We start from the raw sequence: 67,998 nt of genomic DNA, 5'->3' as shown, positions 1-67,998 counted from the left end.
AAAAAAAAAAAAAAAAAAAAAAAAAAAAAATTGCTTTAGAGCAGGAGAGAAAGGCAGTAAAACACACTTGGAGGAGGGCCAAGTGGGCAACTTGAGAGACTAAGTGCACAGTTTGACCTTTGACTTGGGGTTTTATACCTTGGCATACTTCTGGGATCTTGCATTCTTTCTCCCCTGATTCTTGGGGTGGGCTGTCCGCATGTGCAGGGGCACTGCCTGTACCCCCAGCCACCTGAGATCTGACCCACTTCTAGGGATTCTGCTAGTCTTCTTCCAGAGCTGAATTCCTGTTTCTGAGACATTGACCACACACTAAAATCGTTTCCATGTTAATTGCCCTGAGGCCTGAACCGATAGTCTCACCCTCAAGTTGCACACTTACCTCTTTTCCACGGACCAGACACTCGTCACTGCTTCTATGCTATTGACTTGTGCCTGAACTCAAGATAAGATACGGCTTTTGGAGCCTGTGCCACCTGTGTTGGTGATTTTGTAGAATAGAGGGAAGTAGCACCTGGGAGGGGCTGCATGTGCAGTGTGTTTACTAAAGCTGTGCGCATGCTCGCTTGATGAGTCATTCACTTACCTCTTGAGCGTTCCTAGAGGAAGGTCATATGCCTATTAAACTCCGCCATTTTGCCTCTTAGTGCGCATGTGTGAGCCCACGTGGTCAACTCTAAGGGAGGTTACTGGGCAGCTGCTGACCACCGGTTTCAGTTGTTTCTATCTATTGCGAGACTGCCGTTCCCTGGCGCCAGCTGCGACCAATTGTTTTAGAGAGTTTGACAACCACCTGACCATCATCTGATGGTGGTCTGACATTCCTGGTTGGGGGTTGTTCTCCTGCACTACTCATGTCTGACTAGCTATCTACTGTAACACCCTTATAAGAACCAATAACAGGCTGGGCACGGTAGCTCATGCCTATAATCCCAGGACTTTAGGAGGTCTAGGTGGGCAGATCACATGAGGCCAGGAGTTCAAGACCAGCCTGGCCAACATGGCAAAACCCCACCTCTACTAAAAATACAAAAATTAGCCAGGTGTAGTGGCGCATGCCTGTCATCCCAGCTACTCGGGTGGCTGAGGCTTGAATGAGAATCGCTTGAACCTGGGAGGAGGAGGCTGCAGTGAGCTGAGATCATGCCACTGCACTCCAACCTGGGTGACATAGTGAGACCCTATCAAAAAAAAAAAAAAAAAAAAGCCAAAACGGAAAAAATACAGAGAGAAGAGGAGAAGGCCACGTGAAGACAGAGGCAGAGATTAAAGTGAAGCAGCCACAGAAACTCCTAGAGCCACCAGAAGCCGGAAGAGGCAAAGAGGAGTTCTTCTCAGATCCTCCAAGAGGGAGCCTGATCTTGCCAATACCTTGATTTCAGACTTCTGGCTCCAGAACTTCACGAGAATATATTTCTGTTGTTTTAGGCCACCAAGTTTGTCATTATTGGTTACAGCAGCCCTAGCAAACTAATACAGAAGGTAATAGCCTTTCACAGTTTCCAGGATGAGATTTCATAGCTGCTTTATGAATCTACCCTACAGGGGAGCCTGTCTTCCTATCTGGCCCATTCTACCCGGTGATCATGGGCACCTGGGGTTTCCTCCCACACCTACAGCTCCCTGGTGTCTTGACAGGGGATACTGCCTGTACCCCAGTCACCTGAGATCTGACCCACTTCTAGGGATTCTGCTAGTCTTCTTCCAGAACTGAATCCCTGTTTCTGAGACCTTGATCACTCACTAAAATCGTTTCCATGTTAATTGCCCTTAGGCTTCAACCGACAGCGTCTCACCCCCAAGTTGCACACTTATCTCTTTCCCATGGACCAGACACTCGTCATTGCTCTATGCTGTTGACTTGTGCCTGAACTCAAGATAAGATACGGCTTTTGGAGCATGTGCCACCTGTGTTGGTGATTTTGTAAAACAGAGGGAAGTGGAAGGTGCTGCACCTGTCCTGCATCTGCTGCATTTATTTGATGCTATCTGGGGGTCTTTTTTTCCCCTGCTGCTATAGATAACGTCTCTCTGAACCTTGGCTATTTAGGCAAACTTACACTAACTCTTATCCCCTATTTCATGACTTAATGCTTCATTTAGAAATTTTTTTAAAGTTTGGTTTATTATTGGGTTTCCCCTAGAGTTGTGTGTGGACTTTTCACCTTTCATCTATTAGGGTTTAAGATGTTTTCCTTCTAAATTTGAACAAGCTACTTTATACCTGACCCAAATGTCCTCAGTGCAGCATGACAGTTAACTTTAGGTTAACTTAACTGGGCTAAGGGATGCCCAGATAGCTGGAAAAACATTATTTCTGGATGTGTGTGTGAAGGGCTTTCTAGAAGAGATTAGAATTGGAATCAGTGGACTGGCTGCAGAAGACTCACCCTCCACAGAGTGGGTGGGCATCACCCAATCCATTGAAGGTCTGCATAGAACAAAATAGAGGAAGAGCTAACTTGCTCTCTCAACTTAAACTGGGATATTCATTTTCTCCTGCCCTTAGACATCGGCACTCCTGGTTCTCAGGCCTTCAGACTCAGACCTGGACTTACACCATCCTACTTCCCAGGCGTTTGGGTTTGAACTAGAACTACACCACTGGCTTTCCTGGGCCTCCAGCTTGCAGGAAGGGGACTTCCCAGCCTACACCAATACACTATGGTTCAGTATCTCTGGAGCACACTAACACACACAAGAAGGCCTCCGTGCCCAGAGAAGGTTCAAGGGCCCTGCCTCAAGGCACCAGCATCGCCACACCTGAGGTCGGGCCATGGCTTTGTGCTTCTCTCTGCTCCTGCTTCTATAGCCTGCTGCATGCCATATCTGGTAGTGCCAGTCAAACTCTGCCTTTCCACTGGCTCGCACCGGAATGCAACAATAACAGACTCATGAGGTTGCTGGCAACTTTACCAAAGACTTCAGAGTCACCAATATGGTTCTGTCCTCTTGGCCCACCTGTGCCTCCTGCCATCACCATATGATCGTCGTGTGGCCCCCAGCATGCAGGCAGAACACCATGCTAAATTCTAGCCCTGCAAATCCCCCTGGGAAACACTCCATCTAGCTGGTCCACCTTCCTCTGCACTCTGGAGCTCCAGGGAGTCATATTTTCTCATCTTATTCCATATTTATTAAAGAGATGGACTCTTTCAAACCGGTTAAACTCTAACCCATGAGCAAAATCACATTCACCATTAGAAGGAAGAAGCAAGTACAAATCAGGTGGCAGTCACCTGCAGAGCCGGGATGTCCTCGTGTAGGATGGGGGAATTGTGTGTGCGCGCGTGTGTGTGTGCGCGCATAGGGAGGATCTTCTAAGGAGTGGAGGTAAAAAGGAGTGCATATGAGCCTTGTCCCAACCCCAAAATAATCTCTTGAAAACACACAGCCCACACCAGCACATTGTAGTTATTCAAATGTCATCAAAATATGGTTTCACTCATATTTCAGTGAAAGCAAACCTTCACTGAGTTAGGTGAGTTGAATAGCTCATTGCTTGTGCTTCTATGGTGGCATTTATTTCATTCTAGTTTGTTTATGGCTTGGCTTTTAAATATTTATTTCACCCCTGGACTCTAAGTTCCTTTTATCTATGCTGGGTTGAATAGCATTTCCCCAAAATTTATGTCCTTCTGAACCGGTGCAGACTTAATCAAGGTAAGATGAGTGGGCCCTAAATGCAGTCGCCGGTGTCCTCATAAGGAGGGAGAGATTTGGAGACACAGAGAACACACAAACACAAAAAAACACACAAGGGGGAAGAACCACGTGAAGAGACATGGGAAAGAAGCCATGTGAAGACAGAGGCAGAGGCTGGAGCATGCAGCTGCAAGGAAAAGAGCACACAGGGCTGCCAGCAACCACCGTGAGCTGGAGAAGCAAGGAAGGATTCCTCCCGAGAGTCTTCAGTGGGGTATGGTCCCGCTCACACCTTGATTTTGGACTTCTAGCCTTCAGAACTGTGAGAAAATGTATTTCTGTTGTTTTAGGCCAGCCAGTTTGTGGTCATTTGTTATCTAGGCAGCTGTAGGGAATTAATACAGTATCTATTCTGGTATCACTCACAACGCAGAGCATAGTACTTTGCTTAATGTAGGCCCTGCACAGCATCTAGAGAAAAAAAAACCATAAGCTTTGTACAAGGACGTAGCAAATGGGCTAGGAGGATGGTGACGGTGGCTCCTATTTGCTGAGCCCTGTCTTGCGCCAATCCTTATGACTCAGCTCAGACAGGATGACTCCTGCTTCACAAGCAGGAAACTGAATCTAAATGATGGTCGCCTGCCCAGGGTACCAGGCAGTGGAGATCAGACTCCAGGCCTGGGTCTGGCTGACACCTAAATCTGCAATCCTTCTTTCAAAAGATGTTCACATCTCATGAGGCGTCTTGTTCCACCAACCTGAGGTTACTGAGATCACACTTCTGAGAAAATGAAGTGTCTGCAGGAAAAGGAAGAAACTGGCATTTGCCCAAGAGAGTGACATCCAGTGATTCTAGGACCCTCTTTAGGGAGAATGAAGTAACTATCAACCTTTTTAGAAAAACTCCTTGCCTCTGAAACCACCTCTGATCCCCTGGGTGCTGCTAATGGACTAACTTCTAGCTCACTCCTTTGTCAACTGGAAGAGACACATCTAAGAATTTTCAAAACGGAAGACTCTACAGGGTTTCTTTACAGACATTGAAAGCCAGTATCAACATGAATAATATTGTTATAACTTGTCCACATCTGATAATATCAAGAGACTGCCACTAGAAACAGCCAGAGCACTGGTCAAGGTGCAATAATGACAAGCCCCTACAAAGGAAATCAGTCACCAAAGGAGAGGGGAGGTGATGGTAGATGATTAGGAAATAAAAATTGTAAATTACAAGAATAGAAGAGTAGAAGTATCATAAAAGTGTTATTAATCAAAAGGATAGATTTCTGCTTTATCACTGAAATCTAACACTCACTGTGTATACACTTTTTATTGTAGAAAGTGACACAAGGCTAAATCATAATAATGTGAATCAATAACTAATTAGCATTTATAAATGCAGCTACTGGGAAACATATTTCAATTTCATAGCAAGGAAGCTGAAGAATCGATTAACAAAGCCAAAAGTGAAGCAAGCACATGTTTGGCCAGGCTAAACGTAGAAGTGAAATCTGAGTCAAAGTTGTGCTCCCAAGATGTACGAGTATAACCTGATGGCACTAGCTCAAGCCAAACCAATAATCAGTTCCAGAGGGAAAGGATAGGCGTGAGGTGCTCAGCTTCCCCACAGAGTCACTCGGGAAATAGATCATCCTCTCCGGATAGTTTTTTTCTAGGATGGCCTAATGAAGATGAATAGAGAAAAGGAAATAGGCAAAGAGGGGGAAACAAGTATACTAAACAAGAATTGGTGCACATGTGGTGCTTTGAAAGGTGCGAGGGTGCCTGGTCTGGTGTAGTTGTAAGTCAATTCAAGAAGACAGATGGCTTCAAATTTGACACTCTTTCCATCCTTCAGATTTGGCATGTGCTAGGAATAAGATTGAAATGAAGTCATTAAAATGGGCAAACAATTGAGTTTGCCATCATATGTGTTGGTTTCCTGACATGATTTTGTCACACCTCAACACACTTAGCTGTCACTGAGTGTTGACATGACCTGGTTCCGTCTCTATTAGATGCAGCAGCCTCCTTATTCCCCAAGGCCCACCACAGACACGAAATGGTCATTCGCGGCAAGAGCCAGGCACTGGGGGGAACAGGAAAAGAAAAAAGGGAAGAGTTCAAACACACACAAAAGGGTAAAAGGGATGAGTGAGAAGAAAAACAGAAGTAAAAAAGTAGCATGTGAAGAGGAAAGTAGGGTATTGCATCCTGCATTTTAGACCCTACAACTCAGCTTGGTAAGCCTTGAGCACGACTAGAAAAGAGAAAAAGCCTTTTCCATACCTCCTGGCACATCCACTTGCTACCACTGCCTCCTTCAAGGCATAGGCCAGTGTATACTCACTTTTCCTTAAGTCATAGATTCATTCCAGCAAAGCTCTAAAACATCTCTGACCTACTATGGTGCTAATGTACATAAAATTCACATTACAGGCAGGCTCCATTATTGGGGTTTTCTTCTTCTTCTTCTTCTTCTTTTTTTTTTTTTTTGAGATAGAATTTCATTCTGTTGCCCAGGCTGGAATGCAGTGGTGCAATCTTAGCTCACTGTAATTTCCACCTCCCGGGTTCAAGCAATTCTCCTGCCTCAGCCTGCCGAGTAGCTGGGATTACAGGTGCCCACCACTACACCCAGCTAATGTTTTGTATTTTCAGTAGAGACGGGGTTTCACCATGTTGGCCAGGCTGGTCTGAAACTCCTGACCTCCTGATTCACCTGCCTCGGCATCCCAAAGTGCTGGGATTATAGGCGTGAGCCACCGCGCCCGGCCTGGGGTCTTCAAAAGAGGCTGTCCCTTGGCTTTGCAGGTTCTCTACCATGTTAGTTCTCCAGTTTGGCTGGTGCCACCATGTCTTACCTCACTAGGTCCTGGGGTGTTTTTTATTTTTATTTTTTCTTTCCTAGACCTTGGAGTTTTAGCTCCTTTTTGAGAGACTGCACATTCAGTTACCTCTAAGTTAAAAATGGTAACGGATATTCTATATCCACTTTCAAAACTTTTTAAAACCCCTCTTCCTATCCAGTCTGATATCCTTTTCAGACTTTCTGTGACTCCCAAGATGGGTTCCAGAGCCTCCTCTGTGTGCCCACAGCCCACTGTGTATGTCCACACCCTAGGGCTGACCACACACACCCTTGCTAGGCTGGCTCCCAACCAGAATGGAAACTTCTCAAGGGTAAGGAGAGTGCCATAGCATCCGCAGGGCCTGGTACAGCGCCTAGCACATAGCTGGTACTCAAGAAATAATACGGAACAAACAAATGGATGAATGTCAATCACCTTTGGAAATGACAGATTTGAAACTGTCCCTATAAACTTTATAAAATGTATCAGGGAAGCAAGGAGTGGGGAAAACAAAACTAAAGCAAGCTTGCAACACACTCAGCATCCATCACTAGGTCAGCTTGCTCTCCGACCCCTTCCTCATCGCTATTTGCCTATTGTCTTAGAATCATGTAGACGCTAAGATTATAGTTCCCTTTAAATACTCCAGAGATAACAGCTTGAACATCACAAAATGTGAAGTTTCCCCTTTGAGACATTCTTTCAGGTCCTGCATATCAGTAAAACTGCTGACGCCAGCTGGTCTGAAGAGGACCCCATGAGAAGCTCCCTCACCGAGGAATGCAGTTTCCACATCCTGATGATTTCATCCCTCTTACCCCAGCCAGCCAATGACCCCAATTTTCTAACCCCTCGCTCTCCCTAATCCGCTTAAAAACCTCAGCCCAGAACTCCTCGGGGCAGATGAATCCGAGTCCCCTTCCATCCCCTTACTTGGTGCCCTGAGATCATTAAACTCTTTCTCTGCCGCAAATTCTGCTATCTCAGTGTACTTGGACTGTTACTGTGCAGTGGACACATGAACCTGTGAGTCCCGTAACAGGATCGTATCATGAGAGCCAGGGTAGCTAATGAGGCACTCTACATAAGAAAACAGTGCCCATGGAGAGTGGAGAAACTCTCTGATTGCTTATCAAAATTATTTTTTCCTTAAACTAAGGCTCAGCAACTGGGACATGCAACACAGAAGTCGTATTTTGTACCAACTGACCTTAGACGTACTGATGGTTTTTAAATAGTAGGTCTATTTTGGCCAATGATTGAGTTCCACCATTGTAGCTCTGCTGTGTGAATTTTACAGTTTCTTCTTTGTAACATCTGCTGTTTCTTCTCTCCTTCTATCCTGTCACAGTCATCTAAAAACATTTATCCATAAATGAAAAGTGCCTTAGATTACGGTGTAATCTAAGCCTCCCAAGCTGCTCATTTTCTTATATCTCTCCCACATAAGTAGCCAACCTGGGTCAGACAGCTTTCCTGTATAAATTTCCATGAGAACAAGAGTCCAGGACACTGTTAATTCTTCCTTACTTACCATAGTAAGGTATAAAATGTTCAGATGTTCCTCCAGGTCAGTTATTCTTTTGTGTGTGTATGCATTTTCTTACTATTTTTAAAATTATACTTTAAGTTCTAGGGTACATGTACACAACATGCACAGTTATTCTTTAAGACATTATGAACTTATACTAAGCACCGTATTTTTCTCACAATATCAACATCATATAAATTTTGGCTTTTTTGAGTGAAGAAGCCTCCATTTTCTATCTGGGTATATCCTTGCATACAAATTCCTTGCAAATTACTTTTCAAATTCCAAGGATCATTAATTTAATTGAATCTGCTTCTAATTTTTAATTAAATCTGCATTTCTCCCAGTAACCTTTGGAAAGAGATAGAAGCCACATTACCATATTGAAAATAATAGGATCACACAGCAAAAGAGACATGAAGGAGAAGTACAAAATCACAAGGCAGGTTTTCATATACATTTATTTTTGTACCAAAAAATTAACATTCAAAGGCAATGTTTTTATTGTACAGTATAAAATAACATTTACTAAGTTAAAATTGGATTTTTTGCTGATAAACCACTAATAACTTTTCTATTTTGAAAAAACAACAAATGTACAATTTGCAGCACTTGTAGAAAAACACCTGTTCAACAATTACATAAATACTCTTGACAGATTTCAGTAGCCCATTATGTATCCTTTTTGGCAATGTCAGCTTTCTAAAGTCAATCAGTTTCTAAATTTGAAAGGCACCTGGTGGCCAACATCCTGCTTATTATTCAAGGCATCCATTTTAATTTTTTTGCACAGGCTTGACAAGTCTGAAAAATCTATTAACTTAAAAGGAATGAAGAAATATACTGCATTTGATATTAGGAAACAACATTTTTTTTTTTTCCCTCCTTAGCTGCAAGTTTTCCCCAGGGGATTTACAAAGTGCACCAGTTAAATACGTCTGTACATTTAAAACATTAAATATGTCAACAGCAAGACATTTTTAAATATTTTGAATCAAATACTATAGCACAAATATAATTTACAATACTTTGCAAAGAAAACATTACATCTGAAATATAACTTTAGATATTATATAAAAATACATATATTTTCTCTCCTCATTAGAAAAAGTATTTTTTGCAGGTTCCAGCATGATGTAACAATTCAGAAGAATTTACCCCTTCAGATGCTCCTTCAATTGTGCCAGATGACACCCTCTCCATTTCAGCTGCGTAGGGGCACATGACCAGGGACTAACCCCTCCTGTAGCCCACATGCAGTTTCTCATAAGGTCAATCCGTAATTGCTCCAATCTGGTTTAATTCTAGGAATTCATTACAAAATTTAAAAACCATTGTGTAACACACCATGAGTCTAACATCTCCCACTGGCTGTAAATATGCGTGTTCTCTACAAGGTCAAGAGCATGGATACTGAGTCTTGAACTGCTGGGGCCATGCCTCTTAGTAGTCTCACACACCTATATACATCTTTCTTGGCTTGTTTAAAAAAATGTTTCCGAACATCCAGGAAATACATAACACTCCAAAAACTGGGGCTCAATCTATATCGCGAACTTTAAAAGCCCCAAAGTACGTTGCATCCTGATCCGGATCCAGTAGGGAGGGGTTGGAGACCTCGACGCTGATTTCCTCACCAGACCGTAACTTAAAAAATCCACCAACGTTTATAGAATAAAAATGGAATTCAGAATTCCCTGACCAATATTTGGTGCTTCCTCCTTTCATCAGGGTATGAGAACTTGGGATTTTGATGCTGGTTTTAGTGACGTACACCATTAGCTGAAGATACTCTGTAGCTAAGTCTCCCGAAGTTTCATGATGTCGAAAGCAAATGTTGGCATACAGGTAATAAAAGCCATCCTGATTAACTATTAGTTTTCCATTGCTAAAAGTCATGTTGGAGATCTTGGCCCAACCCCGATCATGGTACCAAGAGGACAGACTCACTTTATGGGAACCTGTGGAGAAGAGAGGCATATGATTTAAAAGTCAGTCCTTAAAAGAGAAGGATGTCTTCACAATTCTATGAGGTTAGGGAGAAAAAATAGCATAGCAGTCATTATTCCAAAGGGAGAATAACTTCTTGGGATTTCCCTTCTAGAAGGGGGGAATACATTCAGATGTACTTGGTGCTTCTATTAGGCATGGTAGAGGGTACGAAAACGAAAACCCATTTTTCCTGCCCTCAAGGCGCCTATAGTGCACCGGGGTAAGTACGATATGTGTTCACATCAGAAGTAAGGCATAAGTACCAATAGGCGAGGTTCAGTAACTCCTATGGGAGCTCAAAGGAGGGAGAGACAAGAACAACTTTCCACCCAGAGGGTAAAGAATGCCTTCGTGGAGTCGCTGCTCAGTCTGAGAACTTCAGAGAAATGGGATTCAGCCACACAGACGAGAGCAGAAAGGTCATTCCAGGTTGAAGGGAAAGATTCGCCAAAGGCAACTGAGACAGGAAAGCAAGAAACTAGGATAGGAAGACAATTTCCATATGTCACAAGTCTCAACCTTCTCTTCTAATTCATGAAGAGGGAAAGTAGGAGATGAAAAACTGGGTCACAGTAACTTTGGCTGAAAGGTCAGACATCTAAACTCAATTCTCATAATCTATTTTCTTCACCTCCAGTAGCCCAAATGTCTCCCTCCTTGGCTTGCATAACTAAAAAGCTAACCCTAGAGAAGCTCAAAAAGAACATATTCTTAGCATTGCACTCCCTAGCTTAACAACTTCACACAATCCTTCTGACCAAAGGTCTGTAAAGCTTCTCCTGACTGACCAGAATTCTCATTTAGCCCTACTCACCCCTGAAATGAGGTGGCACCTGGTCCTCTTGCTACAGCTTCTGTGCAGTAAAACATTTCTAAAGAACCTTCTAAACCAGCAGTGTATCCAATGCTTTTCATATTTCGGGTCCTTGGTGTATTTTCCTTGGTGTATTTCCTGGGTCATTAAAAATTGGCAATACCTCTATGGTAAACCCAACTAATCAAACATTTGTATTGATGTGGACAGTATTATTCAACTGGAAAAGCTGGTAACTAATAGTGGGAAAGTTGTAATACTGTGGAAAGTACAAAAATACATTTTTGCTCCAGAGGATTTTGTAAATACTTATACTAAACTAAGGTGGTCAACAGTTTGAAATCAGCCAAACGAAACAGAGTTGAGTCTCAGACTGGAGTTGAGAGAGTTCCTGCAGCCACGAGAAGTTCATCACTGCCTGTCACACCCACCCACAACTTAGTGCCTGAGATGCTGAGGGAGATAAATCAGCCCCCAGAGATGAAGACTTACAGTGGATTCCAGAGATCCATCAAAACTGACAACTCTCTGGTTAGAGTGAATCCTTACGAGAGCCTCATAGAGAAAAAGAAACACATGGCTGGGCACGGTGGCTCATGCCTGTAATCCCAGCACTTCGGGAGGCCGAGGCAGGTGGATCACAAGGTCAGGAGTTCAAGACCAGCCTGGTCAACATGGTGAAACCCCATCTCTACTAAAAATACAAAAAATTAGCTGGGTGTGGTGGCGGGCATCTGTAATCCCAGCTACTAGGGAGGCTGAGGCAAGAGAATTACTTGAATCCAGGAGGTAGAGGTTGCAGTGAGCCGAGATCGCACTACGGCACTCCAGCCTGGGAGACAGAGCAAGACTCTGTCTCAAAAAACAATCAAACAAACAAAACAAACGAAAAAAAGGAAACACACACTAGTTACCTTCCCAGCCTAGTCTGGTTTGGGGGACCTTGAACATCTACATCCTTTTCTAGAGACCCACAAGTTAGAGAATGTTCTACTATTTTATCTCTAAAGAACTGGGAGCCTGGGATATGATCTGGGAGCCTCAAAACTAGGCTGCAGGAACCAAATAGGTAGTTCTTTCAACACTTGGGAGAAAAATTGCAGCAAGGGCCATCCGATGGTGGGGCAACCCATCATGAGAAGACCAAGAATTCAATGGTTCCAATCTGTCTGTCCAGAAACAGGGTATTTCCTGAACTCCACAACCTATCTGGAGCGGGGTCATCACAGGCCCTCTTGCCTCCTGGGTTCACCACAATAAACACCCTTCTTTTTCATTGGAGGTCTTATTTCAGGTCATCCCAGATTAAAGCACCCCAGATACAAATACCATCATCTAGTCCCAAGTGAGTGAGCATGATCATCACGCCCCTCATGAACACTAGTAAAAGCAATTCCTCGAATCCATTGACAAAACCCATGAAATTCAAGATGCTTCCCATCTCAAGTTATCCCATGCTGCCCTCATTCTTATCCCACTCTTGTAGTCAATTCATTGTTCAATCAGTGATTTTTTCTTATAGTTATCTCTTAACAGAAGAGAAGTCTACCCTCTCAATGGGTTGAATCAGCTAGCGTTAGAGCAAGACATAGCCTAGGAAGGCAAGGAAAGAATATGAAATAGAGAGGTGGGGCCGGGCGCGGTGGCTCAAGCCTGTAATCCCAGCACTTTGGGAGGCCGAGATGGGCGGATCACGAGGTCAGGAGATCAAGACCATCCTGGCTAACACGGTGAAACCCCGTCTCTACTAAGAAATACAAAAAAAATAGCCGGGCGAGGTGGTGGGCGCCTGTAGTCCCAGCTACTCGGGAGGCTGAGGCAGGAGAATGGCGTAAACCCGGGAGGCGGAGCTTGCAGTGAGCTGAGATCCGGCCACTGCACTCCAGCCTGGGCTACAGAGTGAGACTCCGTCGCAAAAAAAAAAAAAAAAAAAAAAGAAATAGAGAGGTGGGAGAAGATAGGAACCTTGACCGATTACCACTCCCATTGTTAGGTAAGTCATGTGGAAGAAGTGCCCTTATTTTCTACTAAACATCTCTCTATTTTTGTGCACTGACTTACTCATACATTCACTGGTTCATGCTTTTGATCAGTCACACAATATGTATGTAGTGCTTTCTAGGGACAGTCACTCCGTCCATAATTAAGAATTATATCAACCAACTGTACCCTAATGACACTTACCACTAATAGTAGAGAAAATAGAAAATAAGCATATAAAATATGTGTTTTCACTTCTGCATGCTGCATAGCACATGGCTGACATTCAGTTATAAGCAACTGTCAAGTGAAAGCTGCAGAAATTCATGGCAAGCAGGAGAGTTCAGCTCAGGAAGGGGACAGAGAAGCCAGAGGACAGTGGGGCCTTGGGTCAGACTTGGATGGGCTGAGAAAAGGGAGGGTATTGTCAGTGAGGGAAACTGAGCAAAGAATGGAATATGCATGGCACGTATGGGTGAAAAGGACCAGAGCCAGTCAGTGTGAAGAGAGGACTCAGAAACAGACAATGCCAGGAAAACATATGAGAAAAGTATGCAGTGATCACATGGCGGGCTCGCATGGAAACCTGGATTTTCATCACTGAGGCACACGGACAACCTCTGACTCCAGCCTGCCAGCTTTCCCAGCCTCCCTTTCCCTACACTTCATTCCCTCCTGCTAAGTGCTGCAGGAGAGGTCTCTGCAAATATTTAGCCTGAGTATACTCCTAAAGAAAGCCATGTATTCTGACCTCATGAACTACTTCCCAACGCATTTTCATCTAAGACATTTTGAAAATGCAAGTGGTATCAGTCCATATAAGGCAGAGCAGATTCTGATTTTACTTGTGTAAATAAGTATAAAACAGAGCCCCAAAATGAACATGCAAATTTAAAGCCACTTCCTCTGAAACCTCCAGTACTGGCCAAAACTGGGTAATAAATGGACTCAAGGAATTGTGGGTCCAGCCAGAGCCACAGATTCTATTTTCTTAAACAGAAGTATACACTAACTCATTTCACTCAGTCACAAACTCAGTAACTGAAATAACCAGGAGTTTTGCCTTGTGTTTTTGGCAACGATTTGATGCTAGGTGCCTGCAGAGAGAGTTTGATAACTAAAACACGCTTGCTATTGCCAAACAGACTTTGGCACACAGTCTAATGCAATATTTATCATATGCCATTTAAAGGGAACTGAAAAGATACAAGATAATACATTAATAGCACACACAGCTGATGCATTCGTATTAATCGGATTGCCTTTGCTAACATGCAAAATAGTTTTCCACTCAGAGAAATTAATACACATGCATCCATATTTATTTGATTGCCTTTGCTAACATGCAAAACAGTTTTCCACTCAGAGAAAATTAGTGTAGCTCCATCACAAGACATGCATAGACACACAGAGAGAAAACACTATTTATGAAGCAAGTGTCTGGGACAGGAGAGGTCATTTGGAAAATCCTCTAAAAGCCAAAGAATTGTTTTCTCCCTGTCTGTGTCTTTGGTCAGGAAAAAGCCCTCCCTTATCCATGCCGTAATAAAGTTTTCCAAATAATTCAGCAAAACTTGAACTTTCTTTCTTTAACTCCAAGAAAGACTTGCCTTAAATTATTTGCAGGAAAAAGGTGGAGTATGTATAATTACTTAATTAAACTCAAAAATAACAAGTCACACTCACAAGTGCTTACTTGGCTGTTCGTCCACACAAGAATGTTAGGACTCTACCTCATTTCATCTTCATAGCTACCCCTTGAGGCAGATGCCATCATCATCCCCATTTCAGACGTGATGAAGCTGAAGCGTAAGTGATTCCAATGAATTGTACAAGGTCACAGAGCCAGTACAATGGAGCCTCAAACCCAGGCAGTCAGATTTTAGCACCCCTGTTATTAGACGTTACATGAATCTACTTCTCACAGGAAAAGAGAAACATAAGGGCTTTGAATTCTTTCCCTCTGGCCAAGCCAACTGACCACAAATACCTTGTGGCCTGCTTATGTGATAATAGAAAGCATGGAAAGCACGGACTTAGCAATCCACGGGACGGGAATTCAACTTCTAATCCTACCATCATCATGAACTGGGAACAAATGACAAGCTATGTATCATTCGGTTTCCCTGTCTGCAAAATCTGCGTGATAATCCCTACCTTGCAGGATTGCAGTAAGGACGAGAGGTAACGAGGAAGGGAAAATGCCTGATTGACAGGTGGAAGAGTTCATCGGGTAGTCACAGACTCAGCCATCTCCTGCAGAGTGCCAGCGAGGACATTTCAAGATCTCCCTTTAAGATCTTCAAGTGTTCCATTAGTGGCATGATGATAACAAGAATGTTCAATCGTCACTCTATCATAACGTTCTTTGTTATCTTTTTGATAGCTATCTAGCCCATGGCGAAGTAACCAGTGGGGGTTGTATGATGGAATAACTGGTGTATTAGGGTAGCTGTAGGCAGAGCGCTCCAGGTTTCCTCATTTTCAAGATAATCAGGTCTCTAGTCCACTGAGCTAAACATTTACTCAGAGAAAATGATAAGCTCTTGGAGAAGGGGGAGGAGATCTCATTTTCTAGAGGGTTACTGTCTCTTAAGGAACTTAACAGGGATCTAAAGTGTCCTCCCTGGACGTCTTGCAGGAGATAGCTGAGTATGTGACTACCTGATGAATTCATTCACCTCTGAGGTCAGCAGCAGGGCTGTGTCAACTTTAGCTTGGGAAAGTACAGATGAGCATAACAAAGGATGGTCCTTCCAGGTTACAGGCTCTCAGCTGACAGACACTTAAAATAAGCATCCATTCTGATGATCTGAAAATGAATGGGGTGATGATGTCCATTCTGACATTTTTGAGAATCACGGTTTCCGGGATGTGAGTCATCACCTGAGGATGAATGGTCTTTCCTTTGGCTTTGAAGTAAGGGCTCTCAAAAATTCAGTGACAGACTAAAAACAGGTTTCAGTATTGAAATGGGCTGATAAATGACTCTTAAAATATTTTTCAGGCTGGATGCAAGTGGAGCTTACCAGTTGGGATGTCGGTGGCATTAATAGTGAGATGAGCAAAAGGCTGAGCTTCAAGCTTGCTCCTCTTGGCCAGATCTAACCATGAACCATCCACCATCGCTGGAGATGAGAGAAACCGGATTATTATAGCCGAAAGAGTAGTGACCCTGTGGCATTTCATACATACATATGGATCCATGCTTACCTTTCTCCGCTCTGATGTGCTGTGATCCAACGATATGTTGTAATTCCTGAAATAAAAAGGAAAAGTAATTTTATTTGTAAAATCATTCTTTCTGTAAAGCAATAAGAATTCAGGGCTGTTATATATGCAACAAATTCACCCTCTTTTCCTTCCAAAGGTGCCGTAATAGCATTGGCAGTGAAATTCCTATGTGTACCAGGTGGCTATCAACGGCAGTTCACCCCAAAGAATTGGTGTTGACATGTTTGAGACCATACCCAACTTCAAACAAAATACTTTGGGCAGTAAGAGGAAATAAAAGATGATGTAGATTATAAACCATTGCATAATTAAACATAATTAAAAATCTGCAGCAGGTACACAAATGGAGATGAAGTTAACTAAGAAAATAACAATTACACAGAATATATGACCCTCTTAAATCTTCTGGAAGGCTCTTTTTATGTCTATTTCATTAGTGAATTTCTGTTATAATACTAAAGCTCAGCCCACAGGAAAGAGAATGATGCTTAGCTCCCAGTGGTTAATTTTTTACTTTAAAGTTACAGTGTACTTAAAGCACTATATGGAAGTCTAAGAGCCTTTAGAGTACCAATAATTAACTTAAAATATTGCCACAAATAGAGGGTTAGAAGCACAAGCCAGAAAAAAGAAAAAACATAAAGAGTACAGGTAATTGCATATCTCAATTTGAATCCTGAGAATAAAAGATGAAATAGGTAACCACATGACCACCTGTATCGAGCCATTAGCTGACATTAAAATGTCACATCTTAGGGCAAGAGTAAGGTAGAGGGGATGAAAGCTCAGGCTTTCGCCTTGGTTTAAGTCCCTGCATAAACGGAGGATATTAACAGCACCCCATCACAGGGTGCTTGTGAAGACTAAAGGAGATAATGTGTGTAGGCACTTAGCATAGTGCCTGGTAAATTTAGATGTCTATTATATATCTATCATCCCAGCACTTTGGGAGACTGGTGTGGGCAGACCACTTGAGGTCAGGCGTTCAAGATCAGCTGGGCCAACATGGTGGAACCCCGTCTCTACTAAAAATACAAAAATTAGCCAGGTGTGATAGTGGGTGCCTATAATCCCAGCTACTCAGGAGGCTGAGGCAGGGGAATTGCTTGAACCGGGAGGTGGGGCGGGGGGAGATTGTAGTGAGCTGAAAGCGCACCACTGTAATTCAGCCTGGGTGACAGAGTGAGACTTCATCTCAAAACAAAAACAAAAAACAAAAGAGATATCTATTATATGGATACTGAAAAAAAAAAAAAAACAAAACACTCCAGAGAGATTCCTAATTTCCCCTATTACTGGAATAACCATTCATGCTAACCATTCTCCCCACGATGTCTGAAAGACAGGCCATGCAGCTTAAGTTCTTTAACTGTCTAGATAGGAGTGCTTTGAGATAGAGGATGGATAGACAGATAGATAGATAGATAGATAGATAGATAGATAGATAGATAGAGGCAATAACATAATTTCAATTGTTATTAGCTGGAAGGATTCTGGAGATAAGATAACATTTATTCTTCTTTCTGCTTCCAAACGTCTGAGAGAGAGACAAGAATCTACATTGTTTTTAAGGACCATCGGAGGGGACAGCACAGCTGTCTTCACTGATCTGTTCTGAAGTTCTAAAGTCACAGTGTGGCTGACTCTTCAAAAGAAACCCTAGGACTCACCCAAAGCCACCTTCTGCTTTTGCTTAAACCCAGGCACTGCACTGCACAGCTCTGGGAGCGCCGTGTGTAGGGTGGGTATTTAGGCACACGGTGGCCCCTTTTGGGTTGAGTGGCCCTTACCAGGCCTCGTTTTCTTCCCCACTCATGTCGACCTCCAGTTTTCCAAGATTTCCTCAAGACCTCAATGGTGCCCAATTTCTGGAATTTCCTGGTTTTGTCTCCCCTGTCTTCACGACAGACTTATAGATACACAGTGTATCTTTTCTTTTTTCTTTCTTTCTGCAGGTTTTTATTTTCTCCCTTAAGGCTATAGGAAAATCTCATTAGTAAGCTGCTCATGGTGCTCTACTACCTGCTGCAAATGTGAGTATAATTGTGCTGTCTTTCTCCCATCTGCAGTTTCCCAGCCATTGGGCCCCTTATCCTTCCAACGCTGCCACTTGTTTAGTGGCTTCTGGGCATTTTCTTGTTGCAGCAGGTGCAAGTGCTATGGAAGTGTCGAAGTGTGTGGAGGGATCTGACGTGCAACAGGGACGTGCCTTAATAGCGGTTTCTTCTTTCTACCCAGCTCTTGTCACGCAGGTGGATGGGTGGCCTTAGGGAATAGACCTTCCTCTGCTCATCTCTTCTTCACTTTGGTGCCAGCAGAGCTGGATATACAGCGTATCTTTAAACATTGTGTATATCTTTATATGGTTATATATACACAATATATCTTTACTCCATTACTGGCTCTTACAGATTGGAAGAGAAACCTTGGTGACAGAGTAATTCTGAGATTTAACGCTACCTCTCATTTTCCCTCTAGCTCTGATCTGCCTTTCCATCAGAGGAGAGACAGGGAAGGGGAGAATGAAGCAGAACTAAGTCTGGCATATATCTACAAATACCTGTTCTGTGATTTTTTCTATACAAACACACCTATAATCAAGAAAGCCAGGCCAGGCATGATGGCTCATGCCTGTAATCCTACTACTTTGAGAGGTCGAGGTGTGAGGATCGCTTGAGCCTAGGAGTTTGCGACCAGCCTGGGCAACATATGGAGACCCCATCTCTATAAAAATCAATTTTTAAAAATTAGCTGGGTGTGGCGACATGCACCTGTGCTCATCAGGGGGCTGAGGCAGGAGGATTGCTTGAGCCCAGGAGGATGTGCCACTGCACTCCAGCCTGGGTGACAGAGCAACACCCAGTCTAAAAAAAAAAAAAAAAAAAAGAAAAGAAAGAAAAAGAAAAACAAGAAAAGCGTCTTTGTCCTAGCTCAGTGGTCCTCAAACTTGAGCATGTATGCATTGCACCACCACCTCCTGGAGGGCATGTTAAAACAGGCTGCTGGGACCAGCCCAAGTTTGTGATCCAGTAGATTTGGGGTGGGGCCTGAGAATTTGCATTCAGCACCAGTGAGCTGACATTGCTGGCCTGGGGCCTCATCTAAGAATGACAATCCCTTTCACATCCTAAAAGAGTCACAGAGGCGCAGACTGGAGATTTTCTGGAAGCTTGAGACCCAGGCAGCAGCAGATTCAAGCCACAGATTCAAGGGACAGGGAAAGTTTGTCCTCTTCTACCCGGGAATGAACTTTTCTTTCCCATTTAATCAGAAACTTCTAGGGCAGAGTTGCTACAGATCCATTTTGTTTCAAGAAAATTCAGTAACCAGCAGTACCTCTCAGATGCACTTTCAATATCTGTTTAAAAAAAAAAAAAGAAAAGAAAAGAAAGAAAGGCTTCATGATCCAGGATGAATTAAAACTCTAGCTAGAGACCCATGAGGTAATGATGCTCTGATTTTATATCTTTTGGGTGTCGAAGGATTGCAATTCCCCTCAGAAATCTTATAGGTAAGTTTCAGAGTCAAAAAGACAGCACATGACGTGTCTATAACCTCAAGGTACAAAGAAAGTATTCCCAGGGTCTGTATCTGGACCCCAGCTTTTTGAGCTCTAAAACCATTGTTATTTATGTGCACATATGTCAATCATAAAAAATAACATTCTTCTAAGACTACACTTTTAGGGTGTCTTCTGGCCCTGAGATTGTAACTGAAGTTTTGTAGGTAGTACTTGATGCATTCCAGAAGCACCTAGGCAGTTTAGAAGATACCCATACCCTGACCCCAACCTCAGCCAGGATAACGAACCCAATTAGTCTGACAGTGACTTGGTAGTTTTTTAAAGATGCTCCCAGATGATACTAAGATGTAGCAGGTGCTGAGAAACGTTGTTACTAATTAAGTGTTCCCATGAATAGTTGTTTGGTGACATCTCAGTTAAGGGTTTACTGTAGTCTCACGACTTGCATATATATTCCACATATTGAAAACTTAATAACCTCTTACATTTGTAGACAGCAAAGTATTTTCCTTGTTACCACATTTTATTTTTATTAGAATCAGAGGCTGGAAAACCATAACTACTACTAACCTCACTTTTCAGACTAAGAAATAGAGGCAGAGAGACAATAAGGCTTCACCTAATAAAGCTGAGACTTGACTTTGGTCTCAGGATCTATACACCCATATCCTTTTACAAGGTATCATCATAAAACACACTCATGAAAGCTGGGACAAAATACCACTAGTCTGCCCAGGAATCCTTAGCGCGATTCCCTCCCTGAAGCAGTAACTCTGAAAAGGTGGCTCACCTTGACTGGCATCTGGGGATCCTGGGATCTGACAAAAAGGAGCCGGGACATCAGAAAATATGATCTCAGAATTTCCAGGGGCTCCAGAAAACAACTGGCTCAGAACTGGCCAACCCAGGTTTATGGCTAATGAACCCCCAAGACTAAGACCTGCAGGACGTGGATAAGGGACATTGCATCTCCAAACATGACCCTCTCGAGTCCACTCCACAGAGCAGGAGCCATTCCATGTTGCCATCTTCTCAAAGATCACAGACTTTGCTACACACATGCCAAGCACAGACCTTTTGATGGCCCCCTAATATTTTTCATTTTCAGGATTATAGGAGTCCTTCTTAAGAACCCAAAACTTCACCCCAGTTGACAATCCCATTTACTTTCTAAGCTTTGCATTTACATTTCTTTTCATCCACATTAGTCCTCTACATCTGTCAGATTAATTAGAGTGTTTTAAAATTTCTATAGTTCTTTATTCCAAAATCTTATCATTCAGACGGCACTGCCGGTTTCTTTGAATTCAGAAAGTTCTGATAATCTAATTTTGGGAAAACACTACAAAAGAACATCCCGACTCCTTTCTTCTGAACAAATTATTCACATGAAAGAGATCTTTTAAAAAATTTATGTATGTTTTATCTTATTTTAAGCCAGCTGTAAATTAACAAAAACCAGTTAGTTAACACTCTGAAGAAACATCCAACACTACCACATGTTACCCACGCCATCAGAATGCCTGTAGATTTGTGTAGAGAAGTGCAGGTAACTTCAGCAACAAACAGCCTGGAGCAGAAGCCAGAAACAGTTCCCAGGCTGAGGAAACTGGGCAAAGGGCACCCCGAAGTTCTTCTCTTGGCTAATGAGCACCATGTCCATCCAGCTCCCCAGGAGGATTTGTGATCTGCCTTCTCAGGATACAGCATATTCATCATCTGTTACATGCAAAGGGCAGAAAGAATTGCCCCGTGGTTTCTATAAGCAACCATGACAATTAGGATCATTACTTACAATAAGTTACCAAGAAAATTCACAGGAATGAATAAACTTATTCATGGTCACCCTGTAACAAGTAGGCCTTGCAACGAATTTATGCATTTTTAGATAAGAGCAATTTTAAACAAGTAAATTATGATAGCTTTACCTAACCCTTCAAAACAAGACCAAAAAACAAAAAAAAAAAAAAACAAAAAAAAAAAAACCAACTACCAGAGAGAGCAACCAAAGAAATCTCTGCCCATTCAAGGATAAAAGAAACCTTCTGACATACTGCCACCTAGTGGACATTGTCCCACATTGACAAGCCTGGGACATCGCCGCAGTCAGTCTTTGCAGATTTGAAACCCCAATGTCTAAAAACAATAGAGATGAGGACATTTCACAATATTTTTTTAAAATCTTCTCATTGTGGTATTTTTCTATTTAGACTGCATTAACTTTTCATCTTTGCTGTCAGAGTACATTTAAACAGACAGGAAAACAACCAATGTGATTTTTTTTAAAATTTCAACTTTTATTTGACTCATAAAAAAATGCTGGGATTACACAATTTCTTCTCCAGGAAACAAAGTACACAAAAGATCAATGTGATTGTGTAACTGTGGTCTCTAGTACTGCCTCTCCTGAACTCAGCATCCAAGAAGTGCAATTCCCAGGAGCCTGGCTGTGCAGACTTTGTCTCTGGTCCATTGAGATCAGCTTCCTTCAGATCTTTTAAACATCTCTTCAAACGTTTTAGGATATTTGCCAAACTTAAGGAGGAGGGAGATGTCTCAGAGCTGGCTCAATCTCAACAGACTAGGGCCACTTAGGAGAGATGGTACTGTATAAGAATAAATATAAACACGAGTATTTTCAACTCCTTTAAGTAGTTATGGGAATTTTGCTCCAGGCAATTTAAACATTTACAGCAAAGGATATGCCTGCCCCTCTTTGTAAATTCAGCTGAATAACTGCCCTAAACAAGACTTTGATAACATTCCAATTCAGGAGAGAATGTTATTAAATTGTTTTTAAGATTGTTTGACTACAGTTTTTTTTTGTTTTTGTTTTTGTTTTTTCCAACTTACAAAATAATATAAATAGGCCTGGAGGAGGGGCTCACACCTGTAATCCGAGCACTTTGGGAGGCCAAGGCAGGAGGATCAACCTCAGGCCAGGAGTTCGAGACCAGCCTGGCCAATACAGCAAAGCCTCATCTCTACTAAAATTATTTTTTAAATTAGCTGGCCATGGTGGCAGGTGCCAGTAATCCCAGCTACTCGGGAGGCTGAGGCTTGAGATCGCTTGAGCCCAGGAGGCAGAGGTTGCAGTGAGCTGAGATCACACCGCTGCACTCCAGCCTGGGCAATAGAGTGAGACTCCATCTCAAAAATAATAATAATAATAATAATAATAATATAAATAGATTTCAGCTCCAACTGAGAACAGTCTCAGCTGCAAAGATATTCTGAAAAGGTCAATGACGTTGCTGGAGTCTGAGCTTATCAGACTGAAAATCTCACCTGTGCGTTGTGATGTGAATTGTGTGATCCATGTGGTACCTGTCAATCAGAGCATAGAAGAAGGAATTTGTACAGCCAGATGCTTTGGAAATCACTGGCACCAGCTCATAGCTGGGCTCTCAGGTGGCTGCCTCCCTCTGCAATACCAGCAGCAGCTGCAGCGACATCTGGCTGGTTGAACAAGGATTTAACACCCCGTTTGCCAGATATAATACAGGGTTCATACACTTGTTAACATATGTAATGCATTCATTTTAACATCTTAATGATACCCTTCATGTAATTCTTCTCCAACCTAGTTACAAGAATAGTGCATTCATCAGCCGAGTTAGCACATGAATGCCACACATGAGTTATTTCTGAAAATGAATAGCCAGTTTCCAATTCCTGCAGAGAAGTCCTGCAGATTTCCACCTTGTAAAGAGCTAGGAAATCCATTCCCTCCTCTCCAACCTGGGTACCACCGCCTTCCTTCAAGTTTTCATCACCTCTCATTAGGACTACCATAATAGCTTCCTACCCCCTCTTCCTGTCTCCTGCCCTCCTCAAGATGATCCGCTGCGGTTAGAGAGTGCATCCTAAAGGATACATCCCTTCTTAAAATCCTCCAGGGGCTGCTTCCAGACTTCAGGTACAAGTCCACGTTCCTTACCAGGGCTTAGAAGGCCCTACATAACTAGGCCTGTGTAATATTGTAATATAATAAGAAATATGCAATTTGTCTTCATCCCAGGTTCCTGGCACAGAGGTCCTGAAGCCTTTGGAATTTCCTGCATGACAGGTGTCATAGAAGCATCCTTTGTTATTTATAATCAGCCCCTTCCAACCTTACCTTAGTTTATGCTAATGATGTGACCCTTGGAGAATGGGTTCTGATTTCCGGAGGGACCAGTCATGTGATCAGAAGATCGGACCTTTCAGTCCTAGCCTGTATTAGTCTGTTTTCACACTGCTATAAAGAACTGGCCGAGACTGGGTAATTTATAAAGGAACGAGGTTTAATTGACTCACAGTTCCGCATGGCTGGGGAAGCCTCAGGAAACCTACAGTCATGGTGGAAGGCAAAGGAGAAGCAGACAAAGGAGAAGCAGATACCTTCATCACAGGGTGGTAGGACAGAGTGAGTGCAAGCAGGGGAAATGCCAGATGCTTAGAAAGCCATTAGATCTCATGAGACTCACTACCATGAGAAGAGCATGGGGGAACCACCCCCCATGATCCAATTACCTCTACCTGGTCCTGCCCTTGACATGTGGGGATTATAGGAATTACAATTTGAGGTAAGATGTGGGTGGAGACACAGAGCCAAATCATATCACACCCTTTGACTTCCTGACCTCCCGGTTGACGTTAACCACCAATGGCCAATGATTCAATAAATTATGTCTACGTAACGAAGCCTCTATAAAACCTCTCAACAATGGGCTTCAGCCAGGGTACCACTGCCTTCCTAGCAGGTGAACATGTCCAGGTGTTGAAGGAGTGGCATGCCCTGAGAGGCAATGGATGCTCCATGACCCTCCCCATCCCCATACCTGGCCCTAAGCATCTCTTCCATTGGGTGGATCCTGATTGTATCCTTTATAATAACCCAGTCATAGTAAGTCAAGTGCTTTCCTGAGTTCTGTGAGCCATTCAAGAATACTACCAAACCTGAGTAGGAGGTCATGGGAACCTCCAATTTGTAGCTGGCTGGTCCGAAATACAGGCAACAACCTGGCACTTGTGACTGGCATCTGAAGTGGGGCAGTCTTGTGGGGCTGAGCCTTTAACCTGTTGGGGCTGTGTTACCTCCCAAGAGTTAGTGTCATAATTGAATTGCAGAACACCCAGTTAGTGTCTGAAGAGTTGGAGAACTGCTTCGTGTGAGGGCAAACTCCACAGAGTTGGTGTCAGACGGGTTATGAGAGTGTAGAGAAAAACATTAATTTTTCACTTAGTCTGTTTACCACTCCCAAACCCCCTACTATTCCTCCCCTATATCCCCAAACCTCACCACCTGGAAGGGTGCTCTGGGATGCCATAGGTTCCAGCCACATGAAATTACTGTTAGTTCCACCTGCAAGAACCCCACCCTCCTGTACATGCAGACTTTTGCACACACTGCTCCCTTGGAAAGACGCCTTAGCCAGTGTTTCATCAATATCTCATCCTGAATTGCAAAGCTCTTACCTCCATGGCATTCTTGGCTAACAAGGCACAGAAAGAGTAGCCGCCAGGTGTTGTGCAATAGCTAATGAGATAGGCTTTAGTATCGCTGCCTCAGCCTCTTGCTTTCCTCCCTCCCCTAAAGCTCACACTGACCTTGTAATCCACAGGATCTGGGGGAACACGTATATGCACCTGGATGGAGCTGGTGACCACAGGTTCCTTATGAAGAGTCCATAGTGCAAAAACACCCAAAGCAAGGAACTTTAAGAGCAGGATTCATTGAGTTCTCTGTTGCCTAAATACATGTTATAAAATAAAAGATCATGGGGGTTGCCCTTCTCAGTCTAGGTTCCTTAGAGCAGAGCCCTATATGACACCAGGAAGGGAGAGGACAGGAGCACTGTGGGAGGTGAGAGCGCAGGTCCTCACCCTCCCCGGAGACAGGGGGAAAATCATGAGGTGGACGAGGGGTCCAGTGGCCCAGCAGGCAGACAGGAGGAGAGAAGGCAGGTAGGGTATAAACCCCACTCATCCCGAAGGTAAAAGCCATCCTCATCTTACATTTGTAACTTCACATTCTGACCCCTATAATTCTTTATTTTTAATATAAAAAGTACTGACTAATCAAATTCTCCCAAAGCCAAAGTCTTCTCAGCATGAATTCTACACACTCCGCACCACCACTACCACTGCACTCAGCCTCCTAATGCTCCAGCTCCTACTGAATCACCGGCCACCATCCCATGTCCATCTATGAAAATCCTCAGTGAAACACTTTACCAATATGTGAGTTGGCCTCCTCCCCAAACCCCACATATAGTCACTGGTGGATCATTTCTTCCAAAAGGAGTCTGCTAACTGGAAGAGACACGTTTTTGCAAACAGCTCATGTCCTCTACCTACCAAAGGGCTAAAGAATAGTGTGTCCTTGTTTTCATAAAGCAGACGGATGCTTTTCCTGGGAGTGCGATGGGTATGCTGGGAATAGAAAATTAGTTTTTATTGTTTAACCTTCATGGTTTAAATGAGGAAGCTTCTGCTACAGCTAAAGGTCCCCTTGGGTTTTCATAAAGTAGTCTTATGACAGCAATATTAGTCTCCATAAAGAGTCCAATTTTCAAATGTCTTACACTACACTACTTGTTTAAAAAGTGTCATCTAAAAGTTTGGCAGAGTAACTGCAGTGTGGCATCTTGGACTAATTGTGCTATTTACCATGTCTCTGTTTTCCTCTGCCATTTGAAAAATAATGCCACCCTACCTTGGCAGTGCTTTCTACGTTGATAAAGCCTCATCTCTTCTGGGAAAGACTTTGCTCTCACAGACTTCTCTCTAAGAATGAGACGCAAAGGGGGTCAGAGGTACCAGGCCAGCTGCTTTAGATCCATGAGGCCAGGAAGCAAAGCGTCAAGGCTGCCAGTGAAGATGCACCCCCAACCCCAAGGTCCCTAACGTGTTCATGCTCCAAAGAGGAAAAGCGCTCTCCTCTCCAAGAAGCAGGAAAACACTGAGCTTGCGAGTGACCTCCAGCCCCTTAAGAATCCTGTGGATTGATCACATGGCTGGCTAGCTTCTGGCAATATTAAATAACTCGCCACCTGAGCACACCAAGTGCACAGTGCGCACAGGTCACTCGCGTGTTCATTAAACTTGTTCTTTAAACTTTCATTGAGCACAAACTATGTGCTTGCCACTGGGGCTGGAAATATAGAAAGGAAACATCACACAGACCCTGTCCTTGGGAAGCTCACATTCAAGTGAACCAGCCCACCCCAGGTCCGTGTGGTTACTCCTGTTACTAGAAGCCCTGTGTGTGTCCAGGAGGGCCACCTAACCCCACAGGTGGGTGGGCGGGCATCCGTGGGCTCCTTCTCCAGGAAGTAATGCCTGAGTTGGATTTTAAAAGACAATTACAAAACCGACTACACAAAGAAGGGCATGGAATGGCATACAAAGGACTATGCGCAAAGGCTCATCATTCATTCATTCATCCATTCAACAAAGTTTACTGATGGAGGCTAAGAGTCAGGCGTCCTGTGGGTTTCTGAGGACACTATTCGCAGGACAGACATGCCCTCTGCCCTCTCTGCACTTGCTGATTACAGCAGAGAGGCGGAGAGGTGAAAGGGTACGGCTAGGTCAGGAGAATTCAGCACCATAGTGTGGTGAGACCGTGGAGTACAAGTTGCGATGGAGGGGATGACATGGAGCACTCAAGGTAACGAGCCTGATGAGGCAGGGGCTGGAACGAGGCTTTCCAGAATACAGAAGACTTTTTGTTAAACGTTCGGCAGCTCAGACTTCATCCCGACAACCACAGCGATGTACTGAAGGATGCTTTAAGCAGGAAAAGAAATGACCTGTTCAGATGTGCATTTTAGAAGTCCTTCGGCTATAGAAAGGATGGACCAGTGGCAGTGAGACCAGGACGGGGTGGCCAGGTGCAAGGATCCAGGCAAGAGAGGATGATGAACTCTGTACATGTGACCACCACAGTGAGCAGAGTAGAGACAATACTTGAAGGTTTTGTAAGTCGGTAGAATGCACAGGCGCCGGGAGAGGTGAAGAGTGGGTGAGTAAAAGGATAAGACCATCTTCTGACTTCCAGTTTGGGGTGGTGGAGATAACGGTATTGTCATTCACCATGAAAGACTAGATGAAATAAGAAGCAGCCATGGGCACTGAGAAGAAGAGTTCTGAGTGCCTTCAAACTTTCTGATGCACATGAGCCTTTGGGTTTATCATTATAATGATTATTTTTACTGGTACCACAACCGCCACCACTGCCACTACCTAGTGTTCTTGAAGGGCAAAGACCGAGGACAGGTGTAGCAGCCTAGTGATGCGGAAGCTAAGTGAGAATGGAGCTCCCTCACATCCTGAACTTGTAAAGGTTTGAGCAAGCGTTTGTTGTCTGGTTATCTCAGAAACAGACAGCTCTTGACAATTTCCGGGACCCACCTCTTCTATACCACAGGCTTCACCCTCCTTCTCAAATACAGTCACTTCATTCACCATGGCTTCCCTGTCCACCAGTGCCTCTCACCTCTTCCTAGGATGCTGTGAAGAAATCACCGAGTCTACCCCTGAACTACCAAACCAGAGTCCCCACTGATAGATCTGGAGGCCTTTTCTCTTCTCTTTTTAAAACAAGGGCCCCAGCTGAATCTTAAGATCCAGCAGGTTTGGAAACACTGCTCTAAGGCACATCCCGCTCTTCAATTACACAGGCTGCACCTCTCCTGCCGCTGCTGGTAGAACAATCCAATCTATCCCTTGTCGTCATGCTCTCCAACCAAGGACCCTCAGTTTCATCCACTTCTGGAATGTTAGCCCAAGATCCCAGGCCACATAATGAAGGCTCCTCTTTCAGGCACCTCCTTCCCGCTCTCTGTTTCTTTGAAGATGCCATGCAGAATATCTTTTCTTCCACCCTGGGATACTTGTAGCACAAAGAAAAGCCCACCTCTGACATCACTCACCCGTTATTTTCCTCTTGCAAACCCTCCTGCTTCCTACCTTCTTCCCTGGGTCTCCCCTGAAGTTGAGTACAAAGCCAATAACTTATTGTTGAGCTAAAGGCAATAGATGGCCTTGGTTTTGTAGGAAAACTCTGTGGTCTTACTTCAGCTTTCCCATAAAGACAGTTTTTATAAACGCTAAATGTGATTGGGGTTGAATTGCAGTTTCCAAAACTATTATGGCAAACAGAGATGAAATCCTATTGGAAAACCACTACATGACTATGACTAACATCTTGACTTGGGAACATGAGTGCTCCAAAACCCAAGTACCCTTGTGGGTTTATGAGAAACTTTCTTCAGACACATACTCTTGTATACAAAGGCAAAGAGGCAATGAATGGGGTTTAATCCCTCCCCTCTTTTTTTAACTAATAGGCAAATGAGAAATAGTGGCATATACCAACTTCAATGATTACAATTACACAAGCAGTTACAATCGACCTAAATTTCAATTGATTTCTTATTTACTTTAGCTTAAAATAAGAATGGGCTCCTTTAATAATGAAGATTGCAATTCAAGGGGATCTGTTTCCCATATGTAGAAAACATAATCACTTAACTGATGAACTTGCTAGTTTTTAATTAACGCTCTTTTTAATCTACAAAACCTAGCAAAAGCTGTGCAGGTGACAATCCAGGTTTACTCAATAATCACAGATGCAATCTCTAAACAGACCTTTAAAACTTCCTCAAAAAGATGAATGCTGTTGAATCCACTTTCAAATTTCTCTCTCTCTCACAATCTAAATAATCGCAAAGTATTTTTACCTTTTGGAAATACAGTCTTGACCATTAAAATTTTTAGTAGACTTATGTATTCTCAGAGTTAACTCTTGCTCATATAATGAGTCCACCTTCCTACCTAAATGGGGTTTAGTGAACATCAGAGACTGCTCATTGTCCCCTCATCTCCTTCCACTCCTTTTTGCCTATTAGTTATAGGCAACTCCCTTCCTCAAGCTTTGTGGACAAATGGCTGTTCAGTTAGAGACTACCTTGTCCAGCCTCCCTTGCAGCAAGATGTGGTTTATGAGTAACTTCCAGCCGATACGACGCTACTAGAAGTGATGTCTCTACTCCCAGGTACTGTCTTCAGTTTTCTTTTACCCTTCCCCTATCTAGAAATAACAGCAAATGGAGAAGCCAACTTGGAAACAGAGATGGAAGGTTCATGTTGAGGACAGAGGCGCATCCCTACTGGTCCTGGATGACTCATGTCTGGATTGTTATATGAGAGAGAAAAAGCTTCTTAGTTAGTTCACAGAATGGATGGGTCTCTTTGTTACCCAGTTCAGACTATAGCAAATAACAGCGAGTATTTCACTGAGGATCAAAGTGCTACAAATCTTTGAGTACGTTAATCTTAATATTGGAGGATACTGTGAATTCTGAATTCTACATTATGAATTCTGAAGATGAGGCCAAATATGTACCTGATCCCCAGGGAATAAAAAAATAATTTCAGGTAAAAATGAATTGTTCAATAATTATGGCTCCCTGGTCTTACTTTCTGTTCTCCAGTTAAGTCTTTAGAGACTCAAAGACTTATACTCCAGGAAATGGTTGGTCGAGGATATGACAACAAGATAACTTATCGGCAGTCATTACAATACCATTGGCTTTTCATATTCTGGAGGGAAGTTAGAGAGTTTTATAAAATTCAACTCATATATGGAGCCAGAATCATGTTTTTAGTTCACATTATAAGCCTCCCTCTACATAGCAGGCTATGCAGGGCAAAGAAGCCTGATGAAAATGTGACTGATGTGAGAGGGCCAGCTGGAGGTAACTTCTAGCAAAAATAAACCTGTGTTATTGTTCTACTGAAGCACTATTGCCTCAGGCTATCATATTCTCAATTATCAATTGTAGGACTGGTAAGACAGCATCGTATAAACGAGAACCAGGCTTATAACCTTCTGAATGGCTTTATGAGTTGGTTGATGTAAAATATTAGTTTACAGAGTTCAATAAGTTATTGATCATTTGTTCATGCTTTTCTCCATTCATTCCTGAGAATAAATTAAGAGTGATGTATTCAGATGTGTATGAAATGGCTGTGGCCCTTGTCCTGATGGAGCTTGCAGCTTCACTCCATGATCTTTAAAAATGGCTGACTGTGCAGCTCCAACAGGGAAAGAAGTTTTCATGCTCTCAAACGTACATATTTATTTATTTAAATATTAAATAAAATCATGCCCATATATTTGTACATTACAAAATATTTACTAAAGCACAGCTTTTAAAAGCTAATATTAAAAAATACATATACAGAAAGTCCCTATGCTTCTTTCCCACATCCCAGGGGACAATCTTGAATGCACTGAACATCCCATTTTGGAGAAGAAAGTGATTTGTGCTATTTGTTTATCGACCTTTCTCCTGCACATTATTCTTTCAAATACCTCTGCAAGTAAGTTTCAGGAAGGTATCTGCAAACAGGTACCCAATGTGAAATTAACAAGCCAGCACACTAAAGTCAAGTGCAGTCACAGCTGGCTTTCCACCCAGTCTGGCCAGGGGTCTATGGGCTGAGTGTCCTCTCTGCCATGCTGGGAGTCCTCGTTTGGATCTGAGCTCATTCCTTCCTCACCCCCTGGCTGGCAGAAGCAGGGAGGCTGCCAAAACTGGAAACAAGAATCACTTTATAAATCAGACACCATATTTGCACTAGTGTTTTCTTTATTGTCATAGACTGTTATGATAGACTTTATAAATTGTGGTTGGTAGGGTTGGATCACTAAGAGGCTTTCAGAGTTCTGTGCTAAAGGGGTTGGGGGAAGCCAAGAAAACCCAGCCACAAACAAAAATGGGGAAAAAAACAGCATTACAAGTCTGACCAAAGACATTCTGGGTAAACACCACTTTCGCACACATATAATGTGATATTGTGCTTATGTCTGGTATCTGTTACCGCTGGAGGGGTTGATCTCTCAATAATGATTGCAGCCACACATGTAATTTTGTTTTAAGGGTTCACTCAATATCTGTATTAGAAATAAAACTAAGGTACAAACTGACTTAAGAATGCCTAATGCATCCATCCTATTTTTAGCATTGGCAAGAGAAATGAGAAATCTGATTATTTTGGCAAGATGTGTAGAATGTCACATTAACCGATAATCCTCATTGAAGGACAACACATTTGACAAATCATTATTTGAATAGAGTAAGGGAAGGGTAAATCCTTGGATATAGGGAAAGACATGGCAAGGTGCCGAGCACATTAAACGCACTTAATGAACATTGGTTGATTCTAATGATAAGGTATAAATAAGACTCGTCTCTTTCCTAAACATCTTGTCTTGGGGGAAGAAATGGCATCTTCTACCTTCAAACACACATTGGTATAACAGCTTTAATTTATAATTCTTTAAAAAGGATTACCTGTGTCTGATATTATTACCTATGCAAAAAGGCTAAGATCCTATAACAAAACAAAAGCAAATATGAAATTGATGAAATAAAGTTCTACTCATCCTATGAGTCATAGTAACCTATCAGTATAATTAAGACTATGTGCCCTTAATAAGTGCAGCTGATTATTCTCGCCTGACCACCAATTTTCTCCTTATGGTTTGCCAAGTAGTGAATCTCTCATTATGAGTGTTACTCATTTGGAATGAGGCATCATGTCTCCAAAAGGATCCTAAACTAGTGAAAATTCAGCCATTATTGCTCAGTAACACCTTTATACACAAATTGCTTTTCATACTGCCTGAGTCACTTAGAAATCTCAAAGGAAGTGGGACGATGTTCTGATGAGGGAGGAGGTGGTAGAAAAGTTCACTGAAGCCACACTAAGTGTTAACGGACACTATTGCCAGTGAACAACAATTGGCTACCAAGTACTCTCTCAATCTGGGATTTATTTTTACTTAGGACAAGAGAAATTACTATAACTTTTAAAAAAGGATAAACAATATGTTTTTTAAGAATTCAGAAGATGTTCACTTATTTAAAGTAATGTTGTATTATATTAAATTATACACACACATACTTTCACACACAGAGAGACACACAGTAAGCCATTTGTTCTCTCGTCCATGGATTTGTCTGCTATTCTTGGCCCAAGTTATACTGCAAAAATTATGATGACTGTGCATAGTTATGTCTTTACATTATCCAATCGTATTTTAAATGCCTCTGTAGGGGTTTCTAGTTTTATTCCTGTAAACCTTGTACATTTCTTGTTACGTTTATTTTTAGAGCATTTAAAAAATTATGAATGAAATCTTTCATTTATGTTTTCTAGTTATTTGAAATAAGGACAGCTAGTGGTTATTACTTATTAATTTTTACAAACTGATTTATTTTATTCTGCTTGTAGCAATTCAGCTTCTTTTGAATTTTCCTAAGTATATAATCATATCACATGCAAATTCTGCCCTCTTTTCTCTCTATATATTTTCTTATTTCATTCTCTTGTGTAATTACATTAGCTGGCACCTTCAGAACGACATTAAATAATGTAAGGACAGTGGGCATCTTCGTCGTGTTCCTGACTTTAAGAAACATGCTCTTATGTTTAATCACTAGGTAACCTTTAGTTTGAGACATTCGTAGTAACATCAGGAATCCATCCAGTTCTGTTTTCTAACGGATTTTAAACATCAGAAATAGTGCAAAATTTTGTCAATCACTTTTCAGGATCTATAAGATGATAATATATTTTTTTCCTTTAACCCGTTGGGATTGAACCATTCTTGCAGTCTCATAAATAATGTTAATCATCTTTTTCCTTCCTTCCTTCCTTCTTTCCTTCCTTCCTTTCTTTCTTTCTTTTCTTTTTTTTTTTTTTTCGGGGTCTTGCTACGTCACCCAGGCTGCCAGGCTGGAGTGCACTGGTGCAACCGCAGCTCACTGCAGCATCCAGGTCCCAGGCCCAAGCTGTCCTCCCACTTCAGTCTCCTGAGTAGTTGGAACCACAGGCACAGGTTGCCATGCCCAGCTAATGTTTTTTTTAATTTTTGTAGAGATGGAGATCTCACTATGTTGACCAGCATGTTCTCAAACTCGTGGACTCACGTGATCCTCCCATCTGGGCCTCCCAAAGTGCTGGGATTACAAGTGTGAGCCACCACACCTGCCCTCGTTCATAATATTATTTATTTTCAGAATTAACTTGGCTGATTTTCCATATTTATTCCTCCATAAGAAACTCAAAGGGTAACTTTCAAGAACCAGCACACCACTGAAATAAAAAGTTTATCTCGTCATTTTGAGGAGTTACAACAGGGGTCAATCTAAACAGAACATTAGGACACAATCTTTTGCCTAATCAGAATTACCTTAATATGAAATGCCATTTTGAACTAGCAGATTGCCCCTAGTGCATGTCAATAGGTTGTTTATAGACAGATTACTCAGTATTTAAGAGATAAGCTTCACAAATGGGATAAAAAGCAAACGAATGAAAACAAAATGTAAAACAGAACAATAAAAATGAATAGATTAACAGAATTGCTGTTGCTATAGCTCAAAAATTATACTGTAAGATTAAGGATCACTGAGTTTAAACATATACATCTACTCTGCATAAAGTCAAGCACCTACACAGTAATTATAAGGAATAAGTAATTTTCATAAGCAATGTGTTTTCTTATAGACACATTAAACTAAGAGGTACTTCATGCATTCTACAATGCACAACTTTTAACATTTTGATATCTCTGGAATTAAGATGCAACTAGAACCTATGATGATCATGTTTAAGTTTTTTAATCAACAGTTTCTTCTTTCTTAGTGATGCATGAAATAACAAAGTAGGCTGAAAATTGGTATCTTAGATTCAATAAAATACAGCAAATCTCAACTTTCAGGGTATTACAGACGTTTACCTTTGTTAGCTGGCTTTATAAAATAGCTATATCTTCCTACCTCTACTTCTGATGGTATTACAGACGTTCACCTTTGTTAGCTGGCTGTATACAACAGCTACATCTTCCTACCTCTACCTCTGACACATGTCCTCTTTTTAAATAATTATATTACTACGTGTGGATTTCTAAAAAAATAAACTAAATTAAAATTAAATTTAGAGGTAAGGGCTTTGAGAACTTCAAGAGTTACTCTGGAATGACCAGAGACCCAGGGAGTTGCTAGATAGAGGCTGGGATGTGTAAATGGATGCATGCATGCATGCAGGTATGTAACGCACACACAGGTTTTCCACTGGGGTCACTGTTTGTGTTCTATCTGGGTTTTGGTGGAGTCAGTGAGTAAAATAATTCTCCGGCTGCAGAATTCTCAGGTGGTTTTGTCCAGGAAAGTAAAACTGGCAGTTATTACAGTGTCTCCCAACTGGTGCTGTCGGTGTAAGAGAAGTCATTGGTCTGCTCTGTCCCTGACTCTTCTCTTGTCACTCAGCTCTCCCAGAAAATGAGAACACGGACACAGAATCTCCATTTCACATTGCTTCCTGCTCTCCCTACTTCACCGCAGATGACAGCAAAGGACCAAGAGTTACAACTGCTTCTCATCAGAGCCCTGGATCAACAGATGTGCGATAGGGGGTCCTGCCATTATGAAGCCAAACAGAAAGGAAACAGCTACCAGAAAGTTCTGTGAACTGAGCGGATGGTTTCTAGGTCAGGGAATTCAAACTAGCAAACTGACTCACAGACAGGCCACAGCCAACTTAGTCTCTCTTCCAAGCAGGAATTTAAATCCCTCCTCTTTAAAAGAAAAAAGAAAAGAAAGAAAAGAATATTTGCATGAATGTCCCTGTTGCCATAATCAATCACTACCAACTTCAAAAGAATTCCGCTAATCTCTTTAAAGCATTCCCTGTACCTCTTTTACAAATTATTAGAATAAAAAGAACAAAGTCAACAGCACTTAGCCAGTTTTAATTTTCAGTATTGGTAGAGTCAGCAAGGGCCCTTGACTTATCAGCCTCAGTGTGGACTTACCTTTTGCACAGCTCCTTGAAAGGCCTGTTTAATTCTCCTACATGAATCAGGTATTAATTTTGTATCTTGACTCTCCAGAGTTGTGTCTTGAAAATCTGCATTTTCATGGAGTCTCAAAATTCTATAAATGCAGTGAGTGCCATCTTCTGATATTCTATTAGGATCCATCTGAGGAGGAGAAACAGTAAGGAGGTTAGAGTGCTTATCACTAATCATCCTGCTATTTAATGAAGTGTGACTTCAGAACAAAAAATTCATACTTGCAAGAGTCTTTATGTCCCCAACAATCAACAGTTAATACAATGACCCTCAAGATGTGAAAACATGACTTCTAATTCATTTGAATGAGTAGCTGACTGTCATCCACAGGACAAGGCACAGTTAGTCCTGCAGTGGGCTTTTAACAATGACAGAAGTGTATGTGCGTGATTCATGGGGGAAATTGTCAAAATTGTCTGACAACATGAAAGTGTTCATAGAGGGGAGGGGCACCAAGGAAATCACATGTGATCACTGTAGGGAGAGGAAGCTTTTTGTCTTTAAATCAACTAGATGCAACATGCTAGCTGGGATTATGAGGCCCACTTTGAAATGCAAAGCATGAAGCCTACCTAAAACAGGCGAAATCAACATCATCTTGAACCACCATGTTTGCCTGGCCTTTTTTCCTTAATCAGCCAAAGAAGGGAGAGAAAAATCCATTTTTTACCTCTAAACAAAACTCGAAGTCAGACGTGTAATCTCTCTTTTTTGTTGACTCTCTCATCAGTGTTTCTCAAGCCGGGATGGTATACCTGTCAGGGGGTGTTCGGGAACGGGTACAGGTGATATCTGGTGTCATCACATTAGGGTGGGGGGGTTGCATGAGCAGATATTAGAGATGTGTGCTGGAGGGATGCTAAGATTCCTGTCATGTAAGGAATTGTTCCACCCAAAATATACTCATTGAGTAATTAGCTGATTGCCTGTTAAGAATAGGTGTCCAGCATTACAATATCTTTAATGACTACTCTTTAAAATTGTCAGCCTGCTCCTTCCAAGCCTTTGCAGCGGTTTCAATTGCCAAGTAAAGGGTGGCAATAATTAGCTATCACCTGTTTTAATAATGAGAATTTAATTTGTCCTCTTGGTTTGTTAAATATTCAAGGTACTTCATGGCACAAACTAGGCGAAAAAGAAAAGCTACGTAAGTTTACAAAGCTCAGTCAAATTAATGACAAGTCTCTCTTTCTCTCTTTTAAAAAGTAATCGGAATGATGTGTTAGTTTATTAACCAACCGTTAGAAATAAACTAAAAAGAGCCTATCCATATCTGAGATTCTCAAAATGAAATGACAGCCTTTTTTTTTTTTTTTTTTTTTTGAGATGGAGTCTCACTCTGTCACCCAGGCTGGAGTGCAGTGGCACCATCTCGGATCACTGCAAGCTCCATCTCCCGAGTTCACACCATTCTCCTGCCTCAGCCTCCCAAGTAGCTGGGACTACAGGCACCCGCCACCACGCCCAGTTAATTTTTTTGTATTTTTAGTAGAGACGGGGTTTCACCCTGTTAGCCAGGATGGTCTCAATCTCATGACCTCGTGATCCTCCTGCCTTGGCCTCCAAGGCAGATTACAGGTGTGAGCCACCGCGCCTGGCCAAAATGATAGCCTTTTAACAAATGAACACTCACTAATACAAATTTTATTCTTCCAGTCTTGCACATATAAGGACTATCTATAATCATCACGGAAGAGACACCACCGTGAAGCAAAACTGTGTACAATCTGTATTTATTTTTCCTATATTCTTTAGAATAATTAATACAAGTCATAATATGTGAATTTTTATACAAGGAAAGTTTTCAATCACACACTTGGCAAAAAAAGGCTTACTTATGCCAGTGTGTATCCCACAAGACCAGAAAAGCCTAGGCAACTGATATGAAGGGTCACTGGGTTTAGACCTCAGGAAAGGAGAATCATGCAAAGGCCTGAATTGACACACCACCAGAAAACTGCTGAGCCAAAGGAATAATGTGGCCTTAGTGGGGAAATGCGTGGGGACCCTAAACTTGGTTAATCTGGAGTCCTGCCAACAAGCTAAGAGCTGTCTAACAGAAGCAGCAGTCCCCTTTATTCTTTTTCTTTCTCTTTTTCTTTTCTTTTTTTTGGAGACAGGGTCTTGCTCTGTCACCCCCACCCAGGCTGGAGTGCAGTGGCATAATCATAGCTCACTTCAGCCTTGAAATCCGTGGGCTCAAGCAATCCTCCTTCCTCAGGCTTCCAAGTAGCTGCGACTACAGGTGCAGGCCACCATGCTTGGCTAATTGGCTAATTTCTTTCTTTCTTTTTTTTTTTCTTGGTAGAGATGGGGTCTTGCTATGTTGCCCAGGCTTGTCTTGAACTCCTAGGCTTAAGCAATCCTCCCTCCTTGGCCTCCCAAAGTGCTGGGATTACAGGCATAAGCCACTGCACCTGGCCCCTATATTCTTGATACTCAGGGTAGTCCATTCAGTAGCATCGTGGGCTCACTGAGGGCTTGCTAGAAATGTAGAATTTCAGGCTTCACCCTGGCATACTGCCTGGGAATATGCATTTTAACTAGATCCCAGGTGATTCTTACACACATTACAGTTTAAGAAGTCATGCTTTAAAATATAGATTTTCTACTATTAAAACAATTCCAAAGTTCCCTGGATACCAATTTTAAAATTGTTTCACAAGTGACATTAATTAGTACAAAGATACTCCAACAGTTAATCATGGTTACTGATTTGACGCAAATAAGTACAATGCAAAGATTTTGTCCCCTTTCTATTAAAAAAAATGCCCACATCCAGATCCCATCTCACTCCTACCCCAACCCTCACTGGCCAATTTCATCAACATCCCTAAGGGTAGGGTCCAATCATTGAACCTCTTCCCAAATACTTCAAATGTGCAATTGAGAACCACTGTTTTGGAAGGCAGCATTAGAGCTAAAATATGTATAAAACCCCATCCATTGTTTTTTCCCAAAAGAAACCAAGAATGCATGGCATAATTGCTTTTAATATACTCATTTATTTTGTTTATTCAAGGATCACACATTAGAAATTTATTTTTAACCCACAACCACATGTCTTTCTCATTCCAGTGCCCTTGCAGCGCTCCTTTCCTGAAAATGGATACTAGGAGAAGAGGGAGGAGGAGAGGTTTAGGGTGCAAGGCCAGCCACACACACAGGTAAATGAGGGTCTCTAAGCTGAAGGAACTGCAGAGCAGGGAGGGAGCCAGACGGATGCTGGACCCTCAGCAAATGCCCACAAACTGACTGAACGAATGTATCACCTACCCAACAACTTATCTATTGGCACACATTAGTCTGGTTGGAGGACTGCATGATTGAAAAAGTATACTCTTTTAACTACTAATCTGATAATCTGCATATTACAATCAGAAACAGACATATCTGCAGTGTTGCAAATTATTAGAAAAGACTTTGCAGTAAATTAGACATACAAGGCACTGGGCTAGATGCTACGAATAAGGTGGTAGGCCGGGCGCGGTGGCTCAAGCCTGTAATCCCAGCACTTTGGGAGGCCGAGACGGGCGGATCATGAGGTCAGGAGATCGAGACCATCCTGGCAAACACAGTGAAACCCTGTCTCTACTAAAAAAATACAAAAAACTAGCCGGGCGAGGTGGCGGGCACCTGTAGTCCCAGCTACTTGGGAGGCTGAGGCAGGAGAATGGCGTAAACCCGGGAGGCAGAGCTTGCAGTGAGCTGAGATCCAGCCACAGCACTCCAGCCTGGGTGACAGAGCAAGACTCCATCTCAAAAAAAAAAAAAAAAAAAAAGGTGGTGTGCAAAGCAAGCAGTCCCTGTCTTTATGGAACTTACACATCATTGAGGAACACAGAAATTCAACCAAAAGTCACAGTAAACTGAGTAGCAAATGAATTCATTGTACTTAGACATGTCTAAAAACATGAAGTGAATCTTGAATATCTTACTTAAAATGGACTGTTAAAATGCATTTGTCAGATAACGTGGTGCCTATGAAATAAACTGCCTCATTTTCTTTTAACTTCCTTGAAACTTAATCATTTGTAGGGTTAAATGAGGCAGGATGCTTGACGTTTGTGCTACTTCGTTATCTGTGTTTTCAAACAGGCAGTGCACACCTCTACATCAGATTTTCAGTAGTGACTGCTGTCCTAGCTAACAAACAACTAGGGAGGTTGGTTTGTGCATATTGGGGGATCGAGGGAAGAAGTTAAAAGAGCACAAGATCTTGAGTTTTCTGAAAAGCTTATCTTTATAGCTAAACCCTAAGCTTTGAATATGGTTATACGGATGTTAAAGACACACACACACACACACACACACACACAGCGCAACTTTTTGAAAGGGTTTTTTTTTTCTTTGTAAACCAAAGTATGAATACTATGTGGTAAATATATAGCAGAAGCCACACACTATTTTCTCTTTGGCAGGGTGGTGGGGGAAAAGCCAAGCTACACTGGATCAAGTAGATATATATTTTTTAACATCGAGGCACACGCAATCTGCAAACATTTAGGAGGCTGATTCAATTTTATCTATTCACACATTTAAGAAAACAAAACTTTTTAAATAGCCACTGTAATTTTTACACTATTCTGGGCATTCTTCTAAATGCATTTAAAAACTCAAACTGCTTTTCCTTGAGGATTTGTATACCTTCTTTTCTCCACCTTTAAACAAAAACAATAAAACTAATTCCTCATTTTTAACTGTAAACTACAAACATGTTACTAGATACTTTGTTCTCATTCAAATGCATTTAGAAACCCCAAATAGTTGATTCACAACTTTAGTGGGAATCATAAAACTACTATGATTTATTTGGTACCAAGTTCCAATCCAAAAGAGCCGACATAAGTGAAAATGTTAAATCAGCGGCAGGTCATATGGAGACTATTCTCTTAGCTAGGACTTTGAAAGAAGGTATCTAACACATATAAAACGGGAAAGAATTACAGAGTGAACCCCAATGCACCCATCAGCGCTTCAGCTATTACCAATGTATGGCAAATCTTTTTTCATCTGTAAGCAACCAGAAATTATTTTGAAACAAATTCCAGACACCATAGCAGTTTTATCTGTAACTATTTCAGAATGTATCTCAAAATGATTAGGACTCCTTTGGGTAACAATTGTAGACACAACAGCCAGTAAAATGCATCCAGATCTAGCGGTATATTCATATGAACACATTGTTCCTAATATTTTTTCTTTACTGAAGGAGATGACCTTTTTAAAATGCAGTACAAAATTGGGTTCGGAGTAATGGCTAAATTATTTTGCACAAGTCAAAGGAACCGAATCTTCATGGTATTTAAGAAAACCGTACCCAGAAGTCTGATGATATTAACTTCTCCAAAGGAATATTTTCTGGCTAGACTTACTAACTCACATGTTTACTTTGAAAAAGAGTTCTGAGTGTTTCACTATTTATCCATACAGCATCAAGACTGCTAAATGATGATGGGAGATCACTGAAAGCCCCGACTTCTCAGCCCGCAGGGACCACCGAGAATTCCTAGGGAAAAGCTGAACAACTCCAACAAGAGCCCAGCAGGTCACTCTTTCCTACATAGCCATGCCACCGATTTCCACAGCTCCTGCCAAGTCAAGCTGTTCATGGTTCCTAGAACTCCTTCATTTCCGACTGCTCTTTCAACATTGGACACTCTTCACTGTTATGGCAATGAAAATGCCATATCCCTAAGGTGTTAGAAAAGATAGACAGTGGAGAACTACTGCCTCTTTGATCCCTTTTCTGAATGTTGCTCTTTTGTTTGACTAAGAATTTTAATGGTTTTATTAGGCCCCTCGGCTCCATGCCCATAGTAAGTGGACACTGTGTGTTGAATAAATGATTCTTAACTCATTCCATGGCATGTGATGGTGCCATGCACAACGCTGGCACTCCATGCACAAGCACTAAATGGGATGATTATTAACAAAAGGCTGGATGGGAAAATGGGTAAACCATTCTTATTGCAACACACTCCAATGAAAGAAAGACGTTTAGTCACTTTCACATAGATTTGTGTTATCTGTGTTGCAAGTAAATCACTCAAAAGTTGTCTTTTTAGAAAAAAACTCTCAATGGGTAGATTATATTTAATGCAGATTTTCTTAAGTGTGGCTCATTGCATTTCTACTTTTAGTAGATAATCACACTAGTTCTAGAAAATGCGAACTAGCGGATAATGAATTCTTAACAAAAAGCCTATGATTAAAAGTAATGGAGTTCGAGACATTGGCACATGTCAAAAAACCATACAATCCAAGCAATGCCATGTTTTGATGCATCCCGTTTGGTTTAGTAATCACCTTTAAATCTGAAAACGAATGTAGTCCAAACCCAACTTTCTTTTCCCATAAAAAAAAAATGCACAGTCAGCCCCCCACTTCCTCTGAGAAAGAGTTCACAGCACCAGACAAGAATATTTGAATGAATCCAACCAACTGCACTGCAATTTCCAAGAAAACACAAGAGCATAAACCACCAGAAAGCATAATATTACAAATTTACCCCTTCCTTCCTACTATCTCCCTGCAGTTCCTAGCCGTCGTGCAAAAAACCTCTTCATCTTTTCGAAGGTTGGTTATTTGCTAGACTGTAGTAACACCGTGCCATCACACACACCTCGCTTCCTTCCTCCGCCCACCTCCCTGACAGGCACGTGGGGCTGTCCTTCTTCCTTCACCCCCACAGGACAGCGCCACAGCCGCAGAGCCCCCATGCCGAGCCCGCGCCTCTCTGGTCGCGCCGTGTCATTCTGCCCACCCACTGGGCGACCTGGGCACGAGCACCGCGACCTCCCGCTCTGCGCAGCCCTCCAGCCCTGGGGCCCCAGCACACCTGCAGAGCAGCCAGGCGCAGGCACCGAAATCCGCCGGGTGGTGGGTGGGAAGAGAAAGGTAGATGCCCAAGTGAAGGCGCTCAATTTTTTTCCTACATGAACAGAGGTTGATTCTTAACTTCAAGTGAGAAATGACAGGGAGAAAAAGCATGCAATCACTACCAGAAGAGGTGAGAGGCCAGTGCTGTTTCCCAGCCTGGGGACGGGGTGAGATTCAAACCCATCGTCTGGCCAGGGGAGCCTGCTCTCGGCGCACCGCGGAGCTGGGGTGCGTGCGCGGAGAGAGAGCAGAGTGCGCCCAGAGAGAGCAGAGTGCGCCCGACAGCCCCGCGCCAAGTTGTCCCCAAACTCGACACTCCCTCTCTCAGAGTCACTTTCCCCCTCCTGAATATGCAAGCTCTGGGGAGCCCAGCCCCGCGGCCGGACTCAGTTTTCAAGTGCAGGGGAACGAGAAGGGCGCTCCCGGCCGCGCGCCCATGGGAATGTGGCCACTCACCTGCGCTCTGAAGTAGAGGAACAGGGCGACGCTGCAGACGACCTGGCCCAGCCCCAGCCCAAGGAGGGCCACGAACATGGAGCGGGAGGCGGCGGGGGGCTGATGAGGCGCAGGCGGCGGCGGGGCGTGCAGGGGGCCCTCGTGCGGGGCTCCGGGGCCGCCGCCCATCTCCTCCGAGCCACGCAGGTACTTGGTGTAGTCTCTGCTGGCGCGGCGCATGGCGCTCGGCCCTCTGGCTCCGGCGTTCTCCTCCCTCTCCTGCTCCCTCCCCTTCTTGTCTGCGGCCAACTCCGGAGGCTGCGGCGGAGCCTCGACGTGGGGCGCCGACTTGGAGCCCGGCTTTGGCTCCTGGGGCGCGCGGGCAAGCGGGCAGGGCGCCCGGCAGCCCCAACTCTTATAAACCGCTTGGAGAGCGCTGGCCTCGGGAGCCAATCAGCCCCAGGCGAGGCTGCCTCTTCCACTCCCACCTCTGGCTCCCCTTCCTTCCTTTCGCCCTCCCTCTCTCTCAATCACTGTCACTGAAGGGCCTCCTTCGTGGGGGCCCTCCGAGGAGGAGGCTGGGGGCGACTCCAGTGGTTCCAGACTCCGCCTGCCATTCTCAGCTGTCTTTCTGGAGGTCCAAGAGATGGCCTAAGGAAGACGCAGAGGAGACCTTTGCTAAAGGATAAGGATTGCACCTCAGACATTTCTCCTGCAGTTCACATCCTGGAGTCTCGGTTTCCTCCCTAGGATTTAGAAAGTTGAATTTGATGGTCTCTGAAGACCCTTCCTGTCCAACCTCGCCCCCCAAAGTGCTTCCAAATAAAGTTTCTCAAAGTATTTTCGAAGACTTCGAAAATTCCAGAATCCCCTTCCCATATCCCTATTTCTGCATCTTGAACGTGATACTGAGTGAGGCAGGTCTTGAATGTGGCAGTAGAGAGCCTATAGACACCAACTCTGACTTTATAAAGGTGAAAACGGTGCACAGAAAAGGGTAAAGGGGTGTGTAGCCAGAAGCAAGAATCCGAGGAGGGCTCACCCAGGGAAAGAGATGTAACACGAAGCTGATAATATAGTTAAATGTTAGTTTCATTGCTAAAGAAACCTTGCTAGGGCTTTTTAAAAACCTCTATTCAGAACTGTGGCCCTTAGTGAGAAAACAAAAATATTAACATTGCTCACAAAATTCTGAGACTTCAGAAGGAGGTTGCTGACCAATTTAAACACCCATGAAACTTAGGATGTTTCCACTTTTTAATTAATACTGTCATCCCACAGTATCCATGGGTTCCACATCTGTGGGTTCAGTGAGCCATGGATCAAAAATATTTGGAAAAAAAAAAAGGATGGCTGTGTCTGGACTAAACGTGTAGACTTTTTTTCTTGTGATCATTTCCTAAATGATTCACAACTAGTTACATAGCATTTACATTGTATTAAGTATTATAAATAATCTAGAGATAATTTCAAGTATATGGGAGGATGTCTGTAGGTTAAAAGCAAACACTATGCCATGATATGTTAAGAAACTTGAACATCCATGGATTTTGGTATTTGCGGGTAGGGATTTGGTGGTGTCCTGGAACCAGTCTTCCATGGATATCAAGGGACTACTATGCCTTTTTATTTTGCATCCTCTTTCTGCCTAATTCGCTAATGAGTACTTCTCTAGGCAAGATTTGTGACAAATGACAGGTCTCCGAGTTATTAAAGCATGTGTTCTAAATTGAACACTTAGACCTCAGTAAATGTTAAGGAAGAGTGACCAGGTTGGATTTTTTTTAAAGGCACCCATACAAAGAAAATGATCTATTCAAATTCAAAAATGCCTTTAGCATTTATATGTGTATCTAGCTTGGTGGAGAAGGGACAAAAAATTTTCGAACTCAAACATACAAACACTTGATGTTAATCTTCTACTACTTGTAGTCTTTGGCCTCTTCCTATTTTTTGTTTGTTAACTTTGGGAAGTAGGTTTATTGTCTTCTTCTTCTCCTCCTCCTCCTCCTCTTTTTCCTCATTCTCTCCTCCCTCCTTGACTCAGGAAATAATTCCATATTTCTTCTTTCTTATAAATATTTATTGGGATCAAAGATTTTAAAAATGTGTTATAACAGCTAAACCCACAATGACTTTACTATAGTGTCTTCCATTCTTTTTAATGGGTTTTTATGCAATGTTTTATAAATCTTTTTAATTCCTTGACATCTTGATCCTCAGGTTACAAGAAAGTCCCTCAAATCATGTTCAGGTGTGCTTGACCCAGGAGCTTCATATATGGGACCATATGTTACATTCCTACAGAGTTCTTCATATGACATTTCTACTAGCACTCCAAAACTGTCATCCTACTATATTCTGGCTTCCATAAACTGTATTAGATACTCCACTGTCAGTCTACCTGCTGCTCTTTCACAGGTAATGTATTTTTCTTGCCCATGTATTTACTTATTCCTTTGTCAACATTCACTCTCCAATTAATAGGTAAACTCCATATGTTCAAGGACTCCTGCTGTATTTTTCACCTCTATAACATTCACCATTTCCTAAAATGTTGTTGCCTGCTATAGTAGGTGCACAGTAAATACTTGCCGAATAAAATTTGAGCAAAAGAATCTTCAAAGCCTCTGCCAGTCTCCCAGTCTAAGCCACACTACATCCTATCTGAATGAATCACACTTGCCTTCTGAAGAATTCTGTGCATACTGATCAGGATTTTCTTCTAAAAAAAAAAAAAAGTATATGTCATTTCCATACCTGCAATTCTTTAATGGCTTCTAAGAGTTGTTGGTATAAAGTCGAAACTCTGGAAATTAGAAACCGTCAATAGGCCAGGCGCAGTGGCTCACTTCTATAATCCCAATGCTTTGGGTGGCCGAGGCATAGGATCACTGGAGCCCAGGAGTTTGAGAATAGCCTGGGGAACACAGGGAGACCCTATCTTTACAAAAAATGAACAAATTAGCCAGGCATTTTGGTGCACATCTGTGGTCCCAGTTACTCAGTAGGCTGAGATAGGTGGATCGCTTGAGCCTAGGAGGTCAAAGCTGCAGTGATCCACGATCATGCCACTGCACTCCAGCCTGGGAGACAGAGCAAGATTCTGTCTCAAAAATTAAAAAAAAAAAAAAGATAAAAATAAAACCATCTAATGTTCCTTCACAAGCTGGCTCAAGACTCCTTTTCTATATCAGCTTCAAATGCTTACCCTTAACTGGAGTACTCCTCTCTCCAACTCCTACACCTGGAGGACTCTCCCACTTGTCTTTCCTTACTCAGCTCAAATGTTGCTTCTCTAGAAGTCTTTCTCAGGTCTCCTAACCCAGGTGGCTCCCTCTGTTTTATGCTCCCATGGCACCCTTAAATTCTCCTGTCATGTCACTCACGCATTTCTTCATTTTATTCTACAGATATGTCAGAGAACCCCTATATGCCAGCACTGGGCTGGATCCTAGAAACGTGGTGATCAAGATAGAACATGGGGCTTACACCCTAGTGGGAAAAAAAAAAAGATTCAACAAATCATCACACAAATCACTAACAAAACCGTGATTAGTACTTTGAAGGCAAAGTGCAAGTCCAATGAGAATCTTACAATGATACTAGGGTCTTTAGACTGGAGATTAAAAATGTTAGATTTAACATTTAAATGTATACAATTAGGTCTTTAGACCCTAGTATTATTATAAGACTCTCATTGTACTTGGACTTTGCAAGTACAATGCAAATGTGGGGAGTCAGAGAAAGCTCTTAGGCAAAGATAATGATTTGAACTACTCCCAGAGTAACCACCACCCAGAGAGAAAGTGGCCAGAAGCTATCCTAAGCTGAGAGTGACTGTATTATTAACATGTCTTCCCAATTGCATGTCTGTCTTATTTATCATACATTCATTAATATATTTAACAATATATTAATCAATTCTTTATCAAAATTATAAAATAGTTCATGTGAACAAAATAGTTAAATAAAATAGTTAAGTGAAAGCCTTGTAAGCTAATAGGTATTAAGAGATGCCAAGACCCCAGAACATAATTAAAGATTCAAAGTTTATGTCAATACTCCACTATAAATAACACAATATTTAGATCAACATTTCTCAAACTCTATTTCCTAGTACCTTAGTGTATTAACATAGAATTCTTTTGGACTCATGTGAAAATGGATTGGTTCATGTTATTGAAAACTAGGGCTAAGTCTAGCTTCAGGAATGGCTGGATACAAGTCTGAATTAAGTGCCTTTCCCTTGAGCCAGGGAATTAAGTTAACCCCATGTGAACCTCATGTCATGGACTGAGAGGAGGCAGAGATATTTGTCAAAGGAAAATTAAAGTGCAGCTATGAGAAGGATGAGGAATTGCCGCACTGCTGGGCAGGTACAAATACTAGCTGTTCATGATCAGTCATTTGCTAGGTCAGCAATTTTCAAACTTTTTACATTCTTCAAAATTATTGAGAACAACAAAGAGCTTTTATTTGTGTGAGTTATATTTATAAATATTCGGTGTAATCAAAATCCAAGCAGAAAATTTTACCATATTAGCATGTTAACATAATGTTAATATAATTTTATAAATGATTCATAATACTTTTATAAAATTATTTTATTTAAAAAAACAGATTTTCAAAAAATAAGTAGGGAGAAATGTGCCACTGTTTTACATTTTTTCACATCTCTGCTATTGGCCTGATAGAGTCACATTCAGTCCTGCACTCACTCTGCTACAATACTGCACATCATGCAGCCTCTAGAAAACTTCACTGTAGGAACGAAAATGAAAAAGGAAGTCATTCGTTATCATTATGACACACTTTTCACTTTGCTGAACTCCAGAGAGGATCCAGCTTCTAGAGGTCACCTAAATTCCTTGGTTCCTTCATCTCCAAACCTCATTACTCCAGTCTCTGATCTCTGATTCTGTCCTCACAACTTCTCTCTGACTCTAATGTCTCCCTCTTTTTTTTTTTTTAATTTTTATTTTTTTGAGACACAGTCTCGCTCTGTCGCCCAGGCCGGAGTGCAGTGGCAAGATCTCGGCTCACTGCAAGCTCCGCCTCTGGGGTTCACACCGTTCTCCTGCCTCAGCCTCCCGAGTAGCTGGGATTACAGGTGCCCGCCACCAGGCCCGCCTAATTTTTTGTATTTTTAGTAGAGACAGGGTTTCACTGTGTTAGCCAGGATGGTCTCCATCTCCTGACCTCACAATCCACCCACCTCAGCCTCACAAAGTGCTGGGATTACAGGCGTGAGCCACCGCGCCTGGTTAATATCTTCCTCTTATATTAAGAACCCTTGTGATTACATTGGGCCCTCCCAGACTATCCAGGATCATCTCTGCATCTCCAGATCCTTAACTTGATTACATATGCAAAGTCCATTTTGCGATGTAAGGTAACATATTCAGAGAGTCTGGGACTTAGGATATGGATTCCTTGGTGGCGGAGGGCATTAATGAACCTACTGCAGTGTGGGAAAGCCATCCCACTTTTGCTGGCCCCTGGGTTCCTTACCATCCCTTGTTAATGTGCTTAACCCTGACCGCAACTCTTCAAATTAAAATCTTTTCAGTTAAATCCTTTGGATTTGCCACCTATTTCCTGCCAGGACCCTGTATAATATACTTGCTAAATCTGAAGCCAGTTACAACTAATTTATAAGTGTGGGTATTACAAAATATATATGCAGCCCCTCATGCTAATAACAATTTTTAAAATGTATATAATCATAAGTAATAAGTATGTGAAAATATCTTACCCTGGAAATGGGGTCAGCCTGAGCAACTTTATGAAACTGGTGGGCTTTGTCTTTGGTACTTACCATCTGTCCTTTGATCACTCTTCTTCCTTTTCTCTCTGTTCCCGCCTCTTCTGATTTCAGGTCTGGGCTCATAGGCTGCCCACTGAAAACCCAGTGAAACCTCTCACATAGGACTGGCCTCCCTAATAATCTAATCCAGCTTACCCATTACCCTTTACAAGCAACTTGGTCTTATTACATTCCCTTCAGCTAACAAATTAACTAATAAGTGATAACAAATTAACATTGACTGTGTCCATGGGCAATTGAATTAAAATTTTATATTGGCAGTCTTCTGGAAATATACTACCTTACCCTTGTTACCTTAAATCACACAATTTATAAATTTAGAAAGGTGAGTTTTATTTCCTAAGAATGGAATTACAACTTGGAGGCAGGAAGGGCAGCCTGTCACTGGAAAAAACCTAAAGCAAGCCCTTCAACAGAGGGAAGAGTAACACAGGAATTTAAGCTGAAGGGGTTGGCAAAGTATACATAGTCAACAGGACATAGGAAGAGCTATGAATATTCATGAAAGGGCGTGAGCATGCATGATAGGCAAACATGCATGTTACCTGCGTCCCAAGTTCCATTGGGATGGAGATTTAACATTTAAATGTATACAATTAGTTGAAGAAGGGACAGGAAGGTGCTCAAATGTGCATCTTTTTTTTTTTTTTAAATTTATTTATTATTATTATACTTTAAGTTGTAGGGTACATGTGCATAACGTGCAGGTTTGTTACATATGTATACTTGTGCCATGTTGGTCTACTGCACCCATCAACTCGTCATTTACATCAGGTATAACTCCCAATGCAATCCCTCCCCCCTCCCCCCTCCCCATGATAGGCCCCGGTGTGTGATGTTCCCCTTCCTGAGTCCAAGTGATCTCATTGTTCAGTTCCCACCTATGAGTGAGAACATGCGCATCCTTTTAACCAGCCAGAACCAGTCCATGGTTGGTGGTCTCTTATCAGGAGAAAATTACAGAAATCAGTCTCTTGTCCAATCAAAGCTGTCACTGTGGCTTGTGTAACAGGTCGGGGCTCAGTTATTCAGTGTCTGATGCTGGGGAGCTGTAACTGCTTCAACATCATTGATCTCAAAGCCAGTGTTGTTTAGCTGCTGGAGAAAGAGGGAGAAGAAACCCTGTGGGAATTAGAACACAGTTTATTCGTTAAGTGCAAAGCGTGTGACTTAACCCTTGCCTGGCATGGCCATAGGTCTTGTTTACAATTTGGTATCTTATTGCCATAAACAGTCTATTCTGTCACTCTTATGATCTCTGTTTTAACATTAATGCTGTCAACTGTTGTGTCAAAACAGCAAAAGGAAGGGAATATAATGAGGCATCTAACCTACCATCCCATCATGGTTGGGAACTCAGGTGCGTCTTTTTATTATTATTATTTTAAGGTTTCTCTGAGGTCCCCTTGGCCAAACAGGGCCTATTCGGTTGGTTGGAGGCTTAGGATTTTATTTTTAGCTCTCACCCCTAAAGGAGTGCATTTTTAATGGTAAATTATCAGACATCACGGAAAACTGGATGGGAGGTGGGGGAGGAAAAAAATCTTGGTCATGTATGAAGGAAGTAAACCTGTCCATAACTGTTTATCTCTTCTATGCACAATGCTAGAAATATTTAGAGTAATTTTATCTCCTACTTACTAGAAAGCAACTCTGTATGATAGGTTTTTAATTCATTAATATTATCTCAGACTTATTCCTAAAATAAAATTAATCTAAAGTATTACAGCTTTTAAATAAACTTTTGGGAAATACAAAAATTAATTAGAGAGATTGTCGCTGTTTCTGAAAACATAATTAAATAATATCAAAGGGTCTTATTGTATTCATTTCCTAAATGTTTCCAGAATCTGTCTGAGTTTTCCTCAGAAAATAATTTTTTAATAATTTCTTCTTTGAAACCCTTATTTTTACCATATTAGGTCTTCCATAATACATTGTTTAACGTGCTGTTTCATTTTATTTATGTATTTATTTATTTATTTTTGAGACGGAGTCTTTTCTGTCACCCAGGCTGGAGTGCAGTGGCGTGATCTCGGCTCACTGTACCATCTGCCTCCCGGGTTCAAGCAATTCTCCTGCCTCAGCCACCTGAGTAGCTGGGATTACAGGCATGTACCACCATGCCTGGCTAATTTTTGTATTTTTAGTAGAGATGGAGTTTCGCTCTGTTGCCCAAGCTGGTCTTGAACTCCTTACCTCAAGTATCTGCTTACCTCAGCCTCACAAAGTGCTGAGATTCCAGGCATGAGCCGCCGTGCCTGGTCTTTGTTTACATTTTCATCCTGAGTATGTTCCTTCATTTGATCTAGATCTATGTTCAATTTTTCAGCAGTTTCTGTTCCATTATTCAGGCAATCTGTTGGATTTTAAAGTCCAAAATTAAATTTTATTTCAAGAAATCCTTTTTTCTTTTCAATTGGTCTTTCACAATAGCTTTTTGTACCTCCTCAATAATTCTCCTTACAATCATTTATAAATTCACCTGTTTCTTTACCAAACCTTCTCGGTCAACAAGCTGCTGAGTTTATTTGATTCAAGTCCCTCTTGCAAGCTCCCGAGACCCTTTGGGTGATACCTGACCTTTCTTTTCCTACCAATGTCCAATGGTGTCGGTCTCCATTGCTTCTGGTATGTCAGATTATTAGAAGGGTCTTAGGCAATGGTAGACATCCATGAAGTGAGGGGTAAGGAAGGTGCTTCCTCACCAGGATGGCAGCTTAAGAAGGACTGGGGCTCTCTCAGGGCTGGAAATTTCAAGTAGATTCCATATGTCTCTCGGGATGCATAGGGATCACCTGGCCAAGTGATTATAGTCTCTCAATAAGCTATGGGATTGATTCTCTTTTCAGACTTCCCCAAATCTACTAATACTTAGGTCTGCTCATTGTTGTAAATAATTTTGTCCAGAAGTTGGCCTGTGCTCTTCTGTTCCTATACTGTCTCCTTAGGTCCTAAAGCCTCAGGTAGACTTCGCATCCCTACATACTCTCTGTGTTATTGAGATGGGAGTGGGAGGGTGTCAAGGAATAAGCCTATGCTGCCATATTCCCAGAGTGCTTGTTCCCTTCTTCTTGTCTGTAAACCAGCCTCTCATCATTTCCTGCCTAAGTACTAAAATGGCTTCCCTTTCATCCTTCCAGCAGTCTCCTCTCACTTAAACCCATCTTCCAGATTGATCTATTTTTCATGAACAACTGTATGTATAACTTCCCCTCTTGAAACCACTCAGCAGCCTACCAACACTTAAGATAAAGTCCAGGCTCTTTACAAACTCTTCCTTAATTTTTTTCCCACCTCTGTCTTTAGCCTTAACATTCATCACTGCCTTGCACTTAAATTTCTAGTTTTAAAACATAAAGAATAACTTGTAGTTTTCTTGTATGTCATACTATTCATTTCAAACCTCTATTTCTCTGTTCATGCTAATAATTTAGTCATTCAACAAACATGTACTGCATACCAACTATGAGGCTGGTACTCTGGTAGGCATGAGATATAATGCTGAATAAAATAGATAATTGTCATGCCTACAAAGCTCACACTCTAAGGCAAATGTTGTAGAAACATTGAAAGAATAGAACCTAATAGATGCAAAGAGAAAATAAAGCATATTATTTCCTCCCTTCAGTGAGAGTTTAGTTTAAAACCATTCAGTAAACTGCTTTATTTATTACATGGAAGATCTCAGCAGACCGTGGCATTACCGTAACAGTAACAACTAGACAAAGCCACCCAGATACACTACAGAAAAAATATATATATTTTCTTTAGTATGTGTGTGTGTGTGTGTGTATATATATATTTAAAGTTATCAATGAGCTGATAATGCAAAAAAAAAAAATTCTAAAGGGACAGAATTTCACGTGAACATTCTTTTCTAGGTAAGAAAGATTAACGGTCCCTTTCCTCCCTGGGAACATATGTCAAGCATAAACACAGATAGGTGTAGTGTTGAGTTTGCTGTAGGCAGGGAGATTTTACTGGAGCTAATGTTACAGATTAAAATCTACAAATGCCCAACTATTTTCTCCAATTACTGGTCGTCTTCTCCTACAGACTTTTTGTTGAGTACCGGGCAAAGTGGCTGGGGAACTGGGCTGGGAAGGTAGAGAGAGATCTTCCAGTGTATGAGAGAAACTTGCCAGAAAAAGGGAACAAAATAAGAACACAAAAAAAATATCCTTCAAGATATTTGAAACAACAGTTGCACTGAAACTACTTAAAGCTACAACCCAGCTCAGTTTCTGATTCGATTGAAGTCCTCACCTTAGCTGCAAAATAATATCTATATTAGTTCTTTTATATACAATGCTTGGTATACAATTTTCAAAATCACATGACATGACAAGAAGCTGAAATGCATGGTTCATAATGAAGAGGGAAAACATATCCAATTAAAAACAGACCAACAGATGACCCAAATATTGGAAATAGTAGGCAATATATATATAGTTGTTTTTGAAACGAAGTTTCACTCTTGTTGCTTAGGTTGAAGTGCAATGGTGCCATCTCGGCTTACCACAACCTTCACCTTCCGAGTTCAAGCAATTCTCCTGCCTCAGCCTCCCGAGTACGTGGGATTGTAGGCATATGCCACCGTGCCCGGCTATTTTGTATTTTTAGTAGAGACGAGGTTTCTCCATTATTGGTCAGGCTGGTCTCGAACTCCTGACCTTAGGTGGTCAGCCTGCCTCGGCCTCCCAAAGTGCTGGGATTACAGGTGTGAGCCACTGCACCCAGACTACAATAATTTTTAATAATTCTTATACATACAGTGAAGAAAACAGAGGCAAAGGTAAACAAAATGGATGAAGAGATAGAGAATTGCAACAAAGAAATGGTATGTTTTTAAAAATAAGCATGTGGATATTCTAGAACAAAAAAATAAAATATCTAAAATTAAGAATTAACTAGACTCAATAACAGACTGGATAACAAAAAAAAAATAGTGAATTCAAAGCCAATTCAATAGAAAACTTCTAAAATAGAGGAAAAATAATTAGAAAGTTAAACAGAAGAAAACATGAGAAATACGTAGGACATTATGAAATGATCTAACATATGTGTAACTGGAGTTCCAGAAGGTCAGGAAAAAAATGCAACAGAAGGAACATAGAAGTATATTGTGGTTAGAACTTTCCAAACTGATTAAAGACATTAACTCATTGACTTAAAATGTCAGAAAATCACAAAGTGGGTATGTACAAAGAAATCTACACCTAGCTACACCATAATCAAACTGCTAAAACCCAAAGACAAAGAAAAAAACCTTAAAACCAACAAGTAGTCCATATTTTTTCCTTCTGGCTGGAAATCTCAGGTAGGTTTCATCATTTCTTTGTTCTTTTTTTTTTTTTTTTTTGAGACGGAGTTTTTGCTCTGTTGCCCAGGCTGGAGTACAGTGGCACGATCTCAGCTCACGACGATCTCAGCTCACTGCAACCTCTGCTTCCTGGGTTCAAGCTTCAGTCACCCAAGTAGCTGGTCTGACAGGTGTCCACCACCACACCCGGCTAATTTTTGTATTTGTATTTTTAGTAGAGACAAGGTTTTACTGTGTTGGCAAGGCTGGTCTCGAACTCTTGACCTAAAGTAATCCACCCATCTCAGTCTCCTAAAGTGCTGGTGAGCCACCACATCCAGCCTAATTTCTTTGTTCTTACTTAAATAATAAAAAGTCCTCTGGTCACTTTTAGTCCTGAGAACACACTCATTTCAAAAATTAAAAGAAGAGGTCCAAGTTAATAATAAAAGCTTTGATTCAATTTCAAGTCAAATCTTCTTCCCTCCCTCAATTCAGAACTTTCAGTCTGGAAACTTTACTATGGGAAGGGGGAGCCTGCTGTGGGTAGGATGGAGCTGGAGGGGTCTTATTTGACTAGTAAAGTTATAAGCTGGGTTGGTGCTCTCTGAGCTTGGTAAAATGTTCAGAGTGAATTCTTTCATTCATGGGACTCTTTCGTGTTTTCTTAACGATTTTCCCACTGGAAACATCTGACTGAAACTCCCTCTCCCTAGCTGACTGTTTACAATTCTCTCCTCAATTTCTGCAACTAATAGTACCTCTCATTCTTTTTTTCTGGCTACAGCCTGCTTCTGGCTAGAAACCTTCTTGGATGGGGTCCCTTTAAAAATGATCCTCAGACTATCCCCTTCCTGGTTGCCCACGTCATATCCCTGGTACACATTCTGCCTTGTTGTCAGCGAAAACACAGTTTGTTTTCACTGGGTGCAGCTTGGTCTTAGCTCTGCCACCAGAGAGGCAGCCTCAGCCACACCATTTGCTTTCAGTCTTCTTAGATGTGAGACAAATCCCAGGCTCTTTGTTACCTGAAACTTCACAACAAATATCAACCTCTCCAACTGCTTGTCTCAAAGCCCCTCTCACAGATTCTCTAAACAAACTATGGCTTGATTACTTCAACCTCAATTATGTATATCCTTAACTTGGTTTCCAGATTCCTTCTCTACAAGTATCTTTCTTTGAAATATGGGAGTTTTTGCCACCTAGGATTTAGTTTCCATTTTAACATGCTGATCCACAAGCAAACAGGCGCTCACCATAAAGTGTAATTAGTAAGTAAAATGTGTCCTGGGAGCACATAAGAGAAGTTCTTAACCTAGACTTGGGAGTCCAGAAAAGACTTTTTGGAGGAAGCCATATTTAAGATGAGGCTTGTGGGATGAGTCAGTTATCCAAGCAAAGTGGGAAGACACACATATAAAAGCCAAGAAGCAAAACAGGATGTATTCAAGGAACTGAAAGAAGTTTCGTGTAGCTTGATCAGAGTGGAAGGAAGAATAGTGAAAAATGAGACTAGAAAACAAGCAGGGATTGAGTCATAAAGCTTTTGTCACTCACAATAAAAATTTGAATTTTATTCGGGAGCAATGGAGAGTCATTGAAAGTTTTTTTTCGCAGGAAAGTGACATGTCTGTTGTGTAATTTAGAATGTGCTTTGACTGCAATGTGGAGAATAGGTTTGTGGGAGGGTGGTAGAAAGAGACGGGCAGAGCAAGTCTGGACTCAGAGAGCCGGTCACTAGACCACGGGCCACATCCAGGCCAGGACTGAGCACGGTGGTGGCAGAAGGGGTGGAGAGAGGCAATGGGTCTCAGAGGCACTTAGGAGTGGAGTCCTCCCAAGTGGAGTCCATCGAGTTTGGTGACTGACTGGCCATGGCAAGGTGAGGAAGAGGAAGGAGTCAAAGATGCCACACAGGTTTCTGTCTTTGGCAACTGAATTGGTGCCACTTGCTGAAATGAAACTGTCTGGAGGAAGAGCAGGTTAGCCAAGCTCCACTTCACACTCATAGTATCTGAGATGCTGGTGAGGCCTTTCCTGCTTCTGTTTGTTTCATTGACAACCCTCTTCAACCTTCAAACCTCAGCCCAGAGGATATCTCCTTCCTGCTGTTCCCAAATTCCCAGAATTTTCTGAGAGACCTTCCTCTCTTGCTCCTCACTCACCTTTATTTTTTATTTGTTTTATTTTACCTTTTTGAGACATTACCCAGGCTGGAATGCAGTGGTACAATCTTGGCTCACTTCAACATCCACCTTCCAGGCTCAAGCAATTCTTGTGCCTCAGCCTCACGAGTAGCTGAGACTACAGGCGTGTGCCACCATGCCTGGCTAATTTTTGTATTTTTAGTAGAGACGGAGTTTCAGCATGTTGGCCAGGCTGGTCTTGAACTCCTGGCCTCAAGCAATCTGCCCAACTTGACCTCCCAAATTGCTGGAATTATAGATGTGAGCCACTGCGTCCGGCCTATCATTCACCTTATCCTATCACTTTCCTCATTACAGTGACTTTAACTATATGAGTGTCTTCTCTAGTAGATTATAAAAGCCTTGAAGATACAGAATCTGTATTATTCATCATTTGTACTCTCATCACCTAGCAAAATGCCTGCACGTAGTAGGCTCTTTATTAGTGTTGTTGAATACAGTGGATCCTCCTGAATCTGAAAATATCGAAGCAGTAATACAGATGCAAACATGGATACGGTAAGATGTTTCTGAACAAACACATATCAGACATACCCACTGGGGCAGACATCATCACAACAATACACATGTATCACATGCAAACAAGGTACTGCCAGCCTTCTAGGAAAGGCAGAAGAAAAAGAGTAAAAACTGAGATATCCAGATGGAGCTTTGTTAAGAAGGATTGAATGCCTGGACCAATGTCATATCAGCTCTGTCTGAGTGGAGATCTTACGTATCTCTCTGTTATAACAAGCTCCCTCTCATGAAACTGTACACAGGTTTTACCAAAGTCACCCCCTGCAAAATAACAGAATAGAAATAAGTGATTGTCTTGCACATGAATATATTTATGCTCCATTACAGAATGAAAGCTTTAGAAATCTATCCTAAACCAAAGTGGCTAAAAAGAAGGACTCTGAGTCCACATGTCCTGTGATTCATTCCAGGATCTGCCACTTACTGGCTGGTTGATATTTCTGTGCCTTAGTTTCATCATTTGAAAGACAAAACACTCAATGCGAGTGGTTACAGGGTCCCACTGCTGGTACACTTAAGTGGTGCAATGGTCTGATTCAGTACTTATGGGGTTAAGTATAATATGAATCAACCTATACCAGATCCTTAGAACAGTGCTTAATATATGCATGTTGTTGTTCTCACCATTCTTCTTTTTACTATTATGATTTTGTTGTTGTTGTTACAATGACTACTACACAGCATCATTATTCAGCCCGTCAGATTTCCATCAACATCAGTCAGCCCCGTAAGTAGGAGGAAAGGCACCGAGGAAAAGCACTGTCACAAAGTCCGTGCACTTTCCTTAGTGGCAGCATAATGAATCTTGAGTAATCATTCTGACTCTTATTTTTGAAAATAAATCCAGTGTATATGCAAAGAGAGAAAAATCGAAGCACAGGCTAGACATCCCCTATAGTAAAGGACAGCCACTGGCTGTTAGAAATGATAGGTGAAAGCTGGGGAGGAGCCAGAAGAATCCCACAGGAAACAAGAAGCACACAATAGGACAGCTGCAGGCTCGCCCAGCAGGGGCCCCTCAGCAGGGCGATGGTCCCATTCAGGCCCATGGTGCCGACCATGGCAAGACCTTGAGGAAAAGTTGGAGTACATCAGCATACCCTGTTTACTCAAGTAGAGGCATTCTATGAAAATACAGTCGGGCATGGTAGCTCATGCCTGTAATCTCAGCACTTTGAGAGGCCGAGGTAGGTGGATCACTTGAGGTCAGGAGTTTGAGACCAGCCTTGCTAACATGGTGAAATCCTGTCTGTATTAAAAATACAAAAAGTGGCCCAGTGTGGTGGTATATGCCTGTAATCCCAGCTACTCGGGAGGCTGAGGCAGGAGAATCACATGAACCCAGGAGGCAGAGGTTGCAGTGAGCCGAGATGTGCCACTGCAGTCTAGCCTGGGTGACAGAGCAAGACACCGTCTCAAAAAAAAAAAAAAAAAAAAGAAAAAGAAAGAAAGAAAGGAAAAGAAAAGAAAAAAAAGAAAGATAATATTTAAGTATTTCTACTGTGATTGGTTATAATTCTCTCAAGATGTGTGTTATAAAAGGTAAGATTAATCTTTTATCTAGAACATTTACTTATTTTTCGATTGTAAATTTTTTTTGAGAAAAAAATTATTGAGAAATACATAAGATCCTTGTTCATAGTAAGTCATCTGTTAGCATGTTAATATGCCTAAACTCTTTTATGTTATTATTATTAACATACTTAAGGACACCACAGGACAAGTGGGCAGACTGCATAACCTCATTTTATTTTGGACATTTACACCTACATTTGACATTTACCCTTTCTATACACAATGTTTATGGAAATTGTATGACTCATCTCTAAAGGCATTTATAAGAATATAAAATTTCTTAATATTTTCAAAGAAAAATTAGCATTTCTAAGAACCATGTACTGTATTATACTAACCATCTTGGACTACAAAAGTTCAGATAAAATCTACTGCCTTTGAAGGTAAATGTCTATTGTTGGAATTTACAAGCCCAACATGGACAGAGGCTTGGTGGGGAAGTTGTAGAGTGGATTAATCATTGGGTGGGTAGCTAATCTCAGTAATCTTTAAGGTTATTTCCAGTCCTGACATATAAACTAGCAGTCTTAACTGGCCCTTCCAGGTGTCATAAACTGCAGTTTGCAAAATGTTTTGAAATAAAAAATATTCTATATGAGTCCATATTTATTGTTCATTATCTGTATTCACTAGAACATTCTGCAATGATGAGAATGTTCTCTATCTGTACTGTCCAATATGGCAGCCATTAGCCATGTGTGGCTATGGACACCTGAAATGTGGCTGCCACAATGGAGAGCTCAGATCTATATCCACTTTTTAGAATCTCTTATTTACTTTTGCTTATGAGCATTTTCCATTTAAAGCATTATATTTCAAATAAGTGCCTGGCTCAGAGTAACTCTCAGTGAATATTATACAACTTTTTTTAATTCCTTGAATCTTTGGATGCAAAGTCAAACATTTAATTCACTCAATCTTATAGGCTGCTTTTAAATATAGTAGCAGTTTCTTATTTCATTCTCATTGTGTCAGAAGTCCAAGGATAATAAAAGTTCAAGAACTTCATGAACCAGCTCAGCACATGAACTCAGAGATTAGTCAACAACTTAAACAAACAAGGCTGGCCAGCTGGTCTCTGCTCTATTTTACCACAGTCTGGGGCAGAAAAAGGCATTTAGGAAAGGACTCGAGAGTGTTTCCCTCTCCTCATCACCATTCCCCTCCCCCAATCCATCAGTTTAACCTGCACAACTTTTGGCTGATGATAAAGGAGATGGCCGTTGGCCCTAGGGACCCCACCAGTCATACCAAAACTGTGCCCCATGGAACCTGGGGCTTGTAGGGCCCCATCCCAGTGAGACACAGCATGGCTCCCTGTGTCCCAGATCTTCCTATTAGTCTGGCTGGGCCTCCTCACCTTAGACCTACAGTCACAGATGACTACAACTGCATGGCTTCTCACTTTTCTGTTATTTAATGTCCAAGGAGGGCAGTTTGGCAACACCAAGAAGAGTTTAGACAAATAAACATGATCAGGACACACCACAATGAATGGGCTCCACCACATAGCCAGACTACCCAGCTTCATGGTTTCAGACTGTTTGGATTCACCATAGAATTTTGCTTTTTCTGCAATTGCTCCATTTAGAAGGACAGCAGGTCCAACTAGGCTGGCATTGAGTCCATGGTTCATTCAGTACTTGCTGTAAGAGCGAAGTCTTGCATGCAATGTTTGCTGGCTGAGTTTTACCACTGCTGTCCTACTGGTGAAAAGGATTGAAGACCTCAGACCTATAGGCACTAAAGATTAGGAGATAGTCCTACGTCAGAGTTTACAATAGTCTGAAATAAATGGGCTTTGTCAATGGGCTGAATTTTGCACCTCTTCCCCCTAGCCCCCACAAAAAAACCCTCCTGTGTTGAAGTCCTAGCCCTCAGTACCCCAGAATGTGACATATTTGGAGACAGGGCCATTAGAGAAGTATTTAAGTTAAAATGAGGTAATTAGGTTGGGATCTAATCTGATGACTGTCCTGATACAAAGAGAAAATCTGAATACAGCCACATACAGAGGGAAGACAGTGTGATGACACAGGGAAATGACAGCCATTCACAAGTCAAGAGGAGCCCCTGGAACAGATCATTCCCCCATGGCTTTAAGGATAAGCCAACTCTGTCAATACCTTGACTTTAGACTTGTGGTCTCCAAGACTGTGAGAACATAAGTTTCTGTTGTTTAAGCCACCCGGTCCCTGGTACTTTGTTACAGCAGCCCTAGCAAACAAATACAGACTTTTTCTCATTCCATCTCCGTGAAGCCACAGACTTCTTAGTAGGGATAGGACCTCTTTGCTTGGGATCCTCTTTTACTGTCTTGAATAAAGAGCCAGGAGGAACACAGGGAACTTCTCTGACCTAGGTTGGAGCTATTTTTCCTTCCTGGACTCCTTTGTCCTAAATGTCACAAATAAGTTGTGTGTCAATTTACTTGATAATCCTCTCCCTTTTCTTTCTTCTCTCCCATTTCCCAGAATGAATTAGTCTTCCCAGGAAAGAGCTCCAGGATCCAGTCTGCCCCCAGGGGGGCCAGGGAAGCTCTGAAGGATTCCCCAAGTCCAAGTCAATTCGTTCAAGGTTGGCCCTAGGAAAACCCAGGCTGCCATGAATAGTAACTCTTATCAGATTCTTCTAGTCCCAGTAGTAGTTTTGTCAGGATCTCTGGGAACAAAGTAACTGCTCCATAAAATATTTTTTTTCTGTGTACTGCCCCCAAATAATCAAACTTATTGATGAAATGAAAGGTATATTGCCTTTCATTTTACTCGAAAGATGAGATGTGTTTATTGCCCATCACAAGTAGGTGATTCCTTTTACCATTCAGGATGGCCATATTACAGCCATTCTATTAGACAGTTAGTCATATTTGGAGAACCCCAAAGGCTACTGAAGACCACAGAGGACTCTTCTGCCTTGTTCTGATGCCTACCCTGGTCTGGATCTATATCCCTGAGAAAAATGGACCTCACGGTTCAAGAACAAGTGTCAGAGCCAAGCTTAGGCTGCTTCTGGTTTTGTCAACTAAAACTATCATTTACTTCATTAGCATGACTCATGCACCAGTACAATACAACATACAGGAAACAGTGGGGAGAAGTAAATCAACCCCACCACTCAGGGTTCCACCATCTGCAATGGGGGTTATACCGAAAGGGGACCTGAATGGAGGAAGGTGATAACAAGGAGGGAACTTATTAAGGAAGGTGAAAAGTAGGAAACTTACTAAGAGAGGGCATTATAATAAATATCCTGGGACAGGTGTTTGAGCCTCCTCACTGGCAAAGCATTTGTCAAAAAAAAAAAAAAAAAAAAAGAAAAGAAAAGAAAGAAAGAAAAACATGGCCCAGCAAGACAGTGACCCATTTCTGGCTGCAGCACTAAGCCGACCTTCCTGTGTCACCATCATTTAACAGGTGTTTAGAACACAAGAGGTGTCCTGTGGTCCAGGGTTGCCCAGCCCTCACATGCATTAACCTTTCAGGGAGAAAAATTGGCTTTCTTTCTCCATAACTCTCAAGGAAGAAGCAGCCACATATTTTACCTGAGGAGCTCATTTCAAGTACAGTATTAAATACTTTCTGATTTTCCATCAATAAGTTTTTCTTTATAGTTAGCCAAATTCCATCATGCTATAATCTTAATGTTTTTATAATTTTAATTTAATACAATGTTATATTTAATGTAAGTTTAACATAAAATTTTACTTTAATGTGAAATCAGTGTATATCTATGAAAAAATATAAAAATATTAAGAAGAAAGTAATAATTATTCATAATCACTTACTGGTGAAAATCAATGTTAATAACTGAGTATATTATACCTGTGTATATTTATGTAAATGTATGCACATGTGTGTCTTGCTTTTATTTGATGTTATAAGTATTTCTCAGTAAGTTATCTCATAAGTATTTCTCAATAAGTTATCTCAATATCATCAACAAATATATTTTATCATCAATAAATAGAATCTTCATAAGTAAGAGTTTGACTCTGTTTTTGGTTGTCATATTTCTTTTAACATCCACAGTTATTTGGTGGCACTAAGAATAAATTACTAAACTTTTTATTCTAAATCTCAAATTATGAGAAAGGTAGATGGCCTCATCCTATCGCTAAAACCCACCCAATCCCCAACGCTCCTGGGGGTTAGAGTCAAAACTAGAAAGAATTAGGGTTCCAGAGACCAGTAAGAATTAAACACATTACTCTTTTTTTTTTTTTTTTGACTTAGAAATTCAGTGGTTTGTTCTTTAGGGACAGAAAACATTCATGGTATCAAAAGAGCCACAGCAAAATGTCCTACTACCCACTTTAATAGCTGCACCCCATAATTTTCTCAGCCATTGCCCATTGTTGGACATTAAACTTGTTTCCCACTTTTGGCTCGCATATGTAACAATGTGATGAATTTTACTGGGTATGGATCTTTCGCTGATTTCCATATGTTATCCTTAGGCTATATTCCTCGAAGAATTACTCGATGAAAAGGTAAAATCGTAAGGCTCTTGATTCCTATGTTAAGCTATAATTTATAGTCTTGCAGCCAACACAATCTTCAAAAGAATGTAAACTTTTATCATCTTAAAGTGGGCCATTCAACTTCCTCCTCAGCAGATCCAGTAACTTCAGTTTCTTTAAACTTTTAACTTCTCCCCAAGGAGAGATGGGATTCCAGGATCTCAAGGAATTACAATCAATCCTGGATGGAGAAGGCTGCATGTGATAAGACTCCACAAATAGGAGGGAAGAGCGTTCGGAGTCCATTTTCGCAGGAAATCACAGACGCCTGGACATGCTGTTCTCAAATGTATCTTCTTCCCAGCTCTTGAAGGGCCACTATCCCTGCTTCCACCACAGAAAAGGGAAAACAGATGCAACGACCATGTTGATAAAACCCCAAGCCAGTATGATTGTTCTGGCAAACACAAATGTAGATGCAAAGGCTCAATATATTTTAAATCAAGACCATTCCAATTGATATGTATTTAGTCTATTTGTAGACATTTCAACAAATAGGCGGGAAGAGTCTGATAGTGCCAGGCACTGTGGTGATGCTAGGTGTGCAGTAGCCAACAGCATAGGCACGGCTTCTACCCACGTGGAATTTAGTTTCTGTGGGTAAGTGAGTATGTACAAGAAATGCCATGATGCAGTCAGCGGGGGAAGCCTTCCTGCCCAGCTGGAAAGCCTGTGGACGACACAATGCAATCTGACCTTTCTATCATCAGCCTAACCAGCCCCACTCCCATGCCCTCCCACACCTTCAGAAGAGAAACCTTTGTGCATTTCTTTTACTTCTCTACACTTCACATGTTATTGAGGAGCACTGAGACAGAGCACAACCAAAGAGGCAAAGCACTGGGTTGCACTGAGACACCAAACCTGAAAACAGGAGAGGAGACAGCCCTTGCTGACCCCTTTCAGCCCCCACATTCGATGTGTCCACAAAGGTAGACAGTAAACAGGAAAACTCACCACCACCCTCACTGTGACCTACTATCTTGGAGGCCAGACTGGCAAATTTCCTATGCAAATAAAGCCTCTTTGCTGGATGTCTAAGGCAGGTTTTATTTGCAGAGCAACTGACCAAATCCTGAGGTTCTGATGAGAACCCAGACCTTCCCGGACCTCTCTGCAGCACCCTGGGTCATCCTGAGCGTGTCTGCTCATAGTGCTAGTCTGTCCAGGGGTGTTTGCCATCTGCTTCTTTGTAGGTCTGTTTGTCTGTTTGTCTTCTCTCCAAATCTTTAGCAATTCAACAATAAACACCAGAAACCTAACTCTACTCAAAACATTCACGAAGACGCTGCAACCATGCTTAATGGCATTGAAGCGAAGGAAGTGGGGCTGGGGGAAACAGGGTGTTGGTGGGTGTTCCCAGTTCCTATGGTCACAGTCTTAGCCACAGCCTTGAAACACACAGTATCGGGTTCTCAGCTAGCCCCCTTGGCGGGGAGAGCTGGGAGTTTCTGACCTCCTTTGGGGTTAAGGCTGCTGGTCTCAGTCTGTGCGTAAGCGAGTGGTCACAGTCCTTAATTGCAAAGGGGAAGTGGTCAGAAAACACACTCTGTGCTGGCAAGATTGATAACTTGTAAGATACTTTGGAAGAATGCCAGAAAGTAACACTGAGGTTGTCTATGAAACTAAATATACATACATCACTTACATGTTTGCTTATAATTTCCAACACGTTCTGAAAAGAAAAAGAAAGGAAGCGGAGGGAAAGGAATTAGAAGTAGAGTTCACAACAAAGCCAATAGAATTCTCTGCCATTCCCTTTTTTCAGTGAAGAGATCACTTTAAAATAGTAACATCTAACAAATCCAATAATTACTATGTCCAGGGTCCTGGTCAACGCATTTTACATGTATTGACCAATTAATTTATCATAACAGTTTTATACACCAGTCCTTTATTTAAAATAAATAAATGCCCCCAGTTTATGGATAACGAAACTGAAGTCCAGAAAGTTAAGTCACATATCGGATCCCTAAGATCTAGTAAGTACTGGAGCCGGGATTCGTTCCCAGGCAAATGACTCCAGGTTAAGACTAAACAATTACACCCAGCTGTCATTTAGGGCTGAACAATTTCCATCAAATTCAAAATGAATTATCCCATGGCAAAGGGACATAGGATTTGGATCATGCTGCTAATGAAGCTGTTGTTACATGATCAAGACACAAGGCTCAAGAGCAGTTTTAAACTGGACAGTGAGGCTCACTGAGGCCTATAAGCTGGGAAGTATATTGCTTTGGTGCTACCTTCACATTTCTTAAGAAGAAAGCAATCTAGAGAAATGCAGTAAACTTTGACCATATGAAGTTTCCAATTTGATCTTGAATGTTGTTTCTGTTTGGGGCCACCATGCTATCTGAGCTGTCATTTTGTTACCTGACCGAAGGTAAAGGAGTTATTGCCAGGGCATGCTGTAATATTCCTCCTGGAGTTCAAAGTAGTTAAGTCTAGAAACAAAATAAAACCTTATAAGCTAGCAGGCAGTGAAACTGAGACCACAAAGCACACTTGGTGATCATATGCCCACACTTTGTCTTCCAGGAAAAACATGAGAAAGAGTGATTCTGTCTTTATGAGCTGGCTCTGCTTAAAATGAAAGTGAAGGGTGAGGCTCCCAGTCTCCACTTTTCATCTCTGAAGGCTGGTGAACATTCTGGAGACTGCTTGGAAGCCTTCATTGGGGTGACCTGGATAGTGCATTAAGTCCAACAACAGTTTATGGAGTATCCACAGTATGAAGAAGGCCATGCCAAATACTGTGCAGGACACAAAAATTGAAAAGACAAAGGCTGAGCCTTCCAAGAGCTCATGGGGCTAAGAGTCATAACTGTGTGCATTGGAAATCTGGCTGGGAAACAGGTCCTGAGACTTTGAGTTAGAGGGGAAATAACTCAAATGAAGAGATGGGAGAAATGTCTGGGGATTGTGAGGTTTGAACTGGACTGTGCAAGAGAGTAGAATGTCTTCAGATGAAAAACGAAAAGGAAGAAGTTTAAGCTCAAGAAAATATCTAGAGCCAGAGGCGAGGTGTGAGAAATACAGGGTGAATCCTGGACTAACAGGGGTAGGCCAGCACGGCTGTGAGCCCAGAATGGGTCTGAGTGTGTGCATGCCTTCCCTTGTGCACATGTGGGGAGAAAAGGCATGGATACTCTAGCAAAGACTGACAACAAAGGCCTAGCCAATGCTATATAAGGAGGTCTCGAATGCTGGATAAAGGACTAACAACTTTATTCTGCATGTCAAGGACATGGATGGCCATCCAAGTCTTTGAACATTGAATGACATGATCAGAGATATAGTTTAAGGAGACTTTAAATGCCTTAAAAAGTACACCCTAGTCATAGGTCATAGGGACCCTAATCATCAGATCCAGAGGCTGACCTGGACAATAGCATCCCTGAAGTCTGTTTCTGGTGCTGAGCCAGTGTGGGTCTTCAGATTGTAGGACAAATGTACATGGTCAATTTGGCCCTGGCTTCTCTGTTGGGAATAATAATATAACTGATATTTTACCAACAATGTAACATGGCAGACAAGCGGTTACCGTGCGATATTGAAAATGTATAGGAACCATGCACCTCACACAGAGGGACTCATCCATTTTCATGGAGCATGAAGCCTAGGAAGAGATTTCATTCCAACTCAGTAAGGAATGCAGAGAGTGGTGTCAAATTGAGCACACGCTCCAGACTCAGACACCTAGGTTCTTGTGTCAGTTCATAACTTTAGTAGATTAGTTTACTTAGGCTGCTGTAACAAAGTGCTACAACCTAGGTGGCTTAAACAACATAAACTTACTGTCTTACAGTTCTGGAAGCTAGAAGTCTGAGAGTTCCTTTCTAGTTAGTCCAGAAGCTAGAAGAAACCCCCTGTCAGCAGGGAAGTTTCATCTGAGGGCTGTGAGGGAAGGAACTGTTCCAGGCCTCTCTTCTTGGCTTATAGATGACCACCTTAATGTTAATTATTCCTGCATGCCTGTGTCCAAATTTTCCCTTCTTATAAGGACACCAGTTAACTGGATTAGGGCCTACCCCAATGACCCCATTTTAACTTGATTATCTCTGTAAAAACCCTATCTTCAAATATAGTCATGTCCTTGGGTGCTAGGAGTTAGGACTCTAATATATGAGTTTTAAGGAGACACAACGCAACACATAACACTCAAGTTTCCTTATCAGTGAGATGAAGCTAGTACTATTACCCACCTATTGTACGTGTTATCAGAAATAAGTGGCTCAAGCTTGTGAATTGCTTAGAACAGTGCTTGGCACACAGTAAGCCTGCAGCAAATAATAGCTACTGTTACACAAATTGACAGAGGAACGTAGAGCGTTCTCCATCCGGCCCCTCCGTCCTGACAGCTCCTATGCCTTGCTCCCAGGCGAAAGTCAGGCTGATTGACAAGTAAGCAAACCATCAAAATTCCATCACCATTCCTGATGAAAGCGATCCCAGGGGCTAACTCACCTCTCACAGTTTTGAATGTAACTATCCTTCACCAAGCAAAGTTTCCTATTATAAAATGAAAAAAGGAAACAAGCCACACTTTTCTATTTTTCCCTTGGAGAATATCAACCTCACTGCACCTTTAAACAGAGACTGACAGCAGCCTGATTGATAAGCTTGTACCTCCAAAGCCAGTTAGGGTTGCAACGTCCTGGCCCACTCAGCCCTAGCATCCCTCAAGTGGGACGGAAGGAACCCCAACAGCCCTGGGAAACAGGCTGTTTAACTGGCAGTGCCGAGTCAGCAGCAAGCGTGCAAGGCTGGTTATTTGTGGACGGCACCAAAGAGTGGCTATTATTTTAAAAGAAATTCTCATAGAAAGAATGCTGGATTTAAAACAAATAAATGGGCTCATGGAAGCAGAATGAAACTGTAAGTGAAATGCTGAGCATTAGACCGTGTCCATCCACACTCGGGAAAACAGCTGTCAGAAGGTCCAAGCTTTCCGTTCTTTCAGAATTCACGTGATAATTGTGATAAAACAGAGTGTTTCTGAAATACTAGTTGGTATCATTGACAATGCCTACTTTATAAAGCATGAAATGTAGCTTTCATTCGGAATGCCCGTATTACTGGCTCTAACAATGGGTGAAATGAACATGTATGTTTTGTTGATTTTTTTTCATATTTTAACATCTCTGAAATCAAAATATGTATTAAAATTATTGTGAGAAACACCATTGTGGCCTGGCATGGTGACTCATGCCTGTGGTCCCATGTACCA

General features: G+C 41.9%; 1 protein-coding gene across 2 annotated transcripts; it reads right to left on the bottom strand.

Annotated features, from left to right (window-relative positions):
* Positions 1 to 8,473: 8,473 nt before the first annotated feature.
* On the bottom strand, positions 8,474 to 54,931 carry TNFSF11 (TNF superfamily member 11). Of its 2 annotated transcripts, XM_025364576.1 has the most exons (7): positions 54,704 to 54,931; positions 50,854 to 50,996; positions 45,568 to 45,727; positions 35,452 to 35,619; positions 16,031 to 16,076; positions 15,847 to 15,945; positions 8,474 to 9,992 (listed from the first exon to the last, which is right to left on the bottom strand). In XM_025364576.1, exons 4-7 carry the CDS (start codon positions 35,617 to 35,619, stop codon positions 9,571 to 9,573), a joined length of 735 nt encoding a protein of 244 aa, XP_025220361.1. In that variant the 5' UTR covers positions 45,568 to 45,727; positions 50,854 to 50,996; positions 54,704 to 54,931; the 3' UTR covers positions 8,474 to 9,570. The 2 variants fall into 2 exon arrangements, with proteins under 2 accessions (XP_025220361.1, XP_025220360.1); XM_025364575.1 differs by lacking the exons at positions 45,568 to 45,727; positions 50,854 to 50,996; positions 54,704 to 54,931 and adding an exon at positions 42,829 to 43,192.
* Between the last annotated feature and the right edge of the window lie 13,067 nt (positions 54,932 to 67,998).

This window comes from Theropithecus gelada, chromosome 17 (genome assembly GCF_003255815.1).
Source record: "Theropithecus gelada isolate Dixy chromosome 17, Tgel_1.0, whole genome shotgun sequence".
Lineage (NCBI taxonomy): Eukaryota > Metazoa > Chordata > Mammalia > Primates > Cercopithecidae > Theropithecus > Theropithecus gelada.
Note: the sequence above shows the minus strand (reverse complement) of the source record. Positions and strands in the feature narration are given on the sequence as shown.

Coding starts and splice junctions, on each gene's coding strand:
- TNFSF11 (XM_025364575.1), bottom strand. CDS start 43,047: ATGCGCCGCGCCAGCAGAGACTACACCAAGTACCTGCGTGGCTCGGAG. Junction 35,620..42,828: donor TCCTCTACTTCAGAGCGCAG/GTGAGTGGCCAC, acceptor TCTCCTCCTCAG/ATGGATCCTAATAGAATATC. Junction 9,993..15,846: donor TGCCACCGACATCCCAACTG/GTAAGCTCCACT, acceptor TCTTCTCCACAG/GTTCCCATAAAGTGAGTCTG.